The sequence below is a fragment of the Embiotoca jacksoni genome, unplaced genomic scaffold (genome assembly GCF_022577435.1).
Source record: "Embiotoca jacksoni isolate LCO1_2020_lvr unplaced genomic scaffold, fEmbJac1.0.p SCAF_27, whole genome shotgun sequence".
Taxonomy (NCBI): Eukaryota; Metazoa; Chordata; class Actinopteri; family Embiotocidae; genus Embiotoca; species Embiotoca jacksoni.
This window is the reverse complement of record NW_027185378.1, coordinates 5,497,570-5,569,107: the sequence shown is the minus strand read 5'-3', so window position 1 is coordinate 5,569,107 and position 71,538 is coordinate 5,497,570. Positions and strand designations below refer to the sequence as shown.

General features: G+C 43.9%; 3 protein-coding genes across 6 annotated transcripts; 1 reads left to right on the top strand and 2 right to left on the bottom strand.

Moving 5' to 3' along the window:
• Nucleotides 1–27,025: 27,025 nt before the first annotated feature.
• supt7l (SPT7 like, STAGA complex subunit gamma) lies at nt 27,026–34,320 on the bottom strand. 3 transcript variants are annotated; one of them, XM_069160945.1, is made up of 5 exons: nt 34,169–34,320; nt 29,078–29,547; nt 28,645–28,969; nt 28,030–28,267; nt 27,026–27,646 (listed from the first exon to the last, which is right to left on the bottom strand). In XM_069160945.1, the coding sequence occupies exons 2-5, from the start codon at nt 29,500–29,502 to the stop codon at nt 27,327–27,329; spliced, it is 1,308 nt and encodes a 435-aa protein (XP_069017046.1). In that variant the 5' UTR covers nt 29,503–29,547; nt 34,169–34,320; the 3' UTR covers nt 27,026–27,326. The 3 variants fall into 3 exon arrangements, with proteins under 3 accessions (XP_069017046.1, XP_069017045.1, XP_069017044.1); XM_069160944.1 differs by lacking the exon at nt 34,169–34,320 and adding an exon at nt 30,968–31,057; XM_069160943.1 differs by lacking the exon at nt 34,169–34,320 and adding an exon at nt 30,092–30,423.
• Nucleotides 30,415–36,960, top strand: slc4a1ap (solute carrier family 4 member 1 adaptor protein). The gene is given in 13 exon segments (XM_069160941.1): nt 30,415–31,243; nt 31,896–32,142; nt 32,230–32,358; nt 32,465–32,525; nt 32,618–32,757; nt 32,845–33,005; nt 33,410–33,479; nt 33,581–33,738; nt 33,740–33,768; nt 34,137–34,227; nt 34,315–34,540; nt 35,159–35,391; nt 35,886–36,960. Coding segments are annotated over 13 exon segments (2,427 nt in total). The 5' UTR covers nt 30,415–30,424; the 3' UTR covers nt 35,949–36,960.
• A 602-nt stretch (nt 36,961–37,562) lies between these two features.
• On the bottom strand, nt 37,563–56,315 carry LOC138205185 (uncharacterized). 2 transcript variants are annotated; one of them, XM_069160946.1, is made up of 5 exons: nt 55,688–56,315; nt 48,844–48,925; nt 48,139–48,655; nt 43,925–43,978; nt 37,563–38,938 (listed from the first exon to the last, which is right to left on the bottom strand). In XM_069160946.1, exons 3-5 carry the CDS (start codon nt 48,283–48,285, stop codon nt 38,525–38,527), a joined length of 615 nt encoding a protein of 204 aa, XP_069017047.1. In that variant the 5' UTR covers nt 48,286–48,655; nt 48,844–48,925; nt 55,688–56,315; the 3' UTR covers nt 37,563–38,524. The 2 variants fall into 2 exon arrangements, with proteins under 2 accessions (XP_069017047.1, XP_069017048.1); XM_069160947.1 differs by lacking the exon at nt 55,688–56,315 and adding an exon at nt 49,091–49,111.
• Nucleotides 56,316–71,538: the final 15,223 nt, after the last annotated feature.

Sequence of the window (71,538 nt, the reverse complement as noted above, 5' to 3'; positions counted from 1 at the left end):
ATAGTGAACATTCACCACTGATATTTTTCAGGCTTGTGTAAACCCTTTTTATTTTTTATCCTCATTTGGCCTCCTTCTAAATACATAGGCGGTCATGTTTCCTCTCCTAAATGAACCAATATTATGTAGAAACATAATCTTTCAGCAGCCTGCAGAAAGATGGACTGTCGAGCATCAACAACGGCCCCTCAGGTGATTTGAATTCCTTCGGAGAGTCGTCAAAGCCATCCAATTATACCAGTAATGAAATCAATTTAGTGATTAAGATAGAAAGAGCAGGTGGCCACCACAGCACCCAACTAAAAACCTCTTCCTTGAAGTTAATGAGCAAGAGGAGAAGGGTGAAAGTTTGAGGGCGGTGTGTGTTTATCAACCTGTCATAAAATGCCTGCGTATGACTGCATGACTTAATATCATCTTCCTGCAAATATTGAAAGTGAAAGTCAGAAATGGCATCACTGTGCTCACTGAGCAACACTTTTGCTGTAGACAATCCTCAAATAGATTATATAGTGCGGTAAAGTAAACCTCACATATTCAATCTCACGACCCTAAACAGTATTCAAAACACATTAAAATATGCACTTGCAGCTTGCGTGACAGGATCGCACACAGTATACTCACTTTCTATTTAAAGCCAAAGTGAAACTCCCTAGTACCCTTCACCTCGTCAGCACCTACACCGCGGCATGCTTATCAACACTGCAGAGCCCTGAATCACCCATGTGTGGCCAGCTGCGACCGTGACGGACTGCCGGGCCAGGGGAGAGATGTGAAGCACAACGACCCCCGAGTGGATAATCATCGGTGTGTGAACGCCGGTTCAGGCGCACCAGCTGTGACTGCGTTTCCCAGAGGAGAGCGATCGGCCATCTCTTTCAGGGCTGTGACCTTAGCGTGGTCATTTAGTGTGTTTTTTTCAAACTCTGTGGAACGTACGCTGTTAAAAAATGCAGTACACACTCTCACACAGGCAGACACAGGCTTGTATTGCCACATTTTAGAGGATGCTCTCTGACTACTTTACCTTCTCCAACCCACTATGTGTGACCAAAAGCATCCGTGTCCCTAGCTCTGCAGTTAGCTGTGTTAGCGGCTGTGTGGACTTCCGAGGCTCGCTCGATCACTTTTATTCAGTAACACGTCCCTTAACCTGAACAGGATTTTGGTTCTAACAATATCATATTGTTCTACATACGAGGGTGGATCAAAAAAAGTCCTAGACTGCTCTTGTTGGTTGCGTACCATTTGCACAAAGCCATTGTTTGTACTCTTAAGCTTTGTCACTTGATCAAAATCGGTGCCTGAGTTACATAGTTTTGTATGCAGTGGTCAACGTGCGTCTGCAGTTTCTTTACACACCTGAAACTTGAGCAGAGAGTGCACACCAAAGTTTGTGGCAAAATATTGGGGAACAAAGCCAAATCTGGCAAATAGGGGTGGTGGGCAGCAACGATTGTGTTGATGCGGGTGCGTTGTAATGTTGGACAACCAAAGGCCACTGTGCCAAGTTCAGGTCATTTGCACCAAATGACTTTTCTCAGACGGCTCAGAATGTCACAGCGAAACTTAGTGTTGACAGTCTGGTCCTGGGAGACAAGTTCACATTGCACAATCCTGTAAATGTCGAAGAAAACCCACCTGGTTGCACATCTGACCCAATGCGCCTTTTATTGGTTTGGAACAATGATGTTCCGCTCCTCGGAAACTTGAATGTCAAACACCCTTTCCAGGTTCATTGCTTCATTGCCAAAGGCTTTCTGAAGCATTTCAGGGACCTCTGCTTCCGATTTCAAAAGTTTGACACAAAATTTGATGTGCGTCCTTGTGCAAAAATGTGTAACCCTGATGCTGACTTTGATCAAGCGACGAAACTTGGAGTACTTATTCATGAAGGTTGGAGCTACTCTTTGCTCCGTGCACATCACAGTGCTGCGTACCATTCGCACACCTGAAGCAGTCTCAGAACTTTCTGATCCATTTGCAATTCCAGTGTATAGTTTGCACATTTGTTATGAATTATATCCAGCTGAAGAGAATACCTGAAAAATGGGGAAGAAGAAGGATCAGAGCAACCCTGACAAGGTAAAGCCTACGTAGAGGAACAGGGCATCTCCAAAATGGCCGGTCCTGTGTTTTTTTTCTGGTCTGCAGTGGTTAGTACTTAGTAAAAGTGTTCTAAGGAGGGACAACCGATGAACCAAAACAAGGTCATGGGAATCCACTGGGCTTAATGCCTTAATTCTGACTATAATACAAAGGTGTCAGAACCCTACACTGTATATAAAACTGTTCGTAGCGTCCTGCGGAAGTTCCTTAAACTGTAATACCACCAGAGGCCGCGAGAGGTCGGCTCCAAAAAGCCTCCGGCTCAATAGACTTACATTCACTTCTACAGTTTTCTGTATGTCATTCACTAAATCACTCTTCCAGATTAGTGTTCTGGCCGTCCATCTGAAAATAATCCCATCATTAATTATAAAATACATTTTAAAAAACTGGGTTTTGGAGGGCGTGTCTGTTTGATTGACAGGCCTTCGATGCAGTCGGGCTACGGCTATCGGCAGGCGGAACGTGGTATCGTCGGGTTTCCAATCAGATCGAGTCACAAACAGGGTGTTTTTTTACATTATGTTAAAAACTAATGGTCTTAATTTACCTCAATTTTATATCAAGATGGCAAAAAGAGATCTACAATTCAAGTTCTTATTACAGAAACAAATCCACATTTTATAACTGGGTGGTGAATACTAACTCTGTAAGCTGTTCTAGAGAATTGCGAGATGAAAAAAAATGCAGATTGGTCAGATGAGTCATCCCTCACCATATTTAAAACAAGTGCATGTGTGCATGAGGACCCCAAGAGAGTGGTACAAGCCTGAGCTTGACCCTCACCGCGAGGGCCTTTGATGGCTCTGTTGTCTCAGAGGAAAGGTCACTGCAAGTCAAAACAAAGTTCTCTCACAGGTCATTTTTTTCCTTTATGATAAAACCTGTGTGGATGTGTAACAAGTAACAACAGGGCACAAGGACTGAGAGGTTTGATTAGCATGAGAATGACATGAATCATACACTCTGGCCGTCGTAGTCATGCCACCCCTATTGGGTGATTTTGGAGCACTCTCCCCGACCATTTAAAAACACCAATGGAGGAAATGTGGCACATGTTGGGAGAATGCCATCCATCCCTTCAGTATAGTTCCACAGACTTGGACAATCCATAACAAGCAACACTGAGGCTTTTCACAAAGGGCATGATGGCCCAACATCTCACAAACATACTTTATGTTTGCTTTTTCTTGCAGCTGTCACCCATTTGTATTCATTGTTATTACTTGCATTTGGTCTTTGTATTTATACAAGGCCTAATTTTTTTCTCTTCAACACCTGATTGCTAGGCTACAGCTACAGCTTTTCTCCAAACTATTTTATTTGTATTTTGTTTTGCCATAAACACATACTTGACTATACTTTGGCCTGCAGCTTTAAATCTGGTGATTTGTAACTGCAGGCTATCTGCTGAAAAAACACCTCACCTCTGGATTAGTGAACGGGTTATTTGCATACTGAAGTGCTAATCCCATGCAGTTACTTACTGTATGCTGATTTTGGTACTGATACTCATATACAGTACATGTACTCACATAGTTATTTGGAATTGTAAATCTCCAGATTACCCATAGATTTAGGATTAGGGTGAGATATTCTAATTCTTTAGATAATTCTGATCTCATATGATTACTCTATATGCATATGTGCGGAGAATATATTTTGCATTCAGAAAACAATACAGTGCACATATACACAAGCCTCACTCTATTCTTTCTCTCCTTGGTAATTTCAGTTGCTTTGAAAAAGTATTTTCGATATCAACCTGGTTAAAAAAAAAAAAAAAAAACAACTCACGAGAAGTTAACTCTGCCTCCAAGACAAAAAAAAAGAGGCAGAAACTTTACCCTCGAACGCATTTTCACTGTGAAATTCAGCAGATGAAACCAGGAAGGTAGAGGCTGATTTTGTTCAAATGATTGCTTGAAATACCAAAGACGGATTCCGAGCCGGTGTGTGTCGGGCCTTTGTTATCGGTAGATGCCAGTGAAGGCGACTGAATCTACAGCTCTTCTTTCTTTAAGACACATCTCAGACTGACTTTCATGCCAAGTTTGGCTGCTGCTGCATCGCAGCGCCATCACTGAAGTCGCAGCAGAAAGGAGCAGAGTCGAAGCAGGAAGTCCTGGGAGAGACTCTGGAGAACAGTGTGGACTAAGTGAAACTGCTGTGGCACTTGGACTGACACTTTAAGTGTGTCACACTCCCAAAATAAAATAAATAAATATAAAAAAGGCATGGAGGGGGTTCGGGCCAGGTCATCGAGTTGCAGAGCATGGATTTCTTTTAGAAAAGCAGTTTAGAAAACCAAATCTCTGCAGCTTGCTAGTTGGGGACATGGCTTCAGGCAGGAGAAACAATTCTGCTGAATGCATTTTAATTCTGTAGCACTCATTCAGCCTCTTTTCTACATTTGTAAAACAGAATGTAGGTGGCTCGAGGAGGCCCCTTTTCTCTCTGAGGGAGTCTTTCATTGCAGTTTGGATGTCAAGAATCTAGTTGATACCATCTCGAACCTAATTATACTGTTTAACACTATGATCAAGTAAAAGTAAAGTATGTTGTATGCTGCTGAACTTTTTCAGGGTGCTTTTAAAGTGAGAGGGCTATGGATATTGGTGCCACCGGGGATTGTATTTCAAATGCACACATTTATTTACGATTCAGTTTAGGACTATCAGTGGTTTTTATTTCCAACTGAGGGCACAATGTCAGCATTTACAACCGAACGTTGTCATTACTGAGATTATAGCTGTAATAATTAATGCTGTTTATGTAGGCAACGGCTCAAATTACTGTTTAGCATCTGGAAAGGGTCACGTAGTAACAAACCCACAGAGAATTTGAATCAATTCTGCACTACTAGGTTAGGTTAGGTTAGGTTAGGTAGTTACTTTATTAATCCCCGAGGGGAATTTTTTTCGCTACAGCAGCATACAGAAGCAATAAGATAATAACAGGATAATAGAAAAGCAATAAAATAGCAGTAAATATTAAATATTAAATAGTAAATAAACTATTGAGCACTACAATGATTTGTACAGCCTCTTTAGCACCTTTTGGCATAGTGTGCTTTTGATTTGCTTTGCCAAACTGTTACATACAGATGAGTGTTGAAATACCGTTCGTTGTTTGTTGCTGTTTTGGCTCGGGGGGGCAATGGGACACACCTGGAGCGTTGACATTTGACCACCTCTCAGGGTCGATGTGCCTGCTAGCACACGTTCATTAATGTGTACATCCAGCAGTTAGCATGCACAAGCAGGAAGCTGGAGGGAATTATTTGTTTCAATACCACAAGTGGCGACTGGGATGCATTTGCAGCAAGGATAGGTGGGAGCACCATACCCAGCCTGAGTACATCCATGGTGAATGTAGCTGGTAAGAACGATCCCACAGGATTGTGTTTATTTATTTATTTTTCATTTCATACCACATGAATTCATGAGTTTATTGGAAAACAGCCCCAATCACACCTTCTATAACCTGTTTTCAGTGTGCAGACCATAGACGGTATATAAAAGTGGATTTAGCATCCAGGTCTGAAAAGTGGGGCCAAAGCAGAAAGTGCTGATCGGGGTGGACGCCAATCCTGGATGAAAAGTCTATTAAACCTGTTTTCTTCTACCGTCCTGCAATAGTCAGGTAACAAAGTTAGTGACCAGCTGGTAAATACAGAGGTGCTTCAACAACTTAAAAGTCATAAGAGTAAAACGTAAAGCTATTATTTGGCTGTCATTAATGAGGTGGACAGATGTACAACTACAAATATATGCTAAGCTGGCAATTGTTCATCATGAGAATAAAATAAGATGTCAAAATTGTGATTTCATCTTGTTTCACTGCTATTAAGTCTTCCAATGAATAAATAATGCAGCTTTAAAATATAATGCATATTTAAGCTGAGCTGTAATATCTTCTAGAAACCAAATGGAACCCCCCCCCCCCCCCAAGGAAAAAATGAAGGGACTGCTTTTGTTCCAAGTCCAAACACTGAAAAGCCTTTGTTTTTTAATTGAGTTGCATTTACCTGTCCTTTATGTTTCTTTATTTCTAAGTTCCATATGGGCGAGACACATTCATTTAATGTAATGTAGTATTATAAAAACACTCCCTGCTGGCACTAGTATTCTTCTGAAGACAACAGAAAAATGACTTACAAGTGAAGTTTACATTCAATAGTCTTCTCACACGGTGCCTGTGAATGTTGCTTCCAGAAGCCCCAGCGCTGAACTGGGTGTACATATAATCTTGGCTCGCCTATGTTGAGTTGCTCAGATGTTCCGTGTCAGGCCGTATGAGGCAAAAGAGGATAGAAAAGCATTTGCCCAGATCCAAGAAGGGAGTTAAGATTCACATTTCCAAATGCCAAGACGTGATTATTTTTTATTGCAAATGTCAGGAAGGAAAAGGTAAGCTGCAATTTTGTGCAGTTTGATGCATTGGGCTTTCAAAATTGTTTTCTCACCAAGAAAATTATAAGTATTTAGTGTTGATATAAATATGTAATGTTGATATAAATATGACTGTCTCTTCTGAGCCATGATGTTTTAAAGTCATAGTATATGCATGGTATAGCCTGTTTTAGAATAGACATGACTTCATTTTAATTGAGTCCATAACAGCAAAGTCACATTCACTTCAGTGCTAAAACAATGAAGTGAAGGAAATCTGCCAATCTTCAATTACTTTTAATTTTGCACATTAACATATGCAACATCTTCTGCAGCCTGATCAGATGAGAAAAAGATAAGACAAATTGAAAGGAAGGTAGTTAATTAAGAACTAAGCCAACTTCCAAAATGACAAACTTTTCTCTTTTCACCCATGACTGCATTTTCATAAAACTTGATTTTCTGTGTTGTATCTTTTTCTACACACTCATTACATGCCTTCAGTGTTTTAATACCCAGTGTGGACAGAATGTTAATAGGGCAAACTATTATTGTCCTATTTGTAGTGCGAATTTTCTTTGCTGCTGCACGTCCTTAATGTTGCTTGTCACTATGGATCTCCTTGAAAATAATAATCAGAAACAAGCAACCTGTAGAGGAAGATTTATATCTGCAGCATTAACAGAACCTCATACAAGAAAATGAGCAGTCCACCAATTTTACAAGTAAACATTAGTTTAATTGTTGACAATTTATATTTAAAGTCCCATTATTCACATACGGTATATACAGTGAACCACCGAATAGGGCTGCATATTTCTACAACAGTTTTTCAGTGGTGGGACATCAGGCAGGTGATTGTGTACTGGAGACAACCTAAGGCTACAAATTCAATTTGGCATTTGACATATATGGTTATATACATGTGATAATCTCCTTTTTGTTCGCTCAAAATTTGTAACAGTAATATATTGTAGGAACCTGTGTGTCAGTAGAACATCTGAACACAACATGAAACTCTGACATGTTCTACCATTTCATCTACCAGAATCTGCTTCAATACTGCGGCAGTAGATATGCATCTCACAAGCCAGTAGCTATGCCATATATACAGCCTGTTGTCACTCTCAGGGCACATAATTATACTCTCGTATTACTAGATCCAAATTCATAATACGTTAATATATGGGTCTGGACACAATCCAGAGAAGATTGTTTCCAGTTGTTGCATCTTAATAGCCATAGACCTCGGATCAGTTTTTAAACTCTCGGAGCAGCCTGTCCTTTAACCAGTCAGCACTGACCACCATGACATATCTTGTGCCCCGAAACTCTACCACCGCTGCTATTGTCCCTCATTGTAGGGAGAGTGGAGGTGTATTAATGATGGCTCAGTTCCCCGTTAAACTGTGACAGCTAACCAACATGCAAAAGCAAGAAGTCCCCTAAGTGGAAGGCAGAAATCTTTAATACACCTGTGCTTTCCCTGCAATGACAAGTCAAAATGTCTGCCCTGAAGAAAGGATCTGTTATTCTAGTTTGGTAGCTACAGTTGGTAAAACCAACAAGAAAGAGTTCATTTCAACCAACGAAATAGACAGTTACTTGACAGAAATGAGGAGCCTGCATTTGTGCTCTATACTGTTAAACATCAAAGACCAAATGCATAGAAATTTGCTATGAATTTCAAGCAGTAAAGGTTAGGTTAGGTTAGGTTAGGTTAGGTTAGGTAGTTACTTTATTAATCCCCGAGGGGACATTTTTTTCGCTACAGCAGCATACAGGAAGCAATAGATAATAATAGAAGAATAGAAAGCAATAAAATAGCAGTAAAAATATAAAATGTAAAATGCACAGTATATACAGTACAGTATATATCTATATATATTATATACAAACAACCAAGAACACAGACAACAGTGTTATTGTTGTGTGATGGATTTTGCCAGAGGTGAGTTATTGTACAGTCTAATTGCGGTCGGCAGGAATGATCTCCTGTATCAGGAATGATCTCCTGTATCAGGAATGATGTCCTGTATCAGGAATGATCTCCTGTATCAGGAATGATCTCCTGTATCTGTCCTTGTGACAGCGGAGCTGGAGGAGTTTATTGGAGAACGTCCTCCGCTGTCCCTGCAGCAGGTGGTGGAGAGGGTGGTCAGGATTATCCAATATGGATAATAGTTTGTTCAGCGTCCTCCTCTCCACCACCTTTTCCAGGCTGTCCAGTTTGTAGCCAATGATGGAGCCGGCCTTTTTAACCAGTTTGTTAAGTCTGTTGGTGTCACCGGCTCCAATGCTGCTCCCCCAGCAGACCACAGTGAAGTACAATGCACTGGCCACAACAGACTGGTAGAACATCTCCAACATCTCGCTGCACACATTGAAGGATCGAAGTTTCCTCAAGAAAAAAGAGTCTACTCATCCCCTTCTTGTAGACAGTGTTGATGTTGGTCTTCCAGTTCAGTCTGTTGTCGATGGAGACACCGAGGTACTTGTATTCCTCAACCATGTCCACCTCCTCTCCCAGAACTCTCAGCGGTTGTGGAGCCGTCATCTTCCTCCTGAAGTCCTGAAGTAAATTGGACTCATTTGCAATGTAAATAACTTAGAACATAACATTGATGGGTTTAGAATAACATATTTTAAATTGTATTTGTAATATTACAAATCATAATATTTTAGGGGACTTGTAAGCCTATAAAAATGGTTTGTATCCCTTGAGTCTTGCGTTAACTTGTTTTCCAGCTTCCTGCTGCTGTCTCTCGTTTAAAGAAGACATAAAGTAAGGAGAGGTTTTTCTCAGTTAACTATCCCCTGGGAATTTCCATGTGATACAGTCCACTCTTCACTTCCACCTTTATGTGTGTGTTTGTCTGTCCTCTCCATTCACCATCCAGCAGAGGATTCTGCACCAGGATCAACATTTGTTTTGGCTCCCAGTTGTTTTGTTCCCCACTTGTGCATCCTAAGCACATCCCTTTCCCCGTGAAGAGAGCCGGCAGAGGAGAAAGTGAAGGAGAGCGATGGTGCCTGTAGGAGGGAGGAGGGTTGACTGATGATCCATCCCTGCTACACAGTTGGTTGTCAGTGTAAAAATGGCCTCGCACTTACATTCATTCAATCTAAACTATAGAGCGCAGGCGGGAGCCCACTCCAACTCTTAACACCATGCGACTGCACATGCCTCGCCCATGCTGACGGATGTCAACAGAAAGCATGATGCATGTTCCCTGTCGCCTCCACTGGATGCTATTGAACTTTATATTCCCCAGTATCTGTTTTGACTGAAATATCACTTTGGTTATTTAGCATTACCTGTAATGCAGCAGGTGCCGCTTTGGAAGATGTCCTTTTGAATTGTTTTGAAGGTTGCGTCAAGTAAAAGCTTCTTTTTTCTTTTTTTTTTTCTTTTGCATGGAAGCAACATCACTTGACTTACACTGCCATCAATAAATCAAGGCTCGTGTAAGTGATTTCCTCTTGGGAGAAGATAGAAATACAACAGAAACGTTTATTAATAAGTACAAAAAAAAAGAACTTGGAAGCACAAGACAACACCCAGAGTTCTATTCGTTACAGCAGACGACACATATCCCGTTGTCATCAATATTTGCCAGTGCAACAAAGTTACAGACATTGGATTCTTCTGGCAGCCACTGATGTCACCACTGTGCATACCTCATTTATTGATGCTGAATCTCCCTGATCGGCTCAGTTCTTGTCTATAGATAAACAGGTTTGACAGAGGGAGGGTTGTGAGAGGAGAGACACCACGGGGGAGTGTAGACTTATATTGACAAAAGGTTTGGGAGAAAGCACAAACACATTTTTACCACTATTCACTAAACACGTCAACATTTGAGAGCACACCGGAACTGATTTGTTGAAGCAGAATAAGTTTCATGCATGCACTAACATTCATGCAGTTTCCTCCAGATGTGTTGGTAGGTTCTGAGCACCTTAGACGCATGAGGTTGCTTGCTAACTATTTTAGACAAGCAATGTAACTGGACACACCCACATGTTAATGTCAGGGTCGTGTTGTTTTCAGTTAAAAAAGGCAAAGGTCAGAACCGCATACTGCAAAATACAACCGGGTGTAGTAGGACATCCTGGGACTTTTGGCAAACTACATTTAACACACTGTGTATTGGGATATACTAAATATTTTGTTATTGCATACTAACTAGTATAGTAGTATGGATATTGGAATGCACAGAACGTTTCCAAAAAGAAGTAAATAAACTGTGAGATGACAATTATTTAGGATGCCAACATTGAGCCCCCGATTTCAATTATTGTGAGTGTTTAAATCTTCAATTACAAATTCTGCCGTTCTAACTGATTCATTTATTGTCCCTTCATTCAAATTGTTAGTTTGAACAAAAGCTTTTTAAATTGTTCTAGGAGCAGATCCAGTAAACCCAACCACCTGTGTCAAGCTCGTGACATTTGTAGAAGTCTGTCTAATAATTGTCACTGTTAAATAATTTGAATAAATGGTAAAAAGAAAAAAAAGAAAAACATCTGGTTCAGAAAAAAGAAGACATCCATTCCAAAAGACATACTGACACACTAACAAATAGCACTCTTAGACGTTGTGACTCACAATAAACTGCATGGGCCTCAAAACCGTGCACACATACAGTATATATATATATATATAGATATAGATATATATTTGTTGCTAAAAAAGTAAAGTCATGTGTCTGAATTAGAACAGTTTATGGCACACAGGCAAACAAAGGCGGACATGTATTAACTGTCCAACAGAGACAGAAATAAATCTGCATGTACATTACATCTGAAAGAGCTCTCCATGTGTTGTGCATTCAAACGTGCAGACGTCTGTTCTCATCTGTTCTTCATTTTATTGAAAAATGAATGAAATGCATTTTTGCCGCAACATCAGCTGCTGTTTTCCTCCACTGCTCTCCTTATTAAAGGCTTTTTTTTGACAGCTATCTCAGTTCTGAAAGGAGGTATGTACAGTATGTTGCCATCAGGTCATGACTCCCACTCCAGATTACCCACAGTGACAAGTGTCCTGTCTGTCACTTGCCGAGTCTTGTTGGATCAGAGTCCCCTGCATCGCTGACATCTAGAACGAAGGATCTCGATTCTGGGGAGAAATGATGTCGTGGGGTTGCCATAGAAACAGCTCATCCCCTGTCTGTCTGTGCAATTTGATCTTGTTTATCGAGTTCTTCTCCTCGTTGGAGCAGCTGCGCGGAAACAGCCCCTGATGTCTCACGGCCAGAGGAAAAGTATCAGATCTGAATAGAAATTAAACAAAAGGATTCCAGAGAAAGTCCAGCCGGAGTGTTAATCATTGATTCATCTGTGCAGCCTGACAAAAGGTACGGGCTGCACAGTTTTATTCTGTATTTCAGTGCAGACAGTAATTATGCTGCCAAGCACCATTAACCCTCCTGCAGCATTAGTTAACTTCTTTCTCTGTGCTTCAGGCTACATACTGAGAAGACAGCTTTTTAACCATAGTTCAAACATCATTGTCGTTATATAATAATTGGGGCAGTCATAATATTGTGTCAGGAACCTTCATGAATGATGTGGTTTAATGTATGACCAAAAGTATGAAGACACTGGAACAGTACAACCTTATAATGATTGCTGAGCATGCCCTTCATCAACGGATAATACCAGCAAACCTTAGACTTCCCTTTAAAAGGGTCTGTTGTGGCGCTATGGGTCAAGCTAACTTTGCACTGTCCACCCACATTTAAGAGATTGTGAGTGACAAGGAGTTTTAAAAGGCTGGGTAAACTAGCAAGAAGGGTGAGATCCCTGCAGCTTTCCAAAAGACTGAAGGTAAACCCAGTAATTAGCCACCTGGATCTCCATCCAGAGTTACTCAGGGGATACTTGCCCTTTGGTTTACGAGTGTGAGACCGGACAGCTGTGTAGTGTGTGTTTGTGCCGGAGAGGTTGTAGCAAATGAGATCCAGGACATAAAGGTCAATCTTGATCTTTTCTTCCAGTAGATTGTGTGGGTTGAGCTCTAATGTTGGGTGATAAGGTCTGGCTCAGTCTGCATTCCAGTTCATTCTAAAGGTGTTAGAGCCACAGCTCTGTAGGTGGACTCAAATTCACGACTGTGTGAATATCTGGGTCTGTTCTACACTAAGAATTGGTTCCAGTAGTTGCATCCAGCTGGGCGCAGACTTAAAATAATTTTTGTACACAACTTTTAACCAATCGGCATGTACCACATATGCACCTAAAACCCTAAAACCGCTGCAACCACCTTTAGGAAAAAAAAAACAACAAAAACAAAAACAGTTGACCTCAATGTCAGGTGTTGGACAGGCCACACCAAACAGAAAAACAAAAGAAGCATCACCACAATACACAGGATTTCCTAAAGAGGTTCAACAGGTACTCTTTGAGCAAATATATGTGGCAAAGGCTTAAGTAGGGTGAATGGAGATGAGACTGACAACATTATCTGAGGAACCCCCCCCCCCCTCCCCCTCCCCAGGGAATGCCTAAGAAAGACATGAAGTACGGTTTTGGAAAATTGCTGATGAGGCGCACGGTTTCACTGAAGGAAAATAACTAAATTATTCACAATTAAAGGAATATGCAACATATTTGCCAAAAGAAAGAAAACTAAGGATAACCCAACGGAAAGAAACCATGGCTAAGCTAAACAGTCACAAATCAATGGCAAAACAAAAGAGCAAGGCAAAACAGTATGGCGCAAAACAAAGCTAAAGCAAAACAGGAATAGAGTGAAAATACCGTATACTTCACTGTTAAGTATGGAAACATGCAGCGCCCTATAAGTAACTGGATGGTGCACTCAAAACAACCCAAAATGAGAAAGCCTGGCTTTATCCTCTTCATCTTAGGTGCAGCTGATCACCAATATTGGCCTCCAACACAGATGTTGCATCATTGCAGGGTTACTAACCACACTCCCAGAGAAGTGCAGCACCGCTGTAAAGACCAAAGTAAAACTCTACATACCTTCAGAGTTCAGCCAATATGCCAGTCATCCTACTAAATATATGTTCTCCCAGCCTACCACTCCCGGCTTGCCAGTTAATTACCTTCCCTCGTGTTTCAAAAGTTTTGTTCATTTTCCCTGTGAGTCTGCACCCTGTTTTTACCTCAGACCTGTCATCTGGATTTGGGCTCTGTCTCGGGCTGGCCTACATGTTTTGTTTACCTGGGTATCATCAGTAAAGTTTTGCATTTTTCTTTCCACAATCTGCCACATATGTTGTCTATTTTTGTCCTCCTCCTTGTGAAAGTGTGACACAATGAAGCAATGAAGTAAAAAGATGACATCGTTCCCACATTTATTTCACTACTGATGCAGGCCCTCTCAAATTAGGGCTGTGACCTGTCAATTTAATGTTTGGACCCTCATTTACTTCAAATTTAATACGCTAAAGCACAAAATCTAAAGAAGCCCAACAGTCCAGATACTAACAGTATGGACAAAAATACACTATTCTATGCTACTGTGTGTCATCAATGGTATGTTACAGTTTGTTTTAATCGTCTTCAAAAAGATTTTTAATTTGACAGTATCTGCCATCTCACTGGCTCGCAAGATTTATGTAAAAATGCATTCATTCGCAGCATTCAGCACCACACTGTCAGCAGGTCTCTCATTTGAGAGTTCACCTGAATACAAACAAAAATTTGTTTGTACAAATGCAGGAACACTTCTCTTGTAGAAGGACTGAATTCATTATGGGAAAGATAGGGTTTTAATAGAAAATCATAATACAAGTGTCATGGGCATAGGGAGTTAGCTGAGGTTAATTTAATTCTCTCCTCCCTTTCTGGCAGCAAAATGGTATCTATGCTTGCACATTTAAAAGGAGTAATTGAATCATTTGTGGAGCAAAGGCATTTGAAGGCCACACATTTTAAAACCAAAGAGCATGCAGTAGGAAGTTCTCAGAAACAGAAGGTTACAATAAACTGCTTTTTAAGAGGATGACAGGAGTTAAGTTCCTCTGATTAGCTTTCTTTCTTAAGGGAATGCTGGTTTGTATGCAACACATGAAGGAATCTGACCTTGGTCATAATACAAGCAGTTGTGGGTTAACGAATCATATCATGTTGCGTATTGCTCTGAGCTGGCCCTGAGATATGAGACTATGATAAAACAAGGATTTTTCTGGTGCTCGCACCAGAGAAAGATCATTTCAGAGGATAGAATTTAAGTCTCTGTGGGTCCATTTGCAGTCAGGACCAAAGTGTGCCCAAATGGCTCTGCAGTAAAGTTCAAAGCTGGTCATTCTGGGCTGCCTGCTGGTCATTATTTCTGAGAGCAGCACAGAGTTGAACTGAGATAATAAACGACAATGTCTGTCTGGCAGTCTTCTTCTAATTAGTCATCATGTTAATTTGTCACATTTAAAGGTGTAATTAGTGAAAATTCAATCCCATCTTTCAATACCACTTTGTAATTATGGGGTAATAGTAAGTCACTTTGACGTCGAGGCAGTCTGCTGTGTTGGTGAGGTTGGTTTTTGGTATAAACATGTCTGTCTATATGGAGCTAAATGGAAGTTGGTTTGTGGTCAACAGCATTTAAAAAAATGGCAATTAGAAAATCCCTTTTGGCAATTATCATATTTGTATTTCCATGCACATCCTGTTTTGTGTGAACGCTGTAAAACAGATTAAAATAAAAAGGACTAATTAACATATTCAAATGGAAACATCTGTTTGCTAGAAACAGTATCATTGTTACTATAGCTGATCCACATCCACAGAACACTGATCAGATCTACGTCAGTCCAAGATCCAAAGTTTTAAATGAGTGAAATGATGTACGAGGTGTGGTTTTGTGAAATTAGAAAGAAAAAAAGAAAAGAAAATGACGTCTGAAAACTATATTGTATTCTGCAGTATTGTTGACTTCGATGAAGCTTACAGTTAACATGTCATGATAATGAAAGGGTTAGTCATACATGTTTTGTGTCAAAATCATTAAATGTGTCAAAATAGACACAACAAACTCACACTGGCGTGTAAGAATCCAATGCTGTTTTTTGTGTCAGTTTTAACATCCTTTCTAAGAGTAGACTTCTTACTGAAGATATAAGATGGATTTATGATCTGTCTGAACTGCATGTGAGATACCATCAGGAGCCCTCTCTCCTTGCACTTTACCAACATCAGATAGGGGGTGACTGTGCCCAATTCCCCCCCCCCCCCCCATTCCACCCGCTCTCTAACTTTCACAAACTGACCATCCAGCATTCACACTCACTTTTGGGGCACTTTTTTATGGGAACACGCCTATCAACGGCTCTGCGGGAACTCAACCCCCGGCCCGTACTCAGGGGCTCCCCCACTGCAGGGGCTCCCCCACTGCACAAATCCCAATTCAACCCCTAGTAATAAGTATTATACCAAATTTTGCTCTTCAGTAACATGATCATTTTTTTAAGAGGCAATGTGTAATGAGTAATTATTACATTTTCTTTAAGCAGTTGCCCACTATTGTTCATATTTACCGTAAACGTATGAGAGCGTTCTCAGTCTTCCTACCTGTCTGTTGCCAAAGAAAATAAATACATCTTCCAAAATGTCAAACCATTTCTGTAGCTATTCTACGTCCTTTCGGCACAGTCAGACTCTGCCCCGCTGTTTCATTGCTTGACAATACTGCAGCAAGCAGACAAAGGAGACAATATTTTGTTTTTCAGTGAGTTTTCATTTCGGGGACAATTCTTGCCAGTGGGAAATATGTTCTTTCACCTGAATCGTTCAGAACGCCAAGGAGCTGCTGCTGCTGCTGCTGCTGCTGCACCGTGTTTGAAAGCACAACTCGTTGACAATGAGCAAGGTTTTCACAATGTGTGCCAACAGTGAAACAAGTGAAACTGCTGAAGCGTGATTCAGCCATGAAAGGATCAAAAACCAAATCTGCACGGTTAACTCAACAAACTGTGGTTTAGTTTATTGTATCTACCACGAACCAGCGAGATCTGTGGAAAAGTTCATGACGTGAAAGCAAAAGGTCACAGCATGAAATGAGGATGTGAAAAAAATAACTCAACATTACCACAACTATAAAATACAATCGTGGCTTATGATGCGCTACCCTGTACTTTATTACACCTGTTAGCTGCAGTATAGCACCAAGCTCTCAGTGTGAGCTCACCCGATTCCTCCATTTGTGCCTGTGACACTAATTAGCTACGTAGGAAACCATCTCAGAAAGCATGAAATGTAGTGAAGTTGAAAATAACACATGCTCCAAAACACTGTGAAGTGGGAAATTATAGCTTTGAATATTAAAAGTAGTTTGATGACTAAGTTCGAGTGGGAGACAAATAATAAGTAGCACGAGTATGAGGAGGAAGAGTGTTGCTTCACAAGTACACTGTGAAGTTGGCAGATTAAACACACTGCAAGGGTTGCAGAAACACATTTTCTGACATTTCGTCTTACTGATTGGGAATAAACCTGACGGTCTGCCTTGAATTGTATTCTGAAGGGTTCTTCCAGAAAGGTTAAGTCACAGTTTTATTCCCATTTCAACATCACCTCCACCAAGTACACAAACCTCCTCCCTGCCAGGCATTCCTCCACACATCTAAACCTGGCACTTTTGGAGGGAATACCAACAAATAAGCATCGTGATCGAATGGTGTCACGAATATCAAAAAAGCGAGCGCCTTCATTCGGCGTCGCGGCGCCTCCCTGTCAGCCGCCGCTGCTTAAACTCAAGTTTTGCACGATCTCCAAAGTGTTATGACAGTGCCGCAGAATGTGTCAACAGATAGCAGACGGGGATGGGATGGCGTCATGTACTCAGTATCAACAAGCTGACACTGAGGACTCATCAAAGTGTCACAGCCTCACAACCACGGTGTGACAAACCAATGCGGGCTCACGACGGTGTTGTCAGACTTAACACTGCCGCTTTCCAAGAACGATCCGTGAGAAAGAAGGTGGACAAACCCACCTGACCCGTTTCCCTCTGGGACGGTCAATGGACAGTTGTGGTTTTAACACTCTTAATACCCTCCCAACGCTTCCCGGCCTGTCAAAACGACACTGGAGCATTTTGTAAGCAATAATGAATGGATTGAAAATTAAAATGAAACCGTTTTACGTGCTAACTGCTAATGTCACGTCCAGAGTCAAGGTTTTTCAAACTGGGGCACAGAGGAATCAGTGATGTGAGGCAACGATAGTAAGTGAGATGAAAGTGGCGGGTGCATGCTGGTGTTCCAATCTGACCTGCTTATCAATGCGGTCAGCAGCTGCAACGGCAACAGTAGCAGCTGTGACACAACTCATGGAGGCAATTTAGGTATTTTGGAACTATTAGCACCCGGTTGCAACATCTTGCGTCAAACATTATAGCCTCCTTCTTCTCCGAGTCATAACTCAGTCAAATCTGAACACACAGGTGGTATACGCATATTTTCAGATTTGATTTTCAGGTGTGGGTGACACTTTACAAGTATATTATCATTTATCTTCATCGCGAATGAACGTTCATAGCCCAAACCAAAGTTTCCTTGAGAATTGTTACCTGACTGTACTTGAGCACATTACAAACAGGAACTGCTGAGAGCTATTTTGGCACGTTAACGCTGCCGATTTGCCAACATGTTGCGAACTCTGGTCTGTTTGCTAAGTTAAGTTAGAGCAGTTCATTGGAAGCCGACAATTAAAACGCAGTGTGGGCCAAACAACCGAACCATTTGAAAACATTAACCAGCAAATCTGTTTATTTAAAGTGCAGAATCTTCAAACAACCGTGTCCCAATTTACTTTGCAATTACAAGGAATACAAGAGGCGAGTCAAAGACTGCTACTGCTGCGAGCGAACGAAGTGCAGAGGGAAGGTGTATCCTTTGGGAGTAAGTATTTCAAGTTCCGTCGCCTGATTAAAATCAGCACATGCGGTATAAATGTTTACACGAGCGGTAGTACATGTGCATCTACAATTTCACCACGGATTCGAGCAGAGAGCGGACATCAAATTTAGTGTCAAATTTGTGAAATCGCCAACGTAGACCTTTAAAATGTTCCAGAAAATCTAGGATAATTAAGCAGTGAGACGAGTGAGGACTTCTTAGTGGCCTTCTCATTTCAAAAGAGGCATAACGTCAGTGTCCCAGCAGGTCAGTTCTGGGGTGCAACCAGGTGGTTTTTTTTCTTTGACGTTTTGCGGGGTTGTGCACCGTGTCTTCATCCCACTGGGTCAGACTGTCAAGTCCAACTTCCACCGTGATGTTCTGAGGGATGTCAGGGAAAAGACTCGGTGCAAACGACTTGAACTCTGGCACGATGGCATGATGGTTCTCCAACACGACGACGTGCCCGCTCACCATGTGATTAAAACATGTTCCACTCCTGCTGTCTACATTAAAAAAAAAAAAAATACAGCAGTCGATACAATTATTGAATATGTTATAATCTGATCTCAGTCTAGTCCCAAGCAGACTTGTGTGGTTCAGTATTTTGTAATAGCAGATCTGCGATTTGTGTGTGGGCAGGAATTCGAAAGTAAACTACTAATAAAAGCATCTGCTGTTCATGAATTGAAGGACTTTTCTGTACATTCTCACCCGTTTTCTACCTGTTTGTCATTATGCCCAAGCAACTGATTTCCAACCTACAGTACTAACCTACAAATAATTATTCTCAAGAATTAGATTTTCCTATGTGGATTCTGATGATGTACCGATGATGCAGGACAACTGACAATCACGGAAATGACCCAGTCAGTGAGTTACCTGTCCGTCTGTATGGCTCAATGTTGGAAACACTAAAGGTCGCAGTGAAAATGAACCAGATCAGAACATTGTTTTTTATTTGGTCTAGATTTAATGAACCCGAATCTACAGGTTTAAAGACACCTTTGGTTTCACAACCTTGACCGTAATTATCCCCTGCAGTAAGACAAAGAATAATTGTACGGTTATTAAAATCTACTGACATTTCCTTTTTCAGGCTTTTTTTTTTTTTAAGATCATTTTGTATTTGAGGGGGTTTCCAAAGTGTCGGGCTTTGACAATCTTCAGCCCAGAGAATAAAGAACAAAAACATGTGATTGTAAACGGATGAATACAAAATTACAGTCTTTTTAGCCCTGCAAAAGCAATTTGCCATTTTCTGGCATGTTTTAAATTTAAGGCAGTTTAATAGGAGCATGTACTGTACATCAGATGATGTGGGAAGGGATTGAAAGCTTCTTTACAATATCAATACCACCATCTAAAGTGCTCTCAGCCCCTGATGTGAATACATTACCCGCAGCCATATCAGTTATGGTGGAATGAAATGAGAAAATTGTGGGGTTATTTTTGTGTGCATTTGCTGCCAGCTGTATGCAGTCACCTCCCCCTAATTGGTCACCGCTGTCCTCATGCTGCAAAGGTAGACAAAGGTAGCAAACAATTGGATGTCACGACTGACAAGCAACTAGGGCTGGAAGACAGATTCCTTAGGTGCATCTATAAATAAAGTGGAATGTAAACTAAAATCACAGGCAGCGTCAGTGATCCTGTGAAGTGACAAGCCTGCAGAAATATTTCAATATCCTGTTGATGAACAAATCCAACTGATTGTGCCCTCTGCTCTTGTTTGGTTTGATATTGCAGTGCTTCTTAGATGCTTCCCAAACCGGGCATCCAGAGACATGAGCATGCAACAGCTAGTTAATTATTGCCATGTGTTGAGGAAATCTATTCAGTCGGTAACTTCAGCAGCACTGTGATGCCATAAACCTAGTGCTCCCTCCAAAAGCTTGGGAGTGTCCACGTCTCTGTGGTAACTGGGAGAACGCAAAAAGCATGCACAGAAAAGAAGAGGCAATAGTCCAGCTGCAGTTGTTGTATAGTGCGAGACTGCCCTCCAAAGGAAGGATGAATAATTGTCACTGAAGGAATGAGAATGCTACACTGCTTCACAAGCAATGTGTCATTTCCAAGGACCAATATTGTTTCCAGTAAAATGGATTTGCTGCGGAGTGGCTCATTTTCAGAGCCGACTTTATTCTATAAAGATGAAAGCTATCATATGAAAGCACATTACAGAGGGCTACATGGAAATGGACCATGCTGGATACTGCCTCTCGACAGAGCTACCACCAATCAGCTGCTTTTACATGTGGTTATGGTATTGTGTTAGTGTCTGCCAGTCACCCTGATGGAGGTGGGACCCGTGTTGAAAGTCTGCCTGCAAGGCTTGGCTGAGGGCAGAAACAACTGGCCAAAAGGCTTTGATTTGCTTTTGATCAGATTTAAAAAGGACTGGAAGCGCAAAGAGATCAGAGGTTCTCTCACCCTCAGTTGTATCTCGGATCATTTTGTTTGCGTAATCTGTAAAGCAGCAGTTCTTAAACTTTGTTACCCCTTCAAACAAATCTCCAAGAGCTGCACAAAAGACTGAGAGATAAAAACAAATGTAATTGAATTTAACAGAAATGTGTTTCTTCTACTTTGCAAACCCTTAGATTTCATCTTGTTAATCCAGAGTACAGACTGTCAGAACCGGCTCACAAGCCAACGACAAAAACAGGACATACACACAGTCGGACTACAGAAATAACAAACGGCACTGTAAGAAAGTAAACCAACAAAACATACTTGAGTGCGAGATGTTTGTCAGTCTGATCAGTGTGTCAGCTGTGTGGATACTCCTGGAAAGACTGGCAAGGTGTTCCCAGTTGTTGTGATTAACCCCCATCCAACAGGTACCTGCGAGGAAACACACACACGGCCTTGCTAAGGCAGTGGCCGTCACAATGATTGTGTTCCACAGAGGTGAAAGAACCATTAAGCTACTTTAGTAAAACATACAATGTAACAATGAAAAAACAGCTCCAGTGAATCTAAAAGATCTGCATTCAAGCTCCTTACGAGTACAGTGCAATCGTTATGACCAGCTCATTCAAGCCATAATAAAGTTAAACTGGATTAAATTAACACGTTAATGAGAAAAAAAAAAAAAAAAAAACACCACAAACTGTGCAAAAACAAATGAACAACTCAACAACGCTCCGACTAGAATGGATTTATTCTGCATGAGCACACCACCCACAACTGCAACCAAATGACCTCACGAAACACAACCCACTACTTTACCAAGAAAACAAGCATTAACTCAACACACACTACCAACAGTTACCATGGGCCTCCCAAATCACGTTTGTTTCTCCAATAAACCAACCATCAACATTACCAGCTAGAGTTTTGACAAGAAAACCACACTTAACACTACTAAGCCGACGATGAGGAAGCCTGGCTTTATCCTCTTCCTCTCAGGTGCAGCTGATCACCAATCCAGGGCAGGCGGAGCCCCACAACCACACCGGAAACCGTGGCAGCAAGGCAAAGGGACGGGGTCAAGCAGACCACGTCAGCACCGCGAGTGGGTGGAGACGTCACCTACGAGAGAAAACACAGGGAGCAAAACAGGAAGGAAGAGCTGGCGGCCTGGGCCGTCACACAATGAATAAATGATGCACAAAAATGTCCCCTTTTATGTATATTGCGTGGTATTTCATGTTTTTATGATTTTAACACTGAATCATCAATAGGAATGTAGCATACTGTTGCTAACTGGTGGAGATGGAGATCATTTAACTTCAAAGTTCCTTCAGTTGTTACTTTCGTTAAAATGTTCACAAGTGATGGTTATGCCAGTAAAATACAACCGTCAGATGGCAACAGTGCTTATAGCTGTTTCTGGCAGGTGAGGTAGAAACGACATGATTGAATACGGTGATAACGGCACACATTTCCAGACGGTCTCTCCTTGAAGGCATTCACGGTGCTGCACTCAGTTACAGACACAAAACGTGTAAGACCGTTTTTTTTTTTTTTTTGGTGGGATTAAAGCAAAGCTGGAAAGAAACAGTTGAGTTACTGAACTTTTTGAGTTCACTATAATGAAAGTGTGTGTGTGAATGTTAGATTGTCAGATTTTTAAAAGGTTTCTTCAGTTGCAGTCACAAAAGAAAACATCAAACGCCGTGGTGATGATGGCTCTCACTGGGAGCGTCCCAGGAGAGAAACACCAAGAGTGACGTCTGCTGCAGCGGAAAAGTTTATTCCAGATACCAGCCTCAGAAATCACTAATTAACAGCTCCTCAGATTAGAGATCACATCGATGCATCCCATCATCCACCAACTCAACATCGCTGTTTGACCATCCACACTTCGGATCGAGTATAATAAAGTTATACTGATTTATTTATATTTACTTTTGGACTTACAAATAGACAAATATTGAATTGTTTTACCTTTTGTTACCTAAATCAAGCCCCCTTAGGAGTATGGAGGACACATTAGTCTTCAGTGGTAGCTGTATTTACATCTGGAAATACTTGCTTTTATAATAATTAATAAATGTCATACTTCCTCCATTCTCAATATGTAATTTACTTGACACTGTGTTGATGTGAATGCAAAAAGGAAGGTGCACATTTCTCTCGCTTATTTGATCAACATTTATACGAGCTGGGAACTTGTGATATTTGAGAAATGTTTGCTCACTTGTATTGAGTCTTAATAGGGGAATGTTTACTTGAGTGACATTTTACTTGCGGTTTGATTGTGCCTCTTTGTAGGTACATTTAACAAATATTGTTGTAAAAAAGTTTATTACAGATGAATTCCACCTGGTTCTAAGTGTCTAAGCGGCGCTAATTCCAGAGAACCTCCCTGATTGGCTACAGACAGGAAGTGACAGGGTATAGAAGGTCTGTGTTATGTTTTTGGGGTTATGTGGGAAAGTGGAGGATTGCCTTTTTTTTCTTTTTTTTTTGTTCTAAATGAATGTAATTCATTTTTTGGGAGAAAAAGAAATCACTGCCTGAATGCTGGTCAATTCTTCCCATTCACATTACAATTATAGTCACAACAACAATGCATTGTACTGTACATTCTAAAAGTAGCTGCTGCTCTATTAAGTTATTTAAGGCAATATGTGCTGAAATGTAGTTGAGTATAAGTATAAAGCAGCTTAAAAAACATAAAGTACCTCAGATTCTGTGCTTACTACAGTACATGAGTAAATTCATGTATTTGTTTATACTTACCACTGATGTGAGATTGTTGACTACACACATTCATTTTTCACTGAGCGGCAACATGTGTTTCACTCGACTTCCGCTTTCTCATGAGTCCCATTACACTAACACGTGCAGGTCTGATTTTCTAATTATATATATTTTTGCCCTTTTCCAAACAAAAACAAAAAAAAATGAAGCTATGGACGGATGGATGGAGTCCAAATGTGACAGGTCTGCGTCACTTCTTGCATCATTTCACATCACCCAAGAGAAAATATCCATTGATTGATTCAGACTGTGACTCTTGACGCTGTGCAATCAATTCCTTCATCTCTGGGGCACAACAGTGGCATGAGGAGCAGAGGGCCCTTTGTAACTGTCACATTTCATATGTCTGGCAATTCATCTTTCTGTTGATACCATCATCTCGTCTCGTAATTTATTATTTGTCCCCCGTTTGTACAGCATCTCCTCTGCGATCACAGTAAATAGAATTCTGAGGAATCATTTGATGACTACTTTAGGCTGAGTGTCTCATTTCCACTTTTCTTGGGATTCGTTGAAAACCATACAAACGGGTGCCCCGGAGGACTCTCTGAGCTCATTGTGCAAAAATTAAACATATTCTTCATTCTGCTCACAAACTCGCATCTCGGCTGGAGAGATTAAATTTCATGCTAAATGAATGGCTTTGCATGTACGACAGTAATTAATCATTTGTTGGGTCCTTTCTCCAGCTCTTGGCGTGCTGTGGCCCCACTCAGAGACCCCGGCTCAAAAAGCATCTTGACATTTTTGTAATTACACCTTTTCTCTCCAGCGTAAAGCAACTCAGCAGCTGTTGACAAACTGAAGGGTCACGGTGGCGCAGCTTGGATATAAAAAGAGCTGCGTTAACCCCTTTAATCCTGCAGGTCCCAGCAGTGACTATTACAAACTTTTACAATTTCCAGGCTCTAGATTTACTTTACAAGAGTTTGTAAGTTCAGCTTTTATATATTTATTATGATGAACTTCAAAATCATTTTAGTGTGAATAGTCACATGGCCACAGATGTTATTTCACTGGTAGACTTTTAAGTGAGCCATAAAAGCAATAAACAAAACTCAGAACAGGATGTTTGTGCCCTGTGTTTATATATATATATATATATATATATATATATATATATATATATATATGTATATTTTTAGATGGTAGATACATGCTGATATATTATTTTGAAACGGTACCTAACAGATCACGTTCCATTAATTTAGACTGAATACTAAGCTAGAAACGTTTTGTGTCTTTCTTTAAAGAGTTTCCCGTCTATACATTGAAATAATTTAGCCGCGCTGTAATCACTCCTCCTCTGACCTTTGAAAGTTCCCTCCTCTATTGAAAAGTTTATCTGAAGCTAAGATGAAGCTCCAGGAGTCGGAAAGTTGGGAGGCAAGATCAAACCTTCGAAAAGTCTTTTTAATATAAAATTCCATCTTCTCGTTTCTACAGTTTTTCCCTGTTGAGCTGCAACTTCTGTAACTTTGGTCGAGATCAACTTCTGTTTGTAAAATCTGTAAACGTGGGAATAATCAGGTTTAATGACACTCAGGTGGATTTGATTGACTCGTCAGTCTTCTTTGATCAACCTGCAGCCATCGTTCCCTTGTTCTAAATACGGCTGTGCCTCACATTTCCAGCAGAACAATGCCGTCAAAGTAGCATGTGATCATGGAATCAGAATTAATTTCAAGTTTAAAAAGTCAGGTTGTTATTCAAAGCAAAGAGGAGCTTTCTCAGCATCAAACTACAGCTGCAGTTAAGGTTTCTAACAGGAGCTCTAAAGCAGTTTGTGGCGACTCGATCAGTTCTATCCAAAACACGACCGAAAATGATCACACCATCAGAAGATCAACACATCCAGCTTTGCTCACAGAGATATATAGAGGACGTACTTCGCGAAAGATGCAAGATTTGCTAAATAAATAACCCACTTGGTGATGTTGAGCACACTTCCTACACATGATGTCCGCTTTTCCCAGAAGCTCTTCAAAAGTGGCATTCAGAGAAAAACTCTGTACCACATCAGTCCAGCTGTTGGCCAAGGTGAGCCTCAACAATCAACAGACATAATGAGGTCAAATCACAGAATTAGATTCGTTGTACATATTATTGTTCATGTACAAACGCAGTCCGTAGCGTGACTATGGCACACGTAACTTTCATGCCTGTTTTGGGGCTGTGTGGGTCGTGCTGACTCTGCACCGCCCACCTCGGGCGTAGAGATTTATAGAAATGAGGAGTTTGCACGGAACAAACGTGCAAAAGGCTTCATAAATACTCCTCACTTCTTGAGCGTTTCTTACGCTGATACACGCCGTTTAACATATTAACAAAAGGTGCGTCTTCAATTTGGAAAATAATGGGATTGAGAGGAGTTAATTGTGTGTCAGTCTCTTGAAAGAAAGCACCGGGCACATCTCATTCCCTACACCTGGCACAGGGTTTCATCTTGGCAGCGACGATGTCATTGTTGATGCTGCAACTGTGGAGTTTCAGCAACAGAATGTCAGAGGAGGAAATAATCCAGGACTGCTCACAGAGCCAGGTGACGCCGCTTCCAGCAATTAGCATCAACAAGGGGAGCCTTTTTCCCTCCTACGTCTGGAATAGCCGACGGCCTTTGGTTTGCAGCTGCTCCAAACTGCCACCCGGGTCACACGGCATTGCAATTTAAACCTATTTTTAAGTTGCGCTGCAAAAAAAAAAAAAAAAAAAAAAAAAAACCCGACATAAATGCAGCTAATTGAATATCGATACCTAGGACCCCCGTCAGCACTTCACATGTAGGCAGAAAACGACCTGCCTAATTGTGAAACTGAGCAAAGCCTACACAAAAGAAAATCGCGTGTATTCAAACCGGGCCGGCTCATTCAACATGCAAAATTATGCGTGCTGTAATTAATTTGCCATTAAGGTTGGATTGATGTTGCCTTCGCGATGCAGACAACCAGGCCATAATTGCCTCTGGTGTTGCATTCACAGCTTTGCCTCATTACTGAAACAGATGCTGATTTAGCGGAGCAGCTTCAGGTTGACAGGTGTATGAAATGCGTGTGCGCGTGTGTGTGTGTGTGTGTGTGTGTGTCTGTCTCTTGTTCCATTGTGTTGGGCTACATAAAGCGTACTGCAGAAAGAAAACAAGGAGTTGAAAATACATTATAATATTCAGCATCAGGAGGAAAAGAGTATTCGCTCTTTCTTGGTGGAGCATCTTTTAATCAGAATTAATGGAAGAGGCAGTAATTGGTACGTGAGGAGAAAGAGCCTTAATAGCTTTGGAAAACAAACCGTGCTGCTGAATTATTAAGCTGTTTAAATAGATGATTTGCTTTTGGACCTCTTAATTTTTTCCCATTCTTCAATTCATTTGGCTAATTGTGAGACTCCCCTGTATATTTTTTCTGGAAAACACTCAATGACTGAAATTAATACAAGTGATGCCTCAAATGATGTTTATTCTTTTGATGATAAACTCCATGCATATATTTAGCATCAACAGCTATTGGAACGAAACTATATTCTAAGAAACAAAAAGGAAAAACTACAAAATCAGTTCTTTAATGACATTAGTGTTTAATGTCAGATTACGTTGTGCAGCAGCTGCGCTCCACCACTTTTTTTGTTTTTAAAGTCAGACTCTTGTTTTTGTTTTTTTCATTGCAGGAGAACTCGTGTGGAAGACGAGCTGGTGAGTTCACAGTCACGTTTTTCTGAGCTTCTCGCATCCGCAAACTGGACTTCACATCTTTTTCATGCGTTTCTTGGGTCTCTGGTTGAAGACGGGCGACGTCCCCATCAGAGAGTCGGGCGAGTGCGAGGCGTAGCTGCCGTCGGACACCGCCCCTCCCGGCGAGGGCGCCATGGCTCCGCCCGACTCGCTCATGGTGGACATGGGCCCCCCCTCCTCGAACACGTCCCCGCCGAGGACCCCGTGGTGGTGGTGATGGTGGTGATGGTGGTGGTGGTGGTGGTGGTGGCCGGCCCCCTGGCCCTCCTCGCCATCCTGCGGCTCCATTTTGACCTGAGGCCACAGAGGGGAGTTGTTGGCTCCGCCTCCACCTTGCAAAAGGGGAAAACAGGAATTATAACTGCGATTTTAAAACGACTCAACGAGCAAATTTAGTTGTTGACCTTGTATTTAACGAGGTGAAAAATTACAAAAATTGCAAATCGGAGCAAGCGCGGAAAAAAAGGACCATTGCGTTGCACTAAAAAAGCAACTGTGCCTGGATTTGTGCTCCACCGGGTGTGGAAATAGGGCCCAATGATTTCCTAATGTTTTAACGCTCCAGCCAGGATCTCCAACTGCTTCCTATGGGAACAAACTGTTTCCAACACCGAAGGTCTGGACTGGGGAGTTTCTACACAACGACCCCAGCCGTAGAAAATACTTAATGAATGCAGATTACACAGTAACATTTGATCCGGACTGCTGATCTCACCTGAGGTATGAGGAGAATGCTCCCCATCCAGGCCCGAGGCCAGCCTCTCAGCGTTGGCCCCTAAGACCCCCATGGGCAGAGCCTGGTCCCCGGAGGCCAGGTCAGCCTCGGGCTCCTCGCTAACAGGGAAGGAGATGTCACTCATGGGCTCCTCCTTGATCCTCGGGGGCTTGGAGTCCTCCAGAGCTTTTTCTGGATTCACCAGCCGCTCGTATTCCTCCGACAGATCCTTACTGACCTGGAAGAAGAAAATCAAGAATAATATGAAAACTGCAAGTAATGATACGCGGGCCCTCGCGATTGTGGAGTCAGCAGGTCGGGGCCGCTTGCACCGGGGGCTATTCGGTGCTCGGGCTCTAATTAATAACAACAACTAATTAATCCCTTTAAAAAAAAAATAATAATAATAATTAAGAATTACTTTTCTGTTAATAGACCATCAATAAATAATTTCAGCAATAAGTCGATGAGAGAAATGACATTAAAATGACAGCTGAACTGATACAACTGGAGATATGAAAGAGATAAACAGCAGAAATCTCTGATGGCTATAATCTCACCGTCTTGTCAAATAGCACAACTGTGTGAACACCCGTCGCCCACTCTGAGCCTCACCTGCAGCATGTAGCTGTGATAGTCTTTGATCTTCACTTGCCAGAAGCGCTGCAGGGCCAGCACGCTGCCGATGCCCACCTCGTGGAACACTTGTTCCACCACGTCGGGGAAGGGAGTGGCTCCCAGCCGAGCCTCCCGGTCCACGGCCACCCGCAGCAGGCGCGCAACGCGTAGGTAGTGCTCGTGGACCAGGTCGGTCAGGGTCTCCAGCACGCTCTCCTGAGCCGACTCGAAGCCGGAGTGGGCCAAGACGGTGGCTATCGACTGATAGAGGAGTTGCCTGCAGCAGGGCCAGCTGAGCTCTGTGACAGGTTCACCTTTACCTCTAATAATGGAGGAATCAGAAGGGATGAAAGAAGATCGATGACCTCGAATTTAGTCGCCTCAGTAGAAGGGATTTCATTCCAAAAGCGTACCGCAATGTCAAACTTACTTATAGAAGTCACTCTCGGGGTCACTGTGGCGGAGCTGAAAGGGCTGCCGGGGGGCTTTGGTGTCCACAGGCAGCAGGTCATCCGGCATGACGGGTGGGGTGGGGGGACGTAGGGGCAGGTTGGTATCAGCCTCCTCCAGCTTGCTGCCACCTTCACAGGATGCGGAGCTCTGACCCTGGGCTCCTGCCAGCAGACCACGGAGGCGGCGGGCGTGCTGGCACAGCTGCACCGTGTGGATGGTGAGGCTGCACGGCTCCGAGGGGATGTCCAGCATCGTGGGGGGCCGAGGACGCTGGGCCGAGGGCTGGTGCAGGGGAGGGTCCTGCATCTCCACCGAGCGAAACTCGCGCTGGAGCAAGTCGAAGGAATTTCGACTGGGAGGAGCCCCGGCAGGTCCGGGGATCTCACCCCAGTAACGCATCATAACGACCGATCAAAGACGCAAGCTGGATTCACACTTGATCAGAGTCTAAAAATTGGGAAAAAGGGGGAGAGAAAGTGTGTGTAAGGGTTAATCAACGCCAGACAAACAAACTAATTTACATTTTTAGGTCCCAGACCCTGTAACCTTGTTATGATCACTTTGGCATACATGCGACATTTTTTAGTAAAACATAAATAAATAAATAAAGCAGTTGCACTATTTGTCATGTTCGAACAAGATAGTGGGATTGGCAAGCAACCCAGATATAACATGGAATACATTTAAAAAAAAAAAAAAAAAAAAAAGGAGCTATATAGTGTACTTTATGTGCCGAATGGATGAGCAAATTGCGTTGCTTCGCTTAAGCTCTAAAGTTCAGGATTTAACAGGAATGTCTGCCGAATAATAAAGATAAGATGACAAAAGCTCAGGTTTCCGGCTGGAGTTTGGAGCTGCGTGGAAATCCAAGAGCGCATCAAACAAACAACTCGCGAGGGAGCGGAAACTAAGCTACGAGCTCACTAGTTAAATACTTAGCGCGCGTGTTGAGCCAGTTAAACCATAAACAAGTTAAAAACACGGTTGTTACCCAGAGGAGGACAAAACATCTGTTTTATATCCGAAGCCAATGGTTCCTTGTACGTTAGAGGGAAGCTGCACAGGAACTACGTATTTGTGTCCTCGTTGATAAAAAATCCCGTGTGAACAACTGTACGAGTTGCATAGTTCCGCAACTAACCATTAACTTTGACCGGGATCCAATTATAAATTCCGTTAAAAGTGTCATGTAGTTTAAAAATAGTTTGTTGGAACACTGTTGTTTTTTTAAAAAAATTATTAATTTATTTTTAAAGCAATTGTATGAGTTTCCCAGAGGCTTCGGAGGACGCCGGGGAATTTCTTACAGTCGTACCAAATAAACATGGCCGCTTCCCTGCCGCTGGACTTGAGCGTGAGAAACGCAGGTGAAGACTCGAACCGCGCGATGGAAACCGACGAGTGTCCGGCCGCGGGGGACGGAGGCGAAGCCGGGAAGAAAGACGTGCCTAAAACGGAACCGGAGGCCGAGGCCGAGGAGGAGGAGGAGGAGGATCATTTTAAGAAACCGGCTCTTCTCGCAGCGCCTTCGCTCGCCAGTAAACGCAGTTCCGTCGCCGCTCCGTTCAAAACAACAGCAGCCGGAACTCACGTTGTCGACACGGCAGCCGGTACTTCGTCGGGAGCCGTCGGCGAACACAAAACGCCGGTAACGGGCCGAGAAGAGGACGCTGGAGGCGAAAAGGCGCCTGTCAAAACCAAAGCCGACGCTAAACCGAGGGCGCTTCCTACCAAGGGGCCCCCGGCCGGCAATTTCCCCCCTCTGCCCTACGCGGAGCCGCCCTGGGGCGGCCCGGCCTCGGACGTCCCCTACGCCCTCGAAATCCTGAAAAACGGCACCATCGTGGACAAGTTGCCCCTCACTCACGGCAGCTACTTCGTGGTCGGGCGCCTGCCCGTGTGCGACGTGTCCCTGGAGCACCCCTCCATCTCCAGGTACCACGCCGTCATCCAGTACCGCGGGCGGGCCGGGGACGGGGACGGGGAGCGCGTCGGGGAGGAGAGAGGCTTCTACATCCACGACCTGGGCAGCACGCACGGCACCGTGGTGAACAAGAACAAGATACCCCCCAGGACCTACGTCAGGCTGCGCGTTGGGCACGTGTTAAAGTTCGGCGGGAGCACGAGGCTTTTTATCCTGCAGGTAAAACTCATGACGGGGAGTGAACGTCCTGACGTCATCACGGCACGCGGTCGTGCGCGACGGGGGAGGCGTGTCCCCTAATTGAGGGTGGCATTTTACATTTCCGAGTTTTTAACTATTCATTTTTTTTAATTATTATTATTGTTGCACTGGTTTAATAACCAAGAATAATTTATTCAAAACAGTTATTCCAGCAATTAGCCCCCCCCCCCTCCAAAAGACATGATTAATGTACGAGGGATGCTGCCAGCCATTCTAAAGATAATATAGTTACTTGATTAAAATGAAAACCTGGAAGAGAAACCGCTGAAAAATGATCAGCCGACCGTTCAAATATTGTCATTGAGAAGCTGTAGCTGAAAAAAAAATAAAAAGCTCCGATTGTTTGAGGGGATTTGAAATCAGTTAGTGCTGAAAAGAATTACTGATGTTTTGATGAGTCATCATCAAGCATCCCATGACGCCGTTTCAAAACCTTTTCTCACATTATCGCCCGTGTAATACAAAATGATACATTTACATGTCAGTTATTTATTTTTTTAATTAAACAAGAAATGAATAATACGTCTCCCGACAAACAGTCGATGTGAGGAGGTTTATCGAAAGGAAGAAAAAAAAAAAAAAGGTCTCCAGCTTCCCTCTCCCTCCGCAGGGTCCAGAGTTCGACGAGGAAGAGGAGTCTGATCTGACGGTGACCGAGCTGAGGGAGCGAGCCCGCAAACAGAAAGAGGAGCTGGAAAAGAGGATGATGGGAGACGGCTCTGATGATGACGACGACGACGATGATGATGGGGAGGAGGGGAAGAGGAAGAAGGAGGAGGAGGATGGCGGAGAAGGCGGGAACAACAAGGACCGGAGGAAAGGGTCGAAGGACGACTCGGGCTGCTCGTGGGGGATGGGTGAGCTGCTGGTTGTAGGACGAAGCTCCGTCTTGGTATGTTGCCGTGTTGTTAATCCCCTTTCCTGTCCCTCCGTCCACCCGGCAGCGGAGGAAGCGGCTCCGGAGGAAGACGAGAACGAGGAAAACCCCTTTTCCACGGAGTTCCAGGAGGACCAGGAGGCCGCCTACCTCAAGGACCCGAAGAAGGCCCTGCAGGGCTTCTACGACAGAGAAGGTGACCGGACTCGTGAACAGGCTCGTCAGTTCTGTCCTTTTAGTTGTTGTTTGTTTTTTTTCCCCGTCGTCATGAATCCTGAACTCCCCGACTCCCTTTTCCTCAGGGGAGGAGCTGGAGTTTGAGTACGAAGATAAAAGTCACGGCTCCTGGCTCTGCAGGATAAAGTGAGTGACGCGAACCCGTCGCGTTCCGAGAGCTTCCCTTTTGTGAAGCGTGCGTCGAGCTGCGGAGGATTCACGCTGTTTTGAACTCTCAGGCTGCCGGTGGACGACGCCCTGGGCCGCCAGCTGGTCGCCGAGGTGACCCACGCGGGGAAGAAGAAGGACGCGGCCGTCCAGTGCTGCCTGGACGCCTGTCGGATGCTGGAGGCCAGAGGGCTGCTGCGGCAGGAAGCAGGTTGGTGGGGGGGGGAGGTGGGGGGGGGGGGGGGGGGTTTTGGCAACGGAGGAGGTCGGAACGAGCTTTCTTTCCGTTTGTCCCCAGTGTCCCGTAAGCGCAAGAAGAAGAACTGGGAGGACGAGGACTACTACGACAGCGACGACGACACCTTCCTCGATCGGACCGGCACCGTGGAGAAGAAGAGGCAAGAGCGAATGAAGAAGGCGGGGAAGATCGAGGAGCGGCCCCAGACCTACGAGTCACTGGTACACTTCTGCTCTGCTTTTTACACACACACACACACACACACACACACACACACACACACACACACACGATCAAATCAAATCCACCCGAGTGCTGCTTTAACGGAAGGATCCACCATCAGACCTCTGACGTGTGCCGACCTCAGAAACAGGGAAATGTGTTTTTGTTTTATTATTATTTCACACGTCAGAACATGTTTCACGTTTCGAAATGTTTCGGGATCATTTCCACGTTTAAATGAAACTATCCCGACGTGAGTCCCGCGGCGCCTTTTCGGGGGCGCGGCGGACATTTTGACTCGTTACCTGGCGGCGTGCTCAGACGGCCGGAGCGACTCGACTTTGAAAACGCCCCGCGGCGTCGCTGACGTGTACCTGCGCCGCCCGGTTGTTCTGCTCCGCAGGTGGCCAAACTGTCGGAGGTGGAGAAGGAGCTGTCGGCCGCCCAGACGAAGCTCAGCGCCGGTAAAGGAGGTGAGTCGCGGTCGGCGGCGCGTTCCAGCCCGTCCGGCGCGTCGGGCGCCCCCCCCCCCCCCCACCGGCGCTCGTAACTTTGCGCTCGTCCGTCCTCCCAGGCTCTTCGTCGTCCCCCGCCGAGGACTCGCTGGACGCCTTCATGACCGGAGTGGGCCGGGCGGAGGTGGACGCCGTGGAGCGCCGGAAGCTTCACGTGCACATGGCCGACCTGCGCAAAGACGCTCAGAGGCTGCGCAAACTGGTGGAGCTCGCGCGGGCCGGCGCAGATGCCCTCGCTGCTGCCCAGGTTTTGACCCAAATCATCTTTTTTTGTTGTTTTTGTTTATTTCCTTCTAATAACTACAAGTTAAAGTTTCCCTTCAATGTCGGCGCATTTGAGGACAAATGGAGAACGGGTTCTACAAACGGCCCCCGGGTGTGAGCGGTCTTGGTTTCCGTCTGTCTGTAAGTGTTGGCCCTGTGACAGGCTGGCGACCTGTCCAGGCTGTTTACCCTAACCTTCGCCCAAAAGTGAGCTGGGATTGGCTCCTGCTGCCCCCCCCCACCCCCCTCCTGTTCGGGATAAAGCGGGGATAGATAATGGATGGATGGAGTTAACCGTGCTTAGAGTTAATGTCTTTTTAATTCCAACCTGTGTTGGTGTTCAATTGGCAGCTCGGAGTCAGAGAAGCCTAAAAAGACCTTACCGCTGTTTGGAGCCATGAAGGGAGGAAGCAAATTCAAACTGAAAACGGGAACCATCGGGGTGGGTGCCGCGATCACCGCCGACGACTAAACGCTCTTTCTTTGGTCCTCTCGTTATCCGTTGCTGATGTTTTCCTCTCGCTTGCAGAAGTTGCCCGCCAAGCGGCAGGACCTGCCCGCAGAGCTTTTCAACATGAAAGAACTTCCACCTGGCGGGGAGGAAGAGGAAGAGGAAGAAGAGAAGGAGGTCAAGGAGAATGTGGAGGAGGAGGATGATGATGTTGAGCAGAGGGCAAGTAACGCTGACTCCGAAGAGTCGAGTGCATCCACATCCAAAGAGAGCGCTCAGCCAGTTCAGCCTCAGGAGCTCAAAGGTAAAAAAAAACAAAAAAACATAAGAAGTGTTTCTTAATGGAGGAAGTGCAGAACAATTAGAATCACAAAAATGAATAAACGGCGCCTCTCTGCATTTAGGCTTTTTTTTTTTTTCCCCTGGTCTGTTTATCCATTTTACTAACAGTTTGTTTTCTTTCTTGAGGCCACTGGGTGGCAGTAGATCCGTAATTTATACAAACGGCACACTGGTTTGTGTGTGAGCCGCCTCATACAGAAAGTGAAATGCTTACATCCAGTTTATATAATTCTATTTTTACACTTAAGGTTCAAAGTCCAGTCACACCTGATCTGTTCCTACGGCTCACTTTTACACCGTTGAAGTCTAAACAGGACGTTTGTTGATTTGTTCTCATTCTTCCGCATTTGATTTTGGTTTTCGTATGACTTCATGTCAGATCAGAGCCTGAATCAGAGGAGGAGTCAGTCCAGGGGCCTCATCTTGTTTTTACTGATTTTATTATTGGTCTCTCGTACTGCGGTTTTGAACGCCGGCGGCTTTTAAATGTAATACTCAAGTAAAATCAACATACTTCCGAATTTGCGCTTCTGCATTGCGAGTAAATTCGCCGTCGTTACTGCGCCTGGCGTCTCCGCAGGGTTCAAAGCCGAAGGCGAGCCAGCGAAGGTCCCCAGGAAAAAGAAGAAAGCGACGGGCCCCCAGCAAGGTCGGCCCTCACACGGGGGAGCGCACGCGACGCTCGCATCATTTCCAAACGCGTTAATATTGCAATTGATTGTGTCCCGGTGTCCCCCCCGCAGCCACCGGCGCAGCTGTCGGGACAGTATCCAGACGACGACCCGGATTACTCCGTGTGGGTGCCTCCCGCAGGTAAAACGGGCTGAGTCACGGTCCCGCCGATCCACTCATAGTGTTATGACATCGTGGTCACGCTTCTCCGGCCGCAGTGACCTCGACACCCCCCCTCCCCTCCCCCCCCCCCCCCCCGCCACGCGTTATTCTAATAACTACAACTCCCCCCCCCCCAACTTCTTCCCCCAGGGAGGAACAAATATCTGTTTCTGGCTGGAGGAAGTAAACGGACTTTAATGATCCATTTGTGCAGCCACATTTTCAGATCAAAGTCGCTCAAAAGCGATAAGATAAGCTTGAATTAAAATGTACTTTGAAACGGCTGCCAGGCGGCCCTTCTCATTCAGGGTCACATTTAATTGCGCCGTGATTAAGCGGAGGACGCAAACAAGCGCGTCACATGTTCGGCATCCGGTAACTCCGTTATTGGAGTAAATCGCAACTTTATTTATAACAAAAAAAAACAGGCATCTGTATATTAATCTGGGTCGCACTCTTCTCCTCACTTCTAGGTCAGACTGGAGATGGGCGCACACACCTCAACGAAAAGTACGGCTACTGAGGGGGAAATATAAAAGAGCTCCTCTGTCTCCACTCCAGCAGCTTTTATACTGCAGATAATACCTGCAGCACAAAGCCTCCCGTCTCCTCAGCTCCGACCATTAACCCCCACCCACCCACCCCACCCACCCCACCCCTCCACCCATCGCCAGTCTGCATGTGTGATTCAGACCCCGGAGAAGTGGAAGCCCGTGACGGAGCCGGGACTTTTCGGAGGGACGAGCCGAGATGATTTAACGCCGCACCTTTTTTTTTTTTTATTATTATTATTTTATCTCTTGAGGATATTCTCAGACGATGATAAAAAAAAACAAACGGCAACCCAAACTGGAACATCAAGACTCTGGGCAGTGAGCCTGCTGGCACTAGTCACCCCTCACTATAATGGAGACGGGTCGCGCTTGAATTTTGTCCTTTTCTTTTTTTTTTTTTTTATTCCAATTCCATACCATTCAAGCAGAAAACAAGGAAGAGACAGAAGCAGGAGCAGCAACTGATCCCCAATTCAGCTTTGTAGTCTTCGCGGTGCCCCTCTCGCAGTTAAATCCACCTGACATCCAATCTGTACCACCCCCCTCCCTCATTTGGCTTCACTCGATCGCTGGCATAACCTTTTTTTTTTTTTTTTTTTTTTTTTGGTTTCCAAAGGAGAGTGTGTAGCAGGGGAGGGAGGAAGAGGGAGAGCACTGAAGCAGCTTTTCTGACCATCTGGACACTTGGATGGCTTACTGGATGAAACGCAAGCTGATAATGACTCAAGCTAAGTGGAGTGTGTGCGTCTTTGTCTGCAGATACACACACACACACACACACACAATGCAACCTTCTCGAAGTTCTCTTTTTAACAAGATTGTCTCTATGAGCGAGTCAGCTATCGGTGTTTGTTTGCATGCAGGATTCCTCCCTGTGAAACCCCTCTCAGTGCTCTCCTCTTGGTTTACTGACACACTCTCCGCCCGCCTTCCAGTAAAGTAATGTAAACTGTATTTTGTTACATAAATGTATAATAAAACTGTATGTACACAACCCGTGACCGGTTCAAAGTGTTGCTTCATTATACTCTCTCTCTCTCTCTCTCTCTCTCTCCCGGACATTCACTTCTCCAAAAATGTCCTCCGCTGACCCGCCTTCTCACCGCACCACGGTTTTGACGTTCTTTTCCTCTCTTTCGAGCTCCCTCACACACAAACACACACACACACAAAGAGCGTTTCTCCGAGTGTGAGCTGACACAAGGAGGCTTGCGGCTGTTGGCTGGAGGTCGGCGACCTTCTCATCGGCGACGGAAGACACGCGAGACGGACTAATCGTTTTTTTTATTTATTTTTTTTATGCTCGGCCTTTTGAAACGACGTCGATTAGAGCCGAGCTGGGCAGTTCAATGGAGGAGGTAAAAGCAAAAACAATGAGCCGAAAGAGGCTAAAACGCTCCGATCTCGAGTGCACCGCAATCGGGTGACGCTTGCTTACCTGCCGGCCTTTCGCACCGCACCGAGTCATCTGATCCACTGTTGATATCAAAAAAATACGGATGAAACGTTGAGATTTAATTGCTGCTCGCTGTAAGTAAACAAGAGTGCTGTCGTACATTATCGGTACAAGACAAATAAAAAATAAAAAAAATCGCATCCATAACAAGAGGCCACAGGGCGTTTATTGATTCATTTTTGTGCAACAAGGGGCGAAAACATGTCACAATGTCACATTCGCTTCGGAGACATCTTGGTTACAGTGGTGACATCGTGTTTAATCAGCTGATTTCAAAGGGCTGAGAACTACCTCAAGTCTGGTTTGTCACAACAGGAATGTCATTTCAAGGCATTAAGAGATCTTAAGAAACACTGGGAGCTCGTACTTCTACCAGCGGTCCTCTTCTACCTAGAAAGTAATGAGGTACAATATTGGAAAAAAAAAAAAAAAAATGGCACACTACAAGTAGGCTATGCGGAACACAGCACCGTTTACACTCGCCAAATGTGCAGCAAACTATCGTCATACTTTCTTATTTCCACATATCGCTCTTTCTGCACAACAGCGGAACTCATGCGAGGAAAGAGGATACAAGTACTTTACTTGGACCCGGACTACGAGTGACATATTCGTTAAGAAACAACACACATCGGCAAAGGTCAAAGGTCAACTATTCAACTACAGTCATACACGTTTGTTACAGCCCGACCTTTGCGTGACCTGCGTATTCAACAACACATTCAAAAGAAAGCAGTCGCTCGGACAGACCAACGCGACCACCGCCTGCGTTCCATCTCCACGATCGCAAGGGATCAGGTGACTCAGCTCGCCGTGTTTAGTACAGGAAGTTACCGAGAACCTTGCTCGCTTTACATTTTTGTGTCCAGTAATCGCATCAAAAAGGAAGAAACCCCGGAGCCATTTGATTGTCTCGCATGCATTATTTTTCCCCTTGAGTATGGATCCGAAACCTAAAACTACATTCGGGTCTCAGGATGGCCGGTCTGGTCCTCGCGTGTCGCCTCCGGCCCGCGGCCCGTGTTTCCAAGCTTTCTCCGTCCTTTCCTTCTCGGGATCTTTTCAGACGCAGCTGTACATATGTAATACCTGATGCTTCCTTTTAAGAAATGTTGCGTCGGGCCGTGTTGTCCTCCAAGTGGATTTCACGCGGAGAGCAACGATCAAAGTGACGGGGTGAGGGTTTACCTGAGTGCGCAATAGTTCGACCATCAAACAGAACGTCTTTTTTTTTACATTTATTTTGTTTTTTCTTCTCAGCGGTCGGTTTCAGAACAGTCACTCCTTGGTCTCGCTGCAGAGGCCGCGGAAAAGCAGCCGTCCGGGAATGAAGAGAGGGGCGGAGGATTATCTGGCGGAGGTGGCGGAGAGGCGGCGGTGAATTTTCCCTTAGGAGCAGGGGGGCTCCTCGGACGGGGTCGGGGGGCTGCGGGGGGGGCACCGTGCTCAAGGAGCGGAAGGCGAAGATGGAGGGGTCGTAGGTGTACCTGGGTGGAGGACGGCCGCCGGTCAGGGTCTGAGGACACAGAGAGACAGAGAGAGAGAGAGAGAGAGACGGGTGTTCATGGAGCTGCGAGATGGAGGTGTTTGGGTTAATCCGGCCTTTGAGCGTCATCCGATAGAAACGGCGAGGATTACCTGCCGTCTTACTCTCGCTGCGCCACTGCTGCTCCAGTTACTACGGTTACGCTCGCACGACTGCGATGTCGAAATTTTCTTGCCGCAGCGAAATGTCGTAGAGAGGAGCGACCGAAAATCAATCTGACTGCACCTCATTAAAACATTCACACTCGGGGTTTTTTTTTTGTTGTTGTTGTTTTTTTTTTATTTTATTGTTTTTTTTTTGTTGTTTTTTTCATTCCCGCTGCAGGTTCAGTGACATACATGCTTTTCCACTCGCACAGGCATCCGAGCACAACCTCGCTTTTCTACGTTGGAGCTCTCCAAAGCCGTCTGTCTAAAATTAGCCCGGGTCATTTTCCTCCCCACAGGAAACGACAGGAAATGACTTTGTTGGATTTGGCAGCGAGGCAGCACTTTCTCCAGAGCCTACTGAGGGGGAGGGAGGGGTGTGGGTGTGTGTGTGTGTGTGTGTGTGTGTGTGTGTGTGTGTGTGTGTGTGCGCGTGACAAGGCGCACCGAGGCAGATTCCCTGCTTCTGCTTTTAACCGACATCCGCTGAGAAAACCGGGGGAGCGTGTTTCCGTGGACGGTTGTTGTATTCACGCCGCGGCGAGGAGGTGAGGGTCGGTGCGTCCCGGTGACGGCCTGATTCCGCCGAGACAAAGTACCCGGTGACATCAGCGCGTACGAGGGAGGAATCCCGGGGAGAGCGCAGCGCAGCGCAGCGCAGCGCGCGCGACGCCGCAGGTGCTTCAACCCAACGTCTTCGGGGGACTCGGCGCTGACGATCGAGCCACGGTAACTCGGCGACGGTTCCCGGGCAACCGCCGAGAGCCGTCTCACGCGCCGACGTTCAAGTAAACAGGCACAAAAAAAAACCAACACACACACACGAAGAACAAGTTCTGATAAACCTTGATAGATGTGAACGGTGGTAAGATGTTCTCCATATGGTGGCTGAGAGTCCGTCCAACTGTTGTTGGGGGCGGAGGGGGGGGGGGGAGGGGGGGGGGAGTCATAGATCAGGATGTGCTCCCGAGTACACGGTAACAATCCTCACTGAGACTCGCATCTGCAGGAGGACGGACATTTAGGACCCCCCGAAGGGTCAAACTGAGCGCAAATCCAGACACCGACAGCAGCGGGAGGGAAGGCCGAGTTCAATCACCCGTACGCTCGGAACCGACTTCTCCTTCGACGCGTAAACACATTCAGGGCAGAACCCTTCCAGTTAATGGATGACGAAAGCACGTCAGAGAACGCCTTTCAAATACGCCGCGCAGAACGCTCCCTCCCCGGCGCCGCTCGCGGCTCCCGGACGAACCGTCAAGAGGACGGAAAGCGCCGAGCTCTTGTCAACAGTGGCGAAATGTTCTCGACTGACCCGTCGCCGAACGCGCAGCCAATCGCGGCGAGTCGACGGCGGGCACGCTGGGAGATAAGCGCTAACTCGCGCTGTGTGTGTCGGTCGCGCGACCTCTCTCGCCTTTCGGGTCACCGCGGCCGGTGTGGAAACCGAGAGGCTGAACTGTGGTGCGCAATCTGTCCTCTAAAGTTCACTAACACGCCGGCTGCAGTCTTTACTCCGCGCTGACGTGGGAGGTTGCCTCATACTAAACACACAGACGAGAACTTTTAATCCAACTCGGAGAGAAAAATGGTCCGTGAGCATTTATCTGTTCTCGGACTTTCCACACTTACAGGCGGCGGTGAAGTTTACTTTCCTCAAAACCAGAAGAGGCATGCAACGCATTTTTCTATAATTTAGGAGCCCCCCCCCCCACCCCCCCCTCCACTCTGTTCATATCTACACCGTTTTCCCTTCACCTCAATCAATCTTCGCACTCCTTTCCGCCCATTCTTTACGGTGGCTGAAACCAGACGCCATCACTCTTGCCTGCTTAAAGCCTGGGAGGCTCTCATCAATACGCTCCTATTCACCTCCAACCCCTGGAGGAGGTGCGGGGGAGGAGGGGGGAAGGGGGAGAGGGGAAGGGGGAGGCCTCGGCAGCAGCAACAGTGGCCAAAGTCATGTTTTTCCTGCTGCTTCCACATGACCCCACCCCTTTAAAAACCGTGTACACACACACACACACACACACACACACACACACACACCAGCACCACCACCGTCGACCTCTTCAACCCCTCTAACAACTCCCATGATTGAATGCTTGAATCCAGTCTCCGGGCTGGGGCCCCCATCCGGATCCAGTGTCTCTTCTGGATCCCGGCCAGGAAAACGGAGAGCAGACGGATAAAAGAGGCAAAGAGAGATGGAAGGAACGAGGTAGCAGCAGAGAGGAGATCTGGGAGAGGGAGAGGGAGGGAGAATGGGAGAACGGGGTTGTACGGAGCGACACAAAAGGCCGGAGAGAGTCAACACAAGCCTCCGAATGGCTCCTCGTCACTCCAAAGACTCTGTGTACTCACTTCAAGAAGAAGAAGGAAAAAAAGCTATTAAGAGGAACAAACTCGGCGCCCACAGACGTCACTGACGGGCACAACAACGCCACCGACTCCACCAGCGAGAACACCGGATAATGAGCAATATCTCTATGTATCACTGGAGCTAAGCATGATAGCAGCCGGCCAGGCTATAAATGGAAAATGACTCCATCCCTGGAAATACACCACAAGGGAACCGTGTACACACACACACACACACACACACACACACACACACACACACACACACACACACACACACACACCAACTCCTCTTCCTCCTCCTCGGCTCCAGCCGCTCATCGCCACTCACTTCTTCTTCCTCAACCACTGAAAGATCATCCTCGGGGCTTTATTTTTTCACACATTTGTACTCCTCATGCATCCCTCCGCGCATATATGGAGGATGGATGTAAACTCGACGCTTGTTGCAGTCGGTGTGCGTGTGCGTGTGTGTGCGTGTGTGTGTGCGTGTGCGTGTGCGTGTACATAAACAAGTGTGTGATAAGGTTCCACTGACACTGTCCCACGCAACGTGATAATAACGTCACTTTTCTCACCACACTGCGCATCCTTCTGGAGAGCTCCGCTCGGTGCCAAAAAAAAAAAAAAAAAAAGGAAAGAAAAAGCCGAGGAGACTCTCCAGCGTGCCGCCTTCAGCCGCCACCAGCAGAAAGCAGCCTGTAACGCAGCTACAGCGCCGTAGTGAAGCAGGATCGCGGTAGTCGGACAAATGGCTTTGCAGAAAGATCAGCCGGGAACGCGATGTTGGGAAAATACCTTCGTGTTTATGAAGGGGAGTGAAAAGTTCTCTGTGTGTGATCACTAATGGGACTCCTGGAAAACCGGGGCTATTAAAGGTTGTTGAGTGAGATCAAGAGATCAAACCAACTTAAAAAGAAAAGAAAAAAAAAAGAGCGCACGTTTCATCTCGCTTCTTTACGCCCAAGTACGACTGCGGTTCTTCGGCTCGGTGTTTTTGTTTGTGAAAAGAATCCCGACGGTGCGATGGGATCTTTTTCTTTTTTTTCTTTTTTTTTTCTTTCCAGGCGTCTCCGTCGCGTCTCCGGAGCGAGCGGGGCATGGGAACAAACGCCGCAGCCAGATGCCGTCCCAGTGTGCGGTTGGATGGAGATCAAGGTGCTTGGGCGACACGGCGGGCTCGGGCTGTTCACCGGGGGTGGGGGGGGGGAGGGAGGGAGAGAGAGAGAGAGAGCAACCTTGCAACCTCATCACGGCTGTAATGGACACCCCGATCTGGACGGCCTGTTATCAGTCTGCATAAAAGAAAACGGCTCCAGTGTGCAAGTGTGTGTGTGTGTGTGTGTGTGTGTGTGTGTGTGTGTGTGTGTGTGTGTGTGTGTGTGTGTGTGTGTGTGTTTTTAGACTCTTTTGCTCTTCAGATTTTATTTATGTACTTGACAGAGATAACAAGGACAGAGAAAATAATAGGGAGGAGAGGAGGAGGGGGGGTGGGGGGTGGGGGGGATTCACCCAGCATTAAAATGGACACAGAAGAGCCAGTTCAGACCGGGACGACGTGACATCTCCACAGAGACTCTCTGTACTGCTGCCTGAACTGCTGGCTTTTCACGTTTTTTTTTTAAATTTGCATTTGTGGGTAGCAATGAAACGGTAAAAACTTTAAAAAAAAAACTAAAAAAGACGAGGCTCCAGAAGTGGGAGACTCCCGCGGGTGCTTCAGCAGAATGGCCTTCCATTCGCTTATGCAAATCTATGCCGTGAATCTCTTAGACAGGAGATCTCCCCTGTTTAGGCAACGTCTCCCGTCTTTGTCCGGATCGGTTGTGTCGTTTAAGAGAAGCTGGCATCTCCTCGAACGAGCAAAAATTTTAAAAAAAAACATCAACTACGGGCGTTCGCACGCTGCTGCCACTTTTACCAGCGTTTGTTCTGAAACGACAAAAGTTTCATCTCATCGCGAAAATGTTTGGTCGAAAGCTGGGTTTAAGATTTCAAAGTCCTGGTGAAGCCGGGGGGAGCTGAAGGCATTGGGTTTCGCAAATACTAACCCACGCTGGCGGTGGTATCCTTTATAAGCCACTATAATGTTCTGAGCATGAATTCTTCTTGATAATGCTGAATACAGCGTGGAAGAAACGATAAATCAAGATTTTCTGATTGAATGTGTTCAAACGTCAGCGTGCAGTTGCTGTCTATCGGTCCAGCGGCTCCGATGACCTCACGCCGACACCGCTCGGCACGTAAACATCTGCCGGTGCCGAACAGAGCGGGAGGGGAAGTGTGCATGTTTATATTCATGTTAATACCACTTGCAAGTACAATTTCTACTCACGACAAACGTCAACAGGATGGTTTGAACAGAACCCGGCCGCCGCGCACTTCATCCTGACAAAACCGCCGTGTGTTCATTTGTGTGGGAAGGTGCGTTGAATGGACGTGAACTCACCCGAATCTTTATAGTGCGCGTTTTCCCTCCGCAGTTCTTTTTCAGCAGCATTTTCTGTGGAGAAGAAGAACACACGGTGACAGCTACAGAGGAGAAAAAAACAAGTTCCTTTCCCTCGACTTTACCAACTCTGCTGCAGCTTCTGAGTGACGACCCCGAAACTGGCTCAATCCCTCTTCTTATGCAACTCGTCCTGTAAAACAAACTTGTGGTCGTGTAAACCCTGCACGACAAAACACATTGTGTTCAATTGTTTGTGGAACGTTTTTGTTTGTTTTTGTTTTTGTTTCCCCCCCCCCCAGGCTTTACGCGCGCGAGAATAATATTTCTATTCGAGCGTATTGCTGAATGAAGCGAAGCCCCTCGAACAGTCGCCTTTACGTCGAAAGCGACGACCGGGGGCGCGCGCTGCCGGTGGACTCGCGTTGAATCGGGACGGTCGAGGGAGCGAGGCGACTCCAGCCGCCTCACTAAACTAAACAGTTGGTCCATGAAGCTTATGCAATATCCTGTCTCCCGCTCCCCTCCATGTCCGCGCAACTCCGCCGTTCTCCAGAAAACAGCGGGGGCGGAGGGACCACACAATCATCGAATTGTCTCCAGTCGGGGGAGGTAGCTTCCAAGGGGGAAGGGAGCAGGAGAGAATGGAAACGCAGGACTCCTGCTGTTGTGACGTGGGAAGGGAGTCCGTGTGCACTTGCCCTCGTGCTCACCTCCTGCCAGCCCTCATCTTGTTTCTGCATCGGTGCCACGGCGAACCATTTGGGTGCGAAAGCTGCTCGAGCGAGAGTTTTCGAAAAACTTTGTGCGTATTTCGACTTCCTCAACAGAAAAAGAAAAGAAAAGAAAAGAAAAAGCTCAAAGAGATCGGTTTTATTTTGGAGGCCACGTGTTTGATCCGCTCGACTGAAAAGGTCCAGTCAACCTACAAGGTCTCACTCAATGTTCAAAATGAGATCACTTTGTTATACTCTCATTTGATCCTACACATCCACCGCTGTGAGTCAAGCGGAACCGCTCGGCCCACCACACCACCCTCCATCTTCGACTGCACGCACGCACACACACACACACACACACACACACACACACACACACACACACACACACACAAAGTCCAGCAGGTCGCAACTTGCCAGTCGGCTAACTGTTTTTGGCCGACTGTTATTCCAAAGAACACAAAAAGGATTTGATAAGATTTTGTCAATGCTGGTTGGACATTTAACATTTTAGTCTGTCATTGTTTCGATAACTTCTGCTGAATAAAAGAGGTTTCGCCACCGTTTATGTCTTGACAGCTAAACCTCCAACACAGCAGCTGGTTTTACCTGCACCTCTTAATGCAGTCGTACACTACTGCACTCTTATTTTGAAGAGGCATCGCTGAAAATAAAAGCACGACGTTTAACGTGAAGCATCAGAACGTCTTCATCCCGCTGCTTTTAATACTATATTGAAATGAATAGTAGGTTATGCTTGGGAATTGGTTGGAAGTAAGGCGACCTTCAAAAACAGGCAACACCCTATAAAAATACTTCCGTGGACATCTGAGCGTGTCATTTTATTACATTTTGTAGATTGGCAACATGTGACATATTTCTCAAATGGCCTGCAGCTGCCACTCAACCTGTTGCCCTGACATAACAATAAGACTAGCAAACACTGGCAAAGCCACATCTGAGCAATTGGACCTGGATTAACAAGCATTAGGGATTATCAGAGACGAAAAGAAAACAACTCACTGACCCTGTAACCCTCCCTTTAAGAAAAGCATGACACAAATAAATATGTCTGCTGCTGGTCTAACTGCAGCATGGTAGCCATCCATGGCACTCACTGGCCTTAGACCGTCTCGGGTTGATAAATTGACTTTCAAATTGTTTCGACACCCAATATTAAGAGTTCTCTGAGGCGAATATGAATTTATTTGGGTAATATAAAGATATTGCTCTCCGTTCCTTCCTTGTCAAATTAAACCGATGCTCTAAAATGAATCTATTTGGAATTGAAAATGTCGGGTTAGGTTTTAGTCGTGCGCTCCTCCTCCTCCACCTTCCACACACACATCGCACGTGATTCCGCTGAATACGGGGTTGTTGTTGTTGTTGTTTTTTTCAAAGAAAACGAGGTCAGCCGTCCTTCCGTCTTTAGTTCAAACTACGTAAAAGAACTGCCGTGCTTCCGGTGGAGAAGTTGAGGCAGACTTTGTGACGAGATGCTGTCCAGCTAAAGGGTTAACGGGAGACTTTAGCTGCGTCTGCTGGCTACCTCTGTAGGCCCCCTTTTGTATTCCCTGCAGCACCTCCCATTCCACTTGACTGAGTGTGCGCGCACACACACACACACACACTCACTCTGATACAGAAACATACTCACAGACAGGAGGATGTACACATGCAGACACAAACAGACAGGCAGGCTGAAAGATGCCGACCCAAACCACGCACTCGTCCTCGTTTTTTTTCTGATCACCCCTCTCGTTGCTGCCCGCTGTCTCTCATCATCTGTTCTTTCCCTCTAAAAACCCCACGGACATATGGACCCCTGAAACCTGCAGTTTCTCTCTGCAAACACACACACACACACACACACACACACACACACACACACACACACACACACCAACATGTATACTGTGATGCACGCACACACACACACACACCCCCTTTCCTATACACGGTGTGGGCCAACAAGTCTATTGGATTTTAATGATTAGTGGACCAGCTTCTCCATGACTCATTAGTGGCTGTCGTTTTTCTGTTGTTTATTTAATCCTCTCCTTCTGCCTCCACCCATCCAACGTTTCCCCTCGCCCACCAGCCTTTGTGAGAAACGAGGGCGGACATCTGCCGTCCGTGCCTCCCTCTCCTTCATCCTTCTCCAGCCAGACCACCGTGGTGGCAAGCGTCCGGCTATGGAAAGGGAAGACTTTGTTTGCTTGTGTGAGCGTGCACATTTTGTGTGGCCGTGTGTGTGTGTGTGTGTGTGTGTGTGTGTGCGTGCGTGTGTGTGTGTGTGTGTTTGGAGGGTGGTCATCATTGTATTTTTGGACCAAATCCTCGACCCGAGCTCGCTGTTTGATTTGATCAGGGGGGGTAGTCCAAGGCTCATCTGCTGTTTGGTTACAACATTTCCAGTGGAGTGCACTTATTGCTGCGATGGCGAGTTAAATATTAAATTAATTCAGAAACAAACACTTCAGCTCATGGTTAAAATGGTCATTCAGACAGGAAAAGACAGCATGCGAGTATTTTCAAGTATCTGGGGAAAGAAAATGAATCTGGCCACAAAGAAGACATCACCAGATGACCTTGTGACATAATGTAATAAAATACATGTTCCTTTGTTCTGTTACTCAGATTCATGATGTTCTCCAAGTTAAACATCCGACTGAAAGATAATTAGTGTCACAATGATTGTCGGTAACAATAATTGATAACTGATGTATCAGTTGCTACAGAGAGGGCTCTTGTGAATGCACACATACCAAAGTATTTAAGGAAAAAGTATTTCCCTTTTATGCCACTTTATACTTTTACTCCACTTAAATTCATATTGAAAGATTGTACTTCTCACTCCTCTATATGTATTTAGATTTCAAAAATAAAAAGTTTACAAAATATTATGTAATCCACTTCAACCATTTGCAACATTAAAATGCTATTTACACAATAATTTGTAACAGCAATCCCATAATAGGAGAGTGTAATAGCATAGTAACAGCAGTTTTTCTGTATATATATATATTTTTTTTTGTATTGTTTAAGTACATTTTAGTAATGGTACCCATCTTAAATGTTCATTTTCTGTATAATTTGTGCTTCTAATTGCCTTTTCTTTTCACCGCCACTTTTACTTACAAGTAAAACATCTCAACGCTTTTTCTACCATTGTGATTTTGTTTAATTAATAATATGTAACCAGTGTTATGTAATCATAAATTAATGACGTAAAGGTGTAGGCTAGATGTCGAAAGCTAAGCTCGAAGCGCCTACACGCCGCAGTGTTTATTACACCCCTGCTTGAAAGTGTTGGATAGAACAAACAGCAGCTATTTCTAAACCTCTCACAACAGGGGGGGTTATATCAGTGTTAACGTGCTCGATAAATATCAGGGCTTTTCTTCCCGTTACGTTGTCTGATATGTCATCCGGCTGACACTCAGAGCAAATGTCGGTGTTCTTGATATTTAGGTGGAGCTCGGATTTACTGACCTGTTGCATCTTCTCCAAGTCCAAACTGGGTCTCCCCGGCTCCCCGCCGTAGCTGTGCCGATACTTTCTGTAAGGTGCTGACTGGTCAAAGTGGGTCAGGATGATGGGCCGTGCAACTGGCTGTACCACCTGGAGCTGAAATCGCATGGGGGGCGGCTTGAGGCTACGTGGTGGGCTGGAGCTGAAGAGTACGGGGCTGGGGGAGGCGGCCAGACGAGCGCCGGGCTCGACCGGCGGCCTGACGGAGGCGGCCGGCGACCTGCAGCCACACAGGTCGCGCACCTCCTCGTCGCTGGAGGGGCTGCTGTGGTGGTCGCCGTGGCGCTGGGGGGAGCGCGGTCACCCACTTCCGGTTATCGCCGCAGCTGATTCGCTCGAGCTCTTCCTCGGAAGAGTGACGATCCAGATTGGCATCTAAGAGGAGGCGGAGGCGTCGTAACCGGGCCGGGGAGAGGGGACCTTGGTTGTGCTGCTGGCTGGTGGCCAACGGGGGTGAGGGCACAATTTCGCCGTCTCTCTGGAAGAGTTGATGACAATCAGGAGACGGTGGAGACACGGGTTCAAAAAGAGTGCCAATGCTCTTATCTACGGGCACATCATCTGCAAACTAAAACATCTAATTGAAATGTGTACGAATCATTAAGCGATCGAGGGGGATTAGCATCTATTTACGTCACATTTATTTGGCCGGCGGCAGGCACGCACCTCTATCAATCTGTGCAAGCTCCTGGTTCTCCCCTTCTGAGTCATCACTCTCTCCTCCGTCCGCGCTGCCATGGTAAGAAATCTGGAGAAAAGATTCACATACATGGTAAATTAAGCAATTACATATCCTGCTCTGGTCATTATTTATCCTCATTCTTCTTCTCTTTTTTTTTTAAGTCAAAATTGATTTGGTCAACTTGTGAATGTTTTTAGAAGATCAGTTGCAAAGAGCCGCTAAAATACTCACTCATACACAAGTAAGGAGCTCCAAAGATGACCCAATTAGGGCTTCTAGTTTATCGCGAGCATCTGAACACAGATTTACCCAAAGTTCAAATAATGAATAATTAAGTAAAACAATCTCATTATTTCTTATTACGAGTTGTGAACAATGTTTTCTTATTTTGACACAAAACAGACCACGAATCAGCAACATAGACATGATTTACGATGTGCCTCCGACAGAGAAGACAAAAATCTGAAGTTCATCTAAATACTGCGCAGTAAATTTCGACAACACCGATGAGCCCAAAAGACATGCACAAAGTTGAGTCACGGCATTGTCAAAGTTCACGCAAACTAAAGCAGCCTGTCTCTTTAAAATCAATTCCTCCTCTAAAGCAGCAACAACAATGCAGAAACCCTGCAGACTGCAACGCTAAGAGTTAAGTAATGCGCCTCACACTCAGTAATTACCACTCCCAGGCTTCGCTGAGCAGCTGCCATCTGTGCTTGTGTGTGTGGTGTGTGGTGTGTGTGTGTGTGTGTGTGTGTATGCTTACACACATACATCCACACAAACATACAGTGTCCTCCCTTCTACTCTGTGATATACACACACACACACACACACACAGACACACAGACACACACACACACACACACACACACACACACACACACACACACACACACACACACACACACACACACACAGTTCGCGCTGAGGCTCTTCAAAAAGAGTGAAAGGAGCCAGAGCGCTTCAAGGCCTAATAAGGAAAAGACAGTATTGAATTCATATTATGTAGAAATTGCAAAGTATAGCTTCACAGTTTGACGTTGTTCTGGGTGAAATCGCCGAGCTACACCACGGTGTGCTGCGCCACGTCAAACATTCACTTCACAAATCTGTTTGTATTTTTTTTTTTTTTTTTTTTTAATCTAGAAACACTTTCTATCATCAAAAAGTCTGTAACTCGATGTAGAGTCCTAAATGGACTTAGAGTGAACTTTACATCTGATCAAGCCCGACACATGTAATGTCAAGGAGCTTTCAGCATAGTATCGACTGTAGCTTTATGATATTGAACTAAGAATGAAAAGATGAAAAGTTGGCATACTTATGACATGAAATGGCCCAATGAGTCACATCACAGGAAACAAAAAGCAGATCTACTGGATGAAAAAAAAAAATAAGCTCAACGCAAGTTGTTTTTATAATATAATATTGGAAACGGTGTTGTGTTCCAGCATAGTAGTCTAAATCTCAACATGTCAACAAAGGGAACGTTTCCAGACAGAAAAGACACTTTGATAAGGCCTGAGGAGCCGTCTTGCTTTTTCAATGGTACAGGAGGGATATGGGAAATATTCTCAATGAAGAGGCCCAGAGCTCAGTACGCAAGACCAAAAAAAAAACCCCGGAGGAGTCTCGAGTTAAACGGCATCACTTCTGAAACTCTGGAGGAAATTTACACGGAAGAATAACCGCGAGAGGGATATGTATTTTGACAAGAGTTTGGCTCGGGGCTTCGGCTGCAGCGTGCACTACAGTGGATTATTGTTGGGCAGCATCCGCCAAACGGCTGAAATCCTATTAAAACTTACCGCGAACGGATGCCGAGGATGAAGTGACGCTGGTGGCTCGTGAACCTCGCGTCCTAATCGCGCTCGGAGGAGACGCGCGTTTAAACCGAGACGTTTAAAATCGGTGTTTGGCGCCCGGCGAGATCGGCGCAGCGATCGCTCCTTTTTCCTCCGCGACTCGCCGCGGCGTCAGCGGCTTCTCAACGGAGCAGCGACTGCGTGTCCAACAAGAAAATGCAAATAGAAGCCGACGGTGAACGACTTGGCCCTTTCTCCTCACCTCCCCACCGCTCCAACGAGGGATCGCCATCGGACGCTCTCGTCAACGGATCAGAAAACGCACGCGTGGGCTGCAGGACGATGTCTTAATATTTAAGTGCGCCAGACTCTTTACTGCTTTAACTCTCGCCTTCATCGTACACGCAGCCGAGGGAACCGTCCCACGCCTTGCTCGACAGCCCTTTCTGTGACCTCCGCGTCTAACCACCACACAAAAGAGCTGGTACAGTTTCAGAGAAATTACGACTTATGCAAAATGGCTTCACATCAATAAACCATAAAAAAAAAAGAAAAAAAAAAAACATGCAAATCTTATCTGGGAGTGTGAAGCAAAGACTGACAACACGTGCAAGTATTTGAATAAGTTTCTCTCTCAGGGGTGTTTTACACCTTCTGTCAAGCATGAGTTTTCTACAGTAGAAACTTGCTGTGTGGCAGTTATCTGATATCAGAATTATTGGTACAAATGGCATCTGTGCATCATGCAGTGTGTGTGTGTGTGTGTGTGTGTGTGTGTGTGTGTGTGTGTGTGTGTGTGTGTGAGAGAGAGAGAGAGAGAGAGAAAACAGGAAATCTTTTCATGTGTTTTTCAGTGAACCATATCTGTTATGGTAGCTGCATCGGCATCGCCGGTACAAAAACACTGAACTCTACGTAACTGACTTTCAGTTCACGGTTCAGAAAAGGTGCAGCAAGGTTTCACCATCATACTCTACTGCAGCACCATCCGTGCTGTTCCACAAAATGGAAATAAAAACCTGTTTTCGTGCAGGTTTTGTCATAAAACGCATTATTACTGATTAAAACAAAAGGTAAAATCAGCAGTTCTCCAATATTTGACCTGTAGTCTGAACACCACCATCACAAGACAAGTATCTTGAAAGCAGCACCGCTCGATGCTTTTAAGGAAATATATTTCCTCCAGTTAGGTTTCTTTTTTTTCAGCTCTTGTATTCATGCCGTGGTTGAGCCTGCACTGCACCACTCCCAACCTGTGCAGGCCACTTTATGCCATCATCCTCACGGATAAGTATTGATACTACTCTTGCAGAAGTGGATGACGAGCAGCGGTACGACGCCACTGCTCTGACGAGAAGCAACGGAGCTGCTTTCGGCCTCGTCAGAGCACACCGAGCGTATGAAAGCAGCACGGGGCGGGCCGCAATTTGCTCGGGATCACATGAACCCGTGAAGCGGACGAGTGAAACATCGCAGCCGTGCGCCCGAGCCTCAACACGCGTCAGTCGGAGCGTTTCGCGCGGACCGACGCCACGAGATCAGCTGCTCGACCGGGACCGCCAACAGTTGGGACCTTTCCCACGCGCCCGTTAAGTCGTTGGCGTTGCACTCGCAGGGGAAAACTGGTGAAGCTAACAACAACAACAGGTGTGTGTGTGTGGGGGGGGGGGGGGGGAAAGGGAGGGGGGAGACACTTCAAATTCTCCGCTGCCGTTTCCATGGCGCTCGAAACACTTCTGCAATGACATTCAAAAAGATGGCTGCAGTGCACTTGAGAAGCTCACGTCAGCCAAAGCACCGCACAAACTTTTAGAATACTTAAGAAGTCCATTTAGAGCCGTGACTGAAGAACAGTGGAGTAATCCAAAATGATGCGCGCATTGAAGGATGTCAGCTGCGACACGATATGCAAGCACGGCATTTTACAGACAACGCAGGGAAATGACATGCTGGCTCATATAATTGGCAGGTTGATATCAATTTAAACATTTTGCTCAACATGGAACATTTAAAGCTGCATATTTACACGGACCTGTGATTTTACACGCTGTGGTGCCAACGTTTTTTTTTTATTATTCACGCGTTCCTTTATTCATATTATAGTCTCAGCACGAGTACCTATTAAGACCAGCAACTGCTCGCTGCTCGATGTCGTTCAGGCAGCTCGGACAAATAAGTCACGTGAAAGTGAGACTGCATGAATAAAGTATAAAAACTGCTTTTGTGCACACATGCAAAGACGGACAAAGAGTTGTGTGTCAAGAACAGTTGAATGAAATCCTTGTCAGTCCCTTGCATCGCTGAGCAGCTTGCTAAGCTGGATCAATGGCAATGTCACAGTGTACACACACACACACACACACACACACACACACACACACACACACACAACCCAGTTCACACACATATCAGCTTTGCTCTGTCCTTCCACACTGTCATGGACACTGTCACACTCCATTCCCCTTTCCATAAAAACACACCACACAGGGTCAAGAGGTGGTTGATTCTCCGTCCCTCACGCTCCACCGGATCTTCCCCGCAACGAAGCCGCCGAGCGGTCTCGATCAGCGGAAGATCTTCTTCCGTTTGGAAAAAAAAATTGCACTCGCTGCCCTCAATCTGCCGGTGACGCTGACCGACCGCTGCGACTCCAGTATGACGTACGGCGCCGCGGAAAAGCCGGACGACGTCAAATCAAATCAGAATCCGAATTCTGCTTTTATTGAGATCACTCAAACTAATGAATGTCGACGATCCGCGAGAATGGAAATATGGGCTGAAATGGGAGGTTCGCACCAGACCGCCAAAAATACAAAGCGATCCGAGCATATTTTGCCGTTATTACTTGAAACCATAACAACTTGCGAGTAATCAGACATGCAGCGGAATGAAAGTCCAGCACCGCGTCACGTCGCAAGCTTTCACTAAACGCTGCTGGCTTATCTTAAAAGTGCTACACCAACGATTTGACCGAGACGAGCTGCCGTGAGAAGTAGAACGGAGTCTGAAAAACAGTTGCAAAATGTGTCCTCCGGCTCTGAAGGAAACCTTCTGAAGTCCCTGACGGGTGCATTACAATGATCTCATTTACAGAGGACACACTTTGAAGTGAAATCCTGCATTATAAACTGTGGGAAAGGAGTTTGTCCAAAACAATCTTTTATCCCTTATCGTCGACCACTATCGGCCTATTGCACATATATTGGTAAATAACCAGAAACTGCATCACACCAACGTCAAAACGGGCTCAAGAAATGATAGAAAAGAGTGTCACTGTTACACAGTTTGCCGCGTTAATGTTATGAAAGTTTATTATTTGCTGTAAAAAAAAATGTTAAACTGCCAAAATATTAACATCAGCGCCAGACTTGGAAAACAGTCAGGCGATAAAAAAGCACTACTAAACACACCGCGTAGCCCCTTGAACGACCCTGTTTACAGACTTCCTGACTTCTCTTAAGTGATGATGTGTTCCTGCATCTCAGTAACTGACAGGGTGAGTACGACGTCACCGTTCCTAATAACAGCAACTTTTGGTCAAAACCATGAAAACAAGTTTGTAATAAACCGTAATTGTCCTTTAAACGTCGTCCAGTCAAAAGGTCATTCGCCGGTTCGTGCGGGCTGACACTTTTCCCCCAATCCGTTCTACCTCACGGACACAAAGGCGTGGAGCAGGTTTCCTCCTGGCTTTTCCTAATTCTCCTGTCCCATACGGGTTCGCTTTCCAGCGGGACTTCCTCTTCAACAGTTTTAGAGCTGCGTCGGGTCGCCGTCGTGGCCCTCGAGAGATCCCGGGCAGCCCGGGGCGGAGAACAACGGGCCTCGTCGCCGCTCGCTGTTCCCATCCCCGCTGACCACTTTCAGCAGAGAGGATTCTACCACTGAGCAGTAAACACAAACAACAACAACAACAACAAAAAGTAGACAATGGGGATGGCACACTTTCCCCCTTTGTCCACCACGGGACAGGAGCACTTTGGCACAAAATGGCTGCCATGCGACTATACAGTTGGTTGATGCACAATAGTGCTGTGGATTGGAGCAAGTTAGTGACCCGTGCAGGATACCATTCACCCCTTTCCACCCGCCGAAAAGAGGCACAATGCTAACTGAGCGGGCGGGGACAATCGCACGGATTCTGCTGTGGGAAATCGGGAGGGTAAAGATGCAACGCGTCCGTCGGGACAATTATAGCTGGCGACCAAAAAAAGGTTGTTGTTGTTGTTTTTTTACTGGAATGTTTTTGAAATCTTTGTGTACATTTGAACGAGCTTATTCCCCTTCTTCCCCACCACACACAGAGCTGTTTCCACCAGGAAACATGGAGCTGTTTTCTCTCTGGAAGATAAAAGGCTGTGGATGCGTTTCACAGGTACAAATGTGGCACTCAAACAGATCATCCTCTCCTTTTTTTGTTGTTGTTGTGTTTGTTTTTTTTACACAGAGGACTGTGGCCATACTGAGTGTGAACACCATTTTTTTTGGGGGGGGGGGGACTTTACAAGCCACAGCTCTGGAGTTAATGAGTGTCCATCTGTGAGTGGAAGAATCCCTTGACATGTCACGTGTAAACATCTGGTAACATCCTGCGAGCCGTGAGAAGAGTAAATTCCTTCTAACGTGGTAATGAATGGTGTTGAGGTGCTCAGAGGCCGAGAACAGCTCCAAACAAGGCTTGCTTAAACATCACAGCTTGAATACTTCCAGAAAGGCTGTGCAGTATGTTTGGGCTGCTGCTGCTGTGTGTGTGTGTGTGTGTGTGTGTGTGTGTGTGTGTGTGTGTAAAGAGTGTTAATGAACTCACCACAAGTGAGTACTCATAATGTTTAAACTGCGTAGTCGACTGGCAAGTCACAAGACAAAAGTAAAGCCACGCTGCGCGCACACACACACACACACACACACACACACACACACACACACACTTCTGGACTGTGTGTTTTGAGCAGTGTACAGCTACAAACCTGTGTTTTTAACAGCCTGTGTGAAAAGAGAAGTCAACTCAGTCCAAACTTACCTTCAGTTGGAAAGGATGAATCTCGTTGAGCGAATGTCGTCTGAGCTTCTTCGTCAGGGTCTTGAGCATGTTTTCTGAAGTAGCTTATGGCTTATCCCCTACAATGAGCTCCGTTCGTATCGCTGTCTCGACACTTACTACGACTTCATCAGCGAACTACTGGCGACTTTTAACACACAAAAAAAAAAAAAAAAAAAAAAAAAGGCACACTTGACTTTAAACCTTTGCCAACCACATACAAAACAACAACAACACTGCGAGCAGCTGCACACTCGTCGCTCCAAGTTAACGAGTGTCGACCAAAAAAAAAAAAAAAAAAAAAAAAAAAGAAAAAGAAAAAGAAAAGCGTTAAACTGCGTAGATGCGGCTTGTTTTCAAAGGCTGCGCGGAGCAAACTTGTTATTTTCGAGTTCATTGAGCGTCTCCGTTTGTTGCCTCGGGTCGTGGTTCTTTTCCTCCGGAGGCTCGCTCACCGTCGCACTCCTACCCGGAGCTTCATTGAAAGATGTTGGGGGGGGGGGGGGAAGAAAAAAAATAAAAAAAAAATAATATCAACTTGGTCGCATTCAGACACGCACACACACGCACACTCGTACACATACACACAAGCAATTGCACGCACCAGTTACACGAACACACACTTCTCCTCCGGCCTGAGCGTTACTGCTCTCTGATTGGCTGCACCGCCGGGTGATGTCATCATTTTCTCTCGGGGAGGAGGGCTGGAAGTTAAAGCCGTACTACCTTGTCGGTTTTCTTCCTCTTTTCATGTCTGAGTAATCATTTATCAACAATAAAACTCTCATAACAAATAGTTTGAAATTTTGCAACTCTTGCAACTCAACTTTAACGCAATTTTCTTACTTTCAGATGTTGCTGTGTTTTTATTATCTCCACTTGTCTTACAGTTGATTTTAGTCAGTCAACTGTTATTTCCTTCCAGCAGACATTGTCTCCTGACATGTCACAGGACAAGAAACGCAAGGTCATCAATCACATAAATGAGTTTCATTTCATGTCTCCCTGGGGCACATACATGGAAATGAAAGGTATCATGAATTAGTTAAATAGTTTACACTTGTCCTTTACCTGCTATGACAACTTCAAATGAATGCTGTGAACATCTGGTTCTATAACCAGTGAGTTGTATCTGTCAAGTCTTACTTTTGACGAGGTGACATTCAAGCATGTCACTCAAGCTACTTTAGTGTCTCTTCAAACTATAGTTTATACAGTGTTCAGATCCACGTGCAGAGACGCGTGATTACAAGCAGAAGTCCTGAATTACAAAATAAAACCATCAGCATAATGTGAAATATCTAATTACTCAATGGAGGAAAACTGTATATGTGGTGCTTTACAATTATGCTCTATTACAAGGTTATTGTTGATGGCTGAATCTGGAACAAGCCTTTTCCTGTTGTTGTCAGGCTGGGTGGAGCTAATTTTAAGTGTCTTATATATCTTGTGTGTGTTAAAAGTTGTCCATATATAAAGTAATGTACAAGTGCACTTGTGTTACTTTCCACCATTGCAATTTGCCATGCTAGGTTATAGTTAACATTATTAAAGTGTTATGCATTATATACATTAAATATAGTGTTATAATTTGATTTGATTTATTATTTAACCATCTTTACTAAAGACCAACTTTTATACACATCTCAAAGATCCACTGATGTACTGAACATGGACACATTTTTTTTTTTCTTTTGAGATGCCTCTGGATTGATTTTTACTATGTGTAATGTACTGTGGCATATTACAATCTTAGAACAAATGGATAATTATTTTTACTGAACATGTAAACACTCTGGATCCTCGAAATAGTTGCAGCCACTGCAGCTTCGAGACAGCGCACCAACAAGCAGACCTTTTCAAGAAACTTTGCCGGAGAGACGGAGACAGAGAGATGTGAGGGGGGAGAGCATGTTAGGTATAATTGGTATAAGTGAGGCATCCAGTTTCAGTGATGTCATTCTTTGCAACCTCTGCCTACTCCAAGATGTCGATGCCTGTGTGCAGATGTTGCATGTATGTGCTGCACTTTAGCATTTTGCAAAACATAACTGAACCTTTTTTTGCATACCAGTGCAGAATATTTATATATTTAGCTGCATTTTTTTTTTTACAGGTCCTGCCGGGGGTTTTCTTTTCTTTGCCCGTGCAGAAATAGTGTAAGTTGCTTTTTATGCAACGCTTGACCCAGTTCTTCACGAACTACAGTTTATTCCAAAAACAGCTGATGGAAAATCAATGTGATAGATTATTTGACAGGAACTTTTCTCCAGAATTTCCAGTGCTGCGCTCTCTGCTGCTGACTCTCCTGTATGTTGGACACACAAAAAAGCCTGCTGTGCCTTTAAAGCCAACTGGCTCACTTGTTTGTGTGAATGTTTGAGAGAGAGGCTTTCTCACTTAACACCTCCGGTCGATGACCTGGTAAACTCTCCAGGCAACCTGTGGCTTCTCTCTAGATCAACCTCAGTGCAAATCCAATTTGCTGCTCAATATAGCCAACGAGGCAACAACACCGAAGCCCTGAGTAACCCGTGTAAGAACAAACCATGCAGAATAATGAGCAGAGAAAAGGATACACCAGAATTTATAATAATGTCTTATTCAGGAGATAACTGGGTTCACTATTTTCTGGATTATTGACTTAACATCTGTGGCCACATGAGGGCAGCATTTGTATTCTTTTAGAGGCAAGTAATGGCAAAATATCCTTGATTGTAAGGACAGTCAGAGACACTTAATGTATTATATGTATTATATAAAGTTATTGTTGCTAACATGACCTCTACCTTTGGAGGATGTTCCGCCACTGAGCATTTTACGTTATTCTATTAAATATACTCCTTAATTTAAAATATGCCAGTGTGAGAAGGGAAAATGCATTTTTTTTTTTTTCAATTTTAGACGGTTGATTTTCTTTTGTAATCTTTATTCTTTTTTTTAAACTACCTTTTGAGCTTTTTCTAAACATCCCTGGTTTTCAAGTCAATCTAAAGAATGCATACTAGTGAGGATATTTCTATTTCCATTTCCGTTACAAATTATGACATCATCTTAATAAGTAAATTACAGCAGCACTTGAGCTGCATGGAGTCAACCAGTTTGTTCAAACCTGATGACCCGTGTTATCCCTGCATGATCTGGCCAAGTTCCAAACAGCATTTTGTCACCTCAGGAATGTTTTTCCTTTTCATTCTTTTGTTGTTTTGTCGTCAGGTGACTGTGGGGGTAAGTCATGGGCTCTGTGTAATGGACTGAGGGTAGAGAATATCTCTGACGAATGGAGTGTAAGGGTGGAGTGTCTATAAACTGTAAAAAAATTTTTTAAAAAGATGCGATATCATTCTCTGTCCATCTTCTGACATCCACCACTCTGTTGCTGACACAAACCTCTAACAGGAATTCATCAGTAAATAGGTTTTTTTTTTTTAACATCATCCATTTCCTATCATCCGTTGTGAAAAGCTGGAATGTCTTAGCCCAACTCATATGTTTGTCCTCGTTTCCTCTGGTGGGAAGTTGTTTAGAGACGCTACTCGTCCTCTGAGACACTCTTAGACAGCTGTATTTTGACAGGACTTTTACCCGAATAAGCCTATGATGACAATCCGACCTCACTGTATATTTAGAGTTATAAAACATGTTAAAAAAAAGTCCCGCTTTATGACAGGATCCGATTAACCAGGGCAAACATTAGCTGTGGTCCTTTGTTTAACTCACATTTGTTTAAAGATATGTATGATGAGAGTTTGTAATTATCAGAAATATTAAATCATTCAAAATACTTCTGATAATAATGCACTGAAAAAGCATGTGTCTACCATTAAAACTGCTCTAATTTTGACATTAAGCCTCAACATTAGGAGTCACATTGAGCCCCTTTACACTCCAGTCAGTGTGCTTGTTTATTGCATGAGAATATGATATAAGACAGCAGCACATCCACTTCCAGCATATCATTGCAATAATACCAGCGATAGATGAAGTTGTACCTTTCTTAGTAAAGGTAAAAGTTCATATTATCCAGTTATTTTCCGTAGATTCTTAGCTGATTATTGCATCATGTCTCCAGTGCCTGCCACAGCAAACACAGCCACATCAGCAAAACTCTTGTTTGCTCTCTGCTGGTAGCTCATGGACACTACACATGTCATGTGGCGAGCAGGCCGAGCCACTTCTTCATGATGACAATGTTTGTATTGAGTTCTGGCGTGGAGGCTGTTTGTTAATTCTTTAGTGGCGCCTCAAGAAAGTGGATATGTCACATAATCCTAACATTGCATCACATGGCGGTTAAATCATTTCCTGTTAAACGGTAAAAATAAAACATGTTTCGTTCTTCCTTTTCGGACCTTTAGTCACTTATTTGTGTCTCAGTAATTCTACTATCTGTCAGAGTTCAGAGGTCGGAATTATTTAGTTGTCATGTTTATTAACTCTAGGTTTTTGTAGACACTGCAATCCAATAGATCCACATTCACAGCTCCTTGAAAACTCTTTTTGATAGAGAAGAGAAGAGAAGAGAAGAGAAGAGAAGAGAAGAGAAGAGAAGAGAAGAGAAGAGAAGAGAAGAGAAGAGAAGAGAAGAGAAGAGAAGAGAAGAGAAGAGAAGAGAAGAGAAGAGAAGAGAAGAGAAGAGAAGAGAAGAGAAGAGAAGCAGGGTCACCTGAAGGTGATGCCGCGACACCGGTATTCAGCCATATTGACCCAGTTTTGACCAAATAGGGCACAATCTCACATCCAGGAAACAGTGGTGAATTTCTTTGCCTTGATGATTGCACAATCGGAATAATGTGGGGGCAAGAAGCACCGGTGATGTCAACATGTTTCCCTCTCCCTCGTCAGTTGTTTAACATTGCTGAAATAGCGGATGACAAATCAGCCAGCTGACCTCTGAGCGTCATCACGGCTGTTTTTAGCAGCGTACACTGCAAACCTCGGCCCACTTGGCCTTAGAAGTCCTTGTCTTTCTCGTTCCTGCTGCCCGTGTCGCCCACACTCTCCCCTGGATAGCGGCGTTCGGCCACAGCCTCTCCTCTCGCCTCCAACTCCCCTCCACTCATCCCTCACCCACTGACCCACTGGCGGAAAGCGTGGGGCCATCTGTGGTGGAGAGGCTACTTTTAGTCTCCCAGTCTGCTATTTTCTCTTCACCGGTCCCTTTTTTTTTTTTTTTTTTTAACATAAAGCACAAGCTTACTTACGCAATACTCGTCTCACTCTCAGGTTCTGTCTCCCATTGCTTCACAGGTCTTGTTTATACAACAGTACACTTGGCCCATGGCAACACACCTATAGGGGAAGAATGACTGCCAAATTTCAACATGAGATAATTTTGTTTCCTAACTGAGTGAAGGAATAAATTGTTTCAAATTGTGATTTTCTCACCGAGGATGTGTTTACGTTCCCATCAAAGGGCATCCAATCAAAAAAGGGACATCAGTCAAACCACAAAGTCCAGTGCTTACATACACTTAGTTGGTAGTTTATTAGGTAAACTTTGCAAAATCAATACAGTCTAAACATCCTGCACTAAATTCTCCCTAAGGTCATGCTGCTCATTTCTTGTTGCAACCGTCTGAGAAATGTGTTGATTCAACTGTATGGTCAGTTTTGGTGCTTAAAGTGTAAGTATACATAAAGCATTGCTTTCTGAACAGTGAGATATTGCTTATGTTTACAACCATATCAATTCTTAAAGTAACAAGACCCGTTTTAAAACCATATATGACGAGGCCATGTGTAAAACATTAAAGGGCTTTTAATTTGAAAAAGATGCAGGACATTGTGTCATTCAGCTGATCTGTGATAACTTCAGCCGTTTTCTCATAAAAACTCAGGAGAAATAGGTCCACACATTGTCCGGAGTTCATAACAAACGGTAGACAATCAGGTTATACTATCTGATGAGCGTTTGATGGTAGCGTAAATTTAGCAACCACTTGACGTTTTTGGGAAGACAAACATCACTGTAAATAATGAATAAGACTTTCACATACTAATCTGGAGTTAAACAGAATTTTAGCTGCATGTGTTTTTTCTAATATCAACAGGCTCTTTGCTGCTAAGTAACACTACTGTTAATTTGACTGCATTTGGAAGGATTTGACTTTTTAAACTCTTTCGTTTTCTTTTTCTGACTCTGGTCAAGTTATTTTTGTTCCCTTTTGGCGCCAGGCCTACATGTCCAGGTTGTTTTTTTTATACAGCCATTATGAATGACAATATAACCTGATATGGAGAGGGCAGAAGAGTACTGCCAGCTGGTGAGAAGTGCTAGAGCACAAGACAACACAATACAAAAGTAAAATGTAGACAGTGGCAGTAACCAACATACAGCACATACTATATGCACACATCAATATTAAACAGAGCTGGGAAAGATGTACAAATGCCCCCAAGAATTTTGAATAACTATAAAGTGCTGACATTTAAAAGAACAAACACGTGGTGTGCTGTAAAAATGTTAATGTATGGACTGTATTTGTATGCAGACATACTGCACTGAGTACTGAATGAAAGGTTGCTGTACATTGTGTGGCATGTGTAATGCCAAGATTATTTTCTCTTTTGGATATAAATTTTAAAAATAGGATTTTTTTTTTTTAAACTAATACGTGAACATACGAGTGTACGGGAAATACAATACATTTAATCCACTACGTCAAGAAACAATAACAACCACACATTTTGCTTTTACATTGCTATTTGTGTGCAGATTACACAAACAAGATACAATATGTTAATTCATCAAAGTGTTGGTGGGTGTATTTTTATCTTTTATTTGGACAGAGCCAGGCTAGCTGTTTCCCTGTGTTTCTAATCGCCTCCACACATGGCACAGCTATGAAAGTGGTATTGATCCTCCAATGTAAAAATACTGTCCAAAATGCTGACCTGCTCATTCAAACAAATCTGTTTCTTTTTTGGGACCACGGATTCTTTAAAACCCAACGTGTCACAAGATTAATTGAATTAAAACACATATGTTGTTGTGGGTGAAATAAGAACACCACCATGTGTGTTAATGAAACAAAAAGGCAACACGTGCCTTTTTTTTTGCTGTGGCAGAGTGAGAAGCAGGGATGACAAAACAGCACAATGGTATCATATGAAGTAATCATTTTACACACCAGATTTCTGATGACTGTTGAGGGAAAAAAGAGAAATGATAACATTTTTTGGTGAAACAGCTGATGCAGACACAGTTGCTAAAGATAGCTGCTCTGACCACAAGGCAGGCTTGTGCATAATCCATGTTTAGAACATAACATCACTGAGGAAGACATTTCTCGTACATAGCAATTCTACTTCAGGTCAGATTTAGGTCAGTTCGATCAGGTTTAGTTTTAACAATAGAAGTGAATTTTTACATACATAAAGTGACACCTTCTTAGGAAGAGCTCTCCAGGGGTGGGAATATAAATGTACACATGCAACTTTTCCATAATATGCTGACCCTCGCCATCATGGTATTTAAAAACAGGTCCCTCTGCAGCATGTATCTATTTGAGGGTCATTCTGGTCATGTTGCTTTCTGTGGAACAAAGTGTGGTGAAACTGGAGTCTGTCTGGAAACACAACCTTGATTTATGTTCCAAAAGTCACATGAATGTGCAGTTGCTGTCTGACTGCATTGACACAGTGGACTAATGTTTGTGTGTGTGTGTGTGTGTGTGTGTGTGTGTGCCCATCATCAGGTCATGATAACCTGAAAGAGAGCAATTGACCTTTGACTACTGGTAAAACATATTGGAGGACATCATGTCTTTATTGAGCTAATTATTTTTAAATCGTTTTTGAAACGTAAAAATATTGGTTCCTCTGCGTGCTGTATATGCTGTGAAAACATAGATGATTTCCATTGAATATAAACAGAACCACATTTTAAAATAGGGTATTGATGAGTAGGCAAGTGGCTGTCAGTGTGACGCACTTCTGCTGACTGCCACAGTCTCCACGTGCCTGTTAAGACTGTGGACATTTGTCAGAGTTCACTGAGTCATGTTAAATGTGTACAATGTGCCAAATCTCACTCATGTAAATACAAAGCGCTCCTGTGCAACGTACGCAGCACGACTGATCTCAGGTGATTTGCAGGAATGAATAGTTCCACAGTTATAATGAGATTACCAACCATTCAGGGACTCCGAGGGAGGAGGAGAATTATTACGAAGTTAAAAACAATTAAAAATGTGTTGCTGTAGAGCATGGAGGTCTACTGTACGTGGTTCTCAAAAGTTACAATAAAATGATGATAAGACTTTTATCTGAAAGATTCTCCTGATTTTACTTACTCGATTCACCTGCCGGAATCTGTTTTACCTTTTATTTTATTTTTATTTTTGATGTACTGCATGGTGTGAAGCACCTGGTAACCTAGGTTTTTATAAAGCCCTCTGGAAGTAAACATTGTTAATACTACAACAATGATTTTTTTTTTCTTTTTAAAAGGTTTTAGTTCAATAGTTGGGTCATTCATTATTGAACTGCAGAGAACAAGAGAGGGCAGCAGAGTGTTTTGGTGCAGTCACGCAGCTCGTGACGTCCTTACCAGATAACTGTGAAGAGGGAAAGAGAGCTTATTTAGTGAGAGCAGTAGGAAACGCAACACGCTGCAGCGGCCTCTCATCACCGGCTTGGTGGGGAAGCACTGCACTTAGATGACGGACGAAGCCGGACCGGCCGTGGCCAAGATGAACAAAGGCAGGGGGCCTCCGGGTGCTACTTCCTCCCTTCCCTCTCTTGGCAGTGGCATAATTGCTGAGGTTGCCTAGCGACCGGAAGCATGGAAACAGAAGGTGTCACTTGTTACCTCAGAGCTGGATTTAGCCAAATTGTAAAGTAGCCATTGATGGATCGGGAGGGGGATGGAGTTACTAAAGATAAGCAGCCGAAGGCAGCGGGAGAGCGACGGATCAGAAAATAGACAGAGGTCACCGTGGGGGCCGTTGATTTATGATTTTATATCGTTTGACCTGCCACGTTTAAATTACTGTAGTGGACAACAATCTGAATAAGTAAAATAGCACATAGTTATTATCTTACAAAACTAATGTTGCACCCTTTGTGGTGTCGAGAAACAAACAATAAGATAAGATAAAATAAAATAAGATAAGACTGACTTTATTCATCCCACAGCGGGGAAATTCGGTCGTCACAGCAGCAAAAAAAAAAAAATGCAGATTATAAACAAGTTTTGCATTTTCTTTGACAGTCAGTTTTATTCCTGTTTTAATGAACCTGATGATCAACTGCAGGCCACTGCTGAGGTGGGAGTGAGGTGCTTTAGTTCCAACATGTAGGAGGAGATCAGGTTTAACAGCATTGATGCATTTTTTTTTTTTTTTTTGCATTCATCCAGAGAGGCTTGGTAAGACTTATTAATTAATTATTGAACTCATGCAACTATCAATTGTTTATTAAAATAATGAATTAATTCAACCACTAGAGTGATCACTTTTATATTCACAATACATGAAGGTGATGCTTAGAGTGAACCATGGAGAACTGGAACATCGCAGCATCTTTCAGGACAATGTTTTAGTTTTAGAGCCCCCAGTTTTCTGTTTTAGTTCAGTGTCATCGTTCTTATCAGTATCTTTTTTTGTTTTTCGATGAAGCTTCGACAGGCTTTAATAACAGAAAGTCAACAACAAGTTGGAGCCAAAATCCAAATTCAAATCAATGCTAATGTTGCTCTTCTGGATGTGTAGCCTGCTTACGTTTGCTAACGTGCTTGCCATAACAACTCAAGATATTGTTTATGGGTATCCTGAAAAGGTTGGGGGGGAAAAAAAAAAAAATCAAACACTGAAGCGATATATATTTTGGTATTTGGTGCCATCTTTGGGCTTACAGAATCAACCTGTAATCTCACTGCTCTGTGAACATTTTGCAGAAGACTTTTGGAAGTGTAAATGAGTCCACTTATCATGCATGTTTGCTTATCATATATAATCATGTTGCATAAGGGTTGCATCAGGAAAGAAATGCTGCCAATACCCAAAGGTCACATGAACTCTGTGAACTAGCTGAAGTCTCAGAGGGTTTTACAATCCTACTAAGAAGATGGGACACTGTATCATGAGACCTGCTAATGAGACACAGTAATCACATTCACAGACAATAACAATTTTAAATCAATTAAATAATTGTGTCATTAGGAGACTGTGAATGATAGAAAAGGTGATAAGGTTTTAATTAAAATATCCATGTACTGAATTGTACTGGAGTCTTGTTATGATGTGCTTATGATGTGTTTAAGTGAATGGCAATTGCAACAATGTGTTTTTTGGTTTTTTTTTTTTTAAGTATTTGAAACTCTCTCCTTGGAAACCGTTTCCCAGCTAGATGTCGTTCAAGGCCCGTCGTTCTAATTCCTGATTTTCTTTTATTCTTTAGTCTGTCTTCCACCTGCTTCCTTTCCTCCCCGTTATTGGCCTCGCTGCATTTTCTCATTCATCCATCTAAAATTCATCATACGATCTACGCTGTCCCTCACTCTCTCCTTTCCCTGCCCCACATTCATCCCCATTATTTGCGCTTCTGTATCTATGACTCTCGCAGGCTTCCACTGACTTTTGTTCCACTGCCTTCCCTTTCCTCCCCTCCCTCTCTTCTGCCGCGTACCTCCATCTCTGCCTCCATCTCTGGTGCGTACACAGCGGATGGCGGCAGCCCACTCAGTCCTCTCAGGGAGCAGAAGGTTTGTCCACTCCCACTCAGGCTTTGCGTCATGGAACACAGAGAAATAGAGACAGAAGAGAGAGAACAGATGGGAGGAGGACACACTGGCTGCCTGTTTTATAACATTACTCCTGACAACACTGTGGTCATCAGTATGACTATGTAAAGTAGCAGGCTATTGTAGACTCATCAAGCAGACCTATATATAGTACTGAGCCAAATATAGTGAAGCAGGAACTGACACCTTTGGTGCGAAAAGGAAATTTTGTTCCACACACATAAGGGTTTCAACAAGCATCAGGAATTTGTATTTTTTTTTTATTTTGAAAAGGGTTATTTTTATTAACCGGACGCAACTTTTCTGACCATAAACTCACCCTCGTAGACATGCTACCAGTGTGGAAATCGTATCTGAGGGCTTTATTATCACAAGATTGGTGTAACCATAGCGACCTGATGCACATCAGTGCATGACATCATGACTGACACAATCTCTCCCATTTGCGCAAGTAGAAAGACAATTCAGACCATTGTGCTATTATTGTTTTTTCCTATACCGGATCCTGCCTATGTCTTAAAAGAGCATTGCATAAGATGCTGGTGGCAAATGATGATAATAAAAAAAGATGCTGTATTTCATAAAATGACTCAGAGGCTACTAATAATACAGCACGTTCAAATGCAAATGCTGTTTACTGGATTTACACAAGAACAAAACAAAAATGAGATTTGTAGCACCATGTAAACAAGAGATTAGATCTTTTCACTGCAAAGACGAACAAGAACAGTCAAATCTGGGTCATGCTGAAAGCAAAAATTCACCCTGGGAGAGATTTTCCGTGTCTTTCCCAATGATATTGGACAGCTGGATTAAGATACACAGACATAGACAAGTTGCTTCAAAAGCTCCGAAGAGAGCCAAGACCAGTGTGTGATGTGATCATGCAGCATTTTCTGGAACAGCCTCACTGGTAATGAATTAGAGACTGAATGTGAGGACATGCTGACAGTACCCTGGGTGGTTTTGTGGGTAAGTGAGAATGTCTTTTGGTTTAGTGCTGCAATGCTAGTAAAAGATGTGGGTGTAAAAGCGTAATGAAATATTCTAAAAGTCCACAAAATCTGCCACCTACAAATTGTCAGAGGTGTGGATGTTCAGTTTTGTCTGATTTATTGAGCATTGAATGTGGCAATGTACTAAATGTACAATGTACTTTTTTTCTTTTTTAAATAGCAACCGCTGAGGTAGAGAACATTTGATAACATGTTTACACAGGGAAATACACTCTTTGGCTTTCTTGCTGAGAGTGAGATGAGAAAATTGGCACCACTCTCATTCATCAAACTTCTCGTGTAACTCGAGATAATAAAGAAAATACACATATTTTCCCAAAAATGTGGTCAATTGACACTACAGAAAGTCTTTATCAAGTAAACTACGGGCCATGGTTATGCTGAGAATGAATTGTTGCTATTTTAGTTGCCCCGTGAATCTTCTTTTTAAGTGCCTTGCTAAATTGAAATGTCTGTTTGGGCTGACTCTTTACTTCATGACAAGGAATATACTTTTAAAAACTGCCTGCCAGTGTGGAATAATATAGACCTTTTTTTTTTTCCAGTGCAAGCTTTCCAGTAACCCAGTTAAAATCCTTGTGGCCAACATGCCCTCCAGCCTCAATGACCAGCTGTATTTTTTTTGTCCCTCCCCTCTTAATAAAACCTACAGGAGTTTATTTCCTGCGTGTTTGTTTTCCAGCAGGGGATCATGTTAACGTGACTTTATGTGTCCAGAGGCCTCTGAGTCACAACAAGACTGCTGAACTAAACCTTTAATCGATTACAACATTCTGTGCTACGACGTGTCACGACCACTGTCCATGGTGCTGATCCGGGGACCACCATGGATGAGGGAGCTCTCTGGTGTGCTGACCGTCACAGATCGGCAGACAGACAGAATTCTTCACTGAGGAGGATGGGATTTGCGGTTCCACATGTCGATTTCTTTCTTTTTCTTTTGGAAAACTTGGTAGTAAATTGTGTTGTTTTGTCAGGAATAACAATGTCACGTGTCTATCAATCCGTCTGCCAATTTGGTCCACACTGAGCAAGTCTGAGCAACTAATGCATTATAACTATTGCCATCAAATTTGGTTGAGATATTTATGGTGCCCAGAGGACGAATCACAATGACTCAGACTCTTTTTTTTTCACAACATGATCTGGTTGGAATTTGATTTGATTTATCTATCTGTTTTCTTAACAGTGAGAATTTCAGTTTCACCAAGCTCCAATACACAGACATGGAGTTTGTTTATTGTGCCATTTCTGGGGAACAGTCTGTACTGGTTTGTGCTGACATCAGCAGACACGTTTCCACCAAAAGTCCCCCGAACATTTAGTTATATAGAGACGACTGACTGCGAACTTCCCAAGACTCCTTCAGCCCTTTGCTTTCTATGTTTCCACTACATACTTAAACCAAAGAATAGGCAACTTATTAGCTCAAATTTTAAGAGCTGTTTTTCTGTGTGACAAAAAAAAATGATGACTGCCTTAGGAAAAGTTTAAGCTATAGACCAATAGACTGTATAAAAAGGTGAAGGTAGCTTCTCGGTTTGGTTGTGAGGCCAATGTGGACGTGTCTTAAACTGCAATACCACCAAGTGCCACTAGGGGTTGCTCCAAAAAAGCACTGGCTCCATAGACTCCCATTCATCTTCTCTCATTTAAATACTACATCAATAAAAAATATTCCACAAGTCATAATCGTTTAATTCGCTAAAGTCACTCCTATTAGTTGTAATGAACTAAATGTTCATAAACTTATTTGCATTTGCAGTTAAAAACAAGAAGAAAAAGTGGATGTAAAATACTGGGGGTACTTATCCACTTAACAACATTCAGTTCAGCAAGCCTAAAAGCTCCAGAAACCCCAGAAAGTACTCCGTGCTGTGCAGGGATTATTTGGAAAACAACTGAAAAAAAATCTCCTTGAAGTCGAGGAATTAAAGTCCTCTTAAATTACTACTATTTGTGGAAATTTTGACATTTGACATGTTTACGAAAGTAATGAAAACATGGCAGAGGCTGTTTGGCTCAAATATCTCTCAGGTTATGATTCTCTTTTCCATTAAAATATGACCTTCACCAACACTTGTATCTGGGGCACCAATGGCCCAATTTGTAATTTTGCTTTGCATATTTATTATCTGATTCAGTGTTTTCAGATTTCAGCCATTAAATCTTTAAATGTCATTTTTCAATCTAGTTTTGATATTTTATGATCACTTAACAGATGCACCCACTCAGTGCATACACAATAATGGTTTTTAAGATGAACACTACTGCCCCTTTTATGACCCTCTTTTTATATAATAGTTTATAGGACATTGTGCTGACGCAAGTTGAGGAGTTGTGAACCAGTGTGTGGTGTTTGGTGTCTCTGACTCGGTGTGAGGGTGAGTCATCTTGTCACCTGCTGTGATCAGGTTGGTAGGTCAAAAGAACAGCAAACCGTTGTTGTGACAGCTAATAATATGCGAGTTGGGGCTTGTTTGGTGGAGGTGGGCGGTATGTTTGTGTGTGTGTGTGTGTGCAGGTGTGTTTGTGGAGCTGTGTACATGCTGCTTCAAATTATTAATAATAACCTAGTGGTGGAAGCAATCGGCATCAGTAAGCATCAGTCTGTGCTTTGGTTTTTAATTAAATTATACCTTATTTAATTTAGAAACTGCATTACTGAGATTTTCAGATGTACAATGTAAATGTTACCGCTTCCATAGAGCTTAAGTGTTGATTCTCTTGAAGCTGCAATAATCAATATTTGTATATCGGCAAAGTATCAAATGATTCCTCGTAACTCCTCGGTTTTTAATCTCTTTCAGTCCATTGTTTTGGTTTTCAGGCCAGCAACTTTGCGATTAAATCTTACCAGTCGCATGGCATTTTTCCAAGATACAGTCTCATAAATCACTGCTATGGTTGAAAAGTTATAAACTAACCAAATGAACAGAATAATTTTTTTTCTGTGATTTCTAAGTAAAAGTAATTTCCAAATGCATTTAGTTAGTAATTTTGAAGCTGCTGTCATCAGCCTTTCTTTGCTGATTTGGTTCAGTCTTGCCAGTGTAATGAACGTTACTTCCAGCAGTTACAACTGTTTTGCAACTAAATATTAGTTGTTTATTACTGAGGATGGTCATTGACAAGAAGTTATATTTTATTCCAGTTCAGATTTTCATTTCCCACTGCCAATCATACATTGTATTCTCCAGCTTTATTCGACCTCCAGACAGAAAAAAAAGATGAACAAACTGATCAGTCTGTTTTTTTTCTTCAGGTAAACAGTAAATATGGCAGAATGACAGTCTGTCAAAGCACAGAATTACAGTATATGACTGACCAAGTATATATATATATATATATATATATATATATATATATATATATATATGTGTGTGTGTGTGTGTACAAGGTGAGAGTTAAAACCACTGGGCAGCAATAATAATATTTCAACTTTTAAGGAACAAGACAGAAGTTGATATTGTCAATAGATCCCATGAAAAAACCAAAACCAACTCTTCAATGTTCCTACTCCATTGTTCTCAGCTCCAAACCCAACTTTTAACACGACAAGCCGAGATTAAAATCTAGATTAGGTTTCTCTTTTTGGGGGGAAAAGGCACGGTAATTCTCTTAAACTCTGCTGTACTGCTTTTAGTGTGGATTAATACGATGAGTAAATAAATGAGAAGAAGTGTTTCACCTCCAGCTCTGGTTTAGCAGGTCTTTGGGTCCATTGTGATCACAGGATACTTGTGCAACACTGTTTAAACATGTCTATATCACTGCAGGTGGTTTTTTTTTCTACAATTACAGCCTAAAAGCAGACAAATTAGAGAGTGCAAACGCTGTGTTGGGATCTAACCATGGATTATTTTGGAGGTAGATATACTTCAAATTAAACTCACATCTTTTAAACTCAAAACTCATTCTGCACTTACAAATGTGTTCTTGCAAGCTTTTTATTCTTGTGAATTCACAGCTCACATTGGATTCCTGCTCCCCCAATTGTTGTCTTTAAAATGAAAACCGTGCAAATCCCCCTACCTGTTAACTTATTGCAAGCCCGCTTCAGATCAGAA

What these genes read in the sequence shown, in the direction of transcription:
- LOC138205185 (XM_069160946.1), bottom strand. Translation starts at nt 48,285, where the DNA reads ATGCGATTTCAGCTCCAGGTGGTACAGCCAGTTGCACGGCCCATCATC. An exon ending in ACTTGGAGAAGATGCAACAG is followed by an intron (nt 43,979 to 48,138) that starts GTCAGTAAATCC and finishes TCTTCTCCACAG; the next exon opens with AAAATGCTGCTGAAAAAGAA. An exon ending in CGCGCACTATAAAGATTCGG is followed by an intron (nt 38,939 to 43,924) that starts GTGAGTTCACGT and finishes CTGTGTCCTCAG; the next exon opens with ACCCTGACCGGCGGCCGTCC.
- supt7l (XM_069160945.1), bottom strand. Translation starts at nt 29,502, where the DNA reads ATGATGCGTTACTGGGGTGAGATCCCCGGACCTGCCGGGGCTCCTCCC. An exon ending in ATCACAGCTACATGCTGCAG is followed by an intron (nt 28,268 to 28,644) that starts GTGAGGCTCAGA and finishes TTCTTCTTCCAG; the next exon opens with GTCAGTAAGGATCTGTCGGA. An exon ending in GCATTCTCCTCATACCTCAG is followed by an intron (nt 27,647 to 28,029) that starts GTGAGATCAGCA and finishes CCCTTTTGCAAG; the next exon opens with GTGGAGGCGGAGCCAACAAC.